The following is a 70,140-nucleotide window of genomic DNA, read 5'->3' on the forward strand; positions in this document are numbered from 1 at the left end:
TGCGGGGGGTTTATTCAACAATTTTGAGACAATGTCTTTATTTCGTTTCCGATTCTTCTCCGTTACCACCGTCTTGTCTTGTAACTTACCGAGGTATTCATGAAACTGATTAAAAAAACAAAAAACGGCGCCCGGGTGGCTCAGTCGGTTGAGTGTGAGACTCTCTTGATTCGACTCGGGTCATGATCTCAGGGTGGTGAGATCGAGCTCCAAGTGGGGCTCTGCCCTCAGCAGGGAGTCTGCTTGAGATTCTCTCTCTCTCCCTCTGCCCTTCCCCGCTCAAATAAATAAATAAATCATTAGGAAAAAATCCTTAGAAGCTGATAAGAACTTCTTAGTACTATTATGAATTGCAGTGTGACCAACGTGTACGGGAAGGGCGTTTAGTCCAGTTGTACATTTGAAAGTCATGCAGGATGGAGGACAATTATTGTTTTGGAAATCTAGCCGCCAGTAAGAGCTTTGCCCTCTTGTCACTGAGATGACCTCAGCTCCCCGCAAATTTCCAAAATTTCCCCTAGGGGGCGTTATCATCGCCCCTCCCCCCCATTGAAGCCCCTGGTGGTTAGTAGCTTGGGCTCTGAAGTCGGAGTGCTCTGGGCTTCATCGTAGCTTGGTGAGACCTTCGACGTTTTATTTACCTTTTCTGTGCCTCAGCGTCTTGGATGATAATTGTACCTATCACAGAGAGCTAGAACGAGGACTGGTGACTAAAGGCACAGAACGGGTACCTGGCACATAGTGAACACTTAACGAGCCATTGTTATTACTCTTCTAGTATAATTATGATAATTACTATTGGTGTTAGTATTACTATGTTAGGGTACTATAGTGTACTACTAAATGCTGTTATATAAGAGACTTCTGCTCTCAAATGTGGTTCTAAACTGCTCCCACAGGTGTATAAAGTAGCAGTTAGGAATACCTCCCCCCCACCCATGGAGCTCACCTGTGAGCTTGGAAGAACCGAACTCACCTCAAACGGGGCCCTCCCGCCCTGGTTCTCTGACGGCAGTGCTGGGTGCTGGAGTTGGGCCCGGAGGGGCTTGTCCACAGAGCCCACAGTCCTGGAGAGGAGCCCCTTCATGGGGGCAAGCCCAGGAAGGAGGCTGTAGGCCCTGGAAGGCTGGAGTTGCAGGAATAGAGGTGCGCAGGGGGGCACCCCTCATAGGGCTGGATGCTGGGGGCCCTGGAGATGTCTTCATTGAAGGCAGTGGAGCAGCGAAGAGGGGGACATTGGGAGACGTTCTCCCTTTTCCCTCATGGTGCCCCTGAAGGTGGCCAAGGGGCCTACACCTTGTCACCACCACCTCCTCCCATTCGTAAACGAATTTGAGTTTTCAACGTGTTTTTTCATCCATTTTCGCGTTTGCCCTTCTTGAGAGCTCCATAAGGTGGTCAATATCTGCATTTCATGGAACAGGAAACGGAGGCTCAAGAATTTTAGTGACTTGGCCAATCTTCCGGCAGCTAGAAGGAGCAGGACCAGGACGCAGTGGAGGCTCAGGGATGAGAGGCATGTGGTGTGGCCCCAGGGCCCTGGCAGCGGCAGGATCTGAAGCCTGGCTGCCTGTGTCTCACTCCTTTAGGTGCATTCTGCTGGGTGCTTTGTCGTTGACGTTTCCTGACTACCGCCCCCTTTGACGACCCCAGCCCGGTGTGATCAGAGGCCTGATCTGGACCAGGGGTTGGAGCAGGCAGAGATCCGTGGGCATCATTCTTGAAGAGGAGCCAGCCCTCGTTTGTGGGGACAGCGACACCCAGCGGTGCCCGGTGCTCTCATACCCTGTCTCCTTGCCAAGCCACTGGCTCTGGCCCAGAGGGCGCTGCCACAGGGGTCCCGTGCCCCTCCTCCAGCTCCAGGGGCCTCTGTCGTGAGTCTGCATCAGGTCCCAATTCTGTCTGATTCACAAAGGCCATCAGGGTTTATAGTTCTCCTGGGGATGTTACAAAACCCCAAATATGGTTGTATTTGTTAAACACACACACACACACACACACACACACACACACACACACACACACTCACACTCTGCTAGCTCTTTAGCAATGACAACAGGTGTCCAGAATTCGAAATCAGCCCTTAGAACAGACCAAGGTAAAATCAGGAATTAGAAGAGGCTTGCCTTCCCATCTCTCCTGTCTCAATTTTCTTCTCTTCCTTGAACCATTAATGCCTCCACCTCTCCCCCGACATCCTGCAGAGACCCCGCTGAGGCCTGCCACTATCCTGGGCTCACTTTCTCTCTTTCCTCGCCACCGCATAGAATTCACAGGGCTTCTTGACTCTTGCTCACTGAAAGATTTCAAATTGAACAGCCTTCACACGAAAGATCCGAAACTGATAACCTCTGAGGACATAAACAGAGGACATAAACCAAAGGCATTGAGGCTGGATGAGAATAATTTGGGCAGCTTTTCTGATGCTCCTCGCCAAATCATACACCTTTTGTACCCAGAGCAGAACTATTGGCCGTGGTGGATGCCTGGGTGGCTCAGTTGGTTAAATGGCTGCCTTTGGCTCAAATCATGATCCCATCCCCATCGGGCTCCTTGCTCAGCGGGGAGCCTGCTTCTCCCCCCTCTGCTTGCCTCTCCCTCTGCTTGTGTTCTCTCTCTCTCTCTCTGACAAATAAATAAATAAAATCTTAAAAAAATATATATAGGCCATAGTGTAGTAATCAAGAAAGCCTAAGAATTAATTTTCTTCTCCTACAGTTCTACCCTCAGTCTCAGAGACAAATGAATGGGAGGTTCCCAGGATCTGAACACTGTTCTGGTAACTTTGATTCCACAGGACCTTGGGACAAGCCTTGATTTGGGATTACCCGGACAGAGATGACCACGGTGGGCAGCATACCACAGACTGAGCTTTGGCTTTTCGTCAGGGAAGGCCCGACCCCAGACCATCTCCCCTTTTCTGCCAAGCTCGGAAATTGCCACGAGCCACAAGGCCAGCCACAGGCAGTCACGGACAGAGTGCGAGACACACGCCACTTGTACAAACCATTCATTTTATTTCCTGTATCGGGTTTATACAAACTTGCAAGATACAAATGCAGAGCTCACTGGGATTCTTCAGTACCTATATCTAAAAAGAATGCTGGGGAGTGGGGAAGCAGGCGTTCACCTATCAGTCAGGATGCCCCTCCTGGGTAGGGGCTCGTTGGCTAAAAAGATGCTATGGGGTGGCTACAGATGTTTGGTCCCCCAACAGAGATGCCCTCTGTTCAGCTAACCTTAACTTTTCTTCTAAGGTCACTTTTATACTAAATAAAGACACTGAGATCATACATTTCCTTGTATGGTTTATTGTCTAATACTAGCAGATCAAATTGGCCCCAGTATGTGCATAAATAGATATATCTATATATATGTATATTTCGTATTTTCCTTAGTTTTAAGAGCTGCCAGGTAGGGGTGCCTAAAGGGGAAAGGAATCGATTCTGTCTTGCTATAGGCAGCCCTGCCCCAAGAACATGCCTCTCACCAAGGCAGGAGAGCAAGTGTGCACAGCTTGCGACCTCAGAAAAATCTTTAAAGTGACAGTAGCCGTATTTGATTACAGCCTCTTGGTTATTGATCAGGGAGGTAATGTGCTAATTGGCAAGGCCCCAGAAGAGCAACCAGGGCTGTCCCCCCTGCGTCACTTAGCTCTGGGCCTCCGTCTGGGCCCCATTCTTTCACAAGAAGATGCTCTAGGCTGGGAACAGGATGCCAGTACATGTCCAAGTTGGGAGGTCAGGCTTCAAATGCTGGCCAGGAGCTCTGTGACAGTCCCAAACCCTTGATTTCAGATCTGGACAAAAGACTTCCATTCTGCCCAGATCCTTATGAGGCAAGAGCCCCTTGCCTACTACGTCAGCTGCAAGCAGTTTGCAAGGCTGGGCGGGTGGAGTTCAGCGTCCCAGTGGCAGCCCGCCAGAGGACAGTCCTAGGGGCTTCTTGGGCAAGGCTGAGATGTCACCTCGTCCGTGGGACCCGCTTCAGCCCAGAAGCTGACTGTGCAGTCTGGATGCCAGACTGAGCAACCGTCCCCCTTAACAACAGCTCCCCGAGGAAGGGTCACAGGGGGAGACAGATGTTGCAGACGTGACCCAGACCAGAAAGGGATCAAGGAGTGTGAGAAGTCCAAGGAACTCGAATGTGTCTGTGCTGAAGGACCTGTGGTCCCAAACCGTTTCCTTTGGCCTTTGTACTGTATCCTGGCTCCATCAGGGAGTGGAGTTCTTGGTGCCACTTGGCATAGGCTGTCATTAAATTGTCTGCCCTTTCCAGCAGATTGGTGACGGGAGGTGGTCCAGGAGCACACCTGGGGGGGGGGGCGTTGCCCGCAGGGGTGTATTTTTGTGCACACAGCTGTAAACATTTCCTTCGAGAGGATTCACATCCCGTAACCCTAGAGGGTCGTCAAGAGTTGACAGTGTAATCAAATCCTTAGACCAGGACTTCTAAGAGAACTTCCCGCCCTGGTAAGATGCTCTCTGGGTGAGCTCTGGGGACCAGCCCTTTGCAGACTGGGGGATGGGAGGAGGAAGCTGTGGGGGGGGGGGAGAGGGAGGGACACAGGGTTGGACCTAGAGGCAGCTGCCCAATCTCCTCGTATTATTTGCTGATTCCATTCAGACATTGCACATTTTGAAAATAGATTTGCTTTTATAACAAAAGCGTAAAATAGATCTGTCTTAAAATAAGTCCGTCCTCTCCCCTTCTTTGGATCAAAAGGCGTGGGGTGTGGCCGACACATGCTAGGAATGGTGTGGAAAGTAAAGGAGGGAAAATGGGCCTGGGCAGGAGTTCTGGGAAAGGATCAGACGTCCAAACAAATATATATATTATGTATATATCTATAATATGTATAATCTTCATAAAACATATATTAAGGCATGTAAAGCAACATAAAGAGCCAGCTTTATGAGATGAGAGCGAGAGGTGGCAGAGATGCAGACCTTAACCCTTGGTATTTTCCACGTATGTCTAAAAATATCACTTAAAAAAAAAGAAGAGACAAAGAAAGGGGAAAGGCATGGAGGCCCCGAAAGAGCCATTTCTTGAGGAGGCAGAAAGGTGTTGGAAAGAGGGAGAGGGACAATCCCACCTGCCAGTCTGGTGGGGGGAGGAAAAAACAGGGATAGGGTGCTTGAGTGGTGCTAAAGATGGGAAATGTAGCCATGTTCCAAAAGTCTGCTAAAAGGGAAGTGGAACTCCCCAGTCTGCAACCCCTCAGAAGCATGAGAATATCCTAAGCACCTAGAACAGTGCCTGGTACATACAAGGTGCTCGATAAATATTTGTTGAATGAACTGCCATCTTTACTTGCATATGAACCAGCCACTGGCCCAGCTGTGAAGGAGTGGAGAAGTGCTGGTAGATAAAGTAGTTGTTCTTGGGGCCACTGGAGGCTGAAGTCTCCAGGCAGCAACTCTGGCAAAGAGAAGGCCTAGGGGCCCGGGTTTGTCCAGCTTCACTCTCTCCCCTCCCTCCTCCCTGGCTACCGTCCCCCCCAGATGAGAGGCAAGGAGGAAAAGTGAGCTTTGCTTCTGTGTCTCCTTCACTGGCCTCCCGGGGTAGGCGGATGGTGAGAGAGCCAGACCAGAAGGGGGTCCTTCCGTACAGCCTCACCTGGTCCTCCTTGGGGATGCCTGGGACGCGGGATGGGGCCCTAGAATCTAGCCTCCCAGATTAAGGCTGCGTTTCCTCTCCGGGGCACTCTCTCAGCTGGCTCACAGCACATTCCAGGGAGAAGGGGGACAAGAAAATGTCCCGAACATGGTTAGGAAAGGCCCTAAGGCTGACGACATCCTACATGACACAGGTCCTTCTCTCTGCCCCTGAGCCGAGGTGGGGGAGGCAGACACCAGGCCCAGACCCAGAAAGGGCCACCTTCCCACCTGCTCACCCACACCCGCATCCCCACACCTTCGTCCCCACGGCTGCAGCGACGGTCACCATGTGCTCGCTGGTGGGTCCTCCTGGAGCCAGTGTGTGGGCAGGCCCGTGGATCTGGGGGACCGGTGCAGGAGCAGGGCTGACAGTCTGGCACTGTACTTGGCACTAAGCTAAGGCTCCATCCCGGGGAAACCCATCCCTCTCATAGCCCCTTTCCACCTCCGCCTCACCCTCTTACTTGCAAACGAGTCCTGCCTCTTCCCTGTCCTCCCACTTGCCTGCATCTCTCCCTTTCTCTCTTCTCCCCCTTCTCAACCTGTCCTCAGACGCTGCGCAGACCTGCATGCCGCTCTCTACCCACAGCCAGCACTGTCCCCTCTGGGAGCTGAGGCGCCTCTCCCCAGCTCTTGTCATCTTGTCTTTGGCTCAAGCAGGGTGGTCAGTCTCCACTGGACCCCAAAGGAGCACCCATAAGCAGAGACGTGTCAAAGCCCCGGGCGCAGCTGGGGCAGCAGGGTGGGGTCGATGGGGGAAGGACCTGATGGCAGGTGCCGTCCTCGGTGTCAGGAGGGGCCGGAAGAGGCCGAGTGTCCATCTTCTCCTCACCCTCCTCCTAACCTAAGAGAGCCCAGAGGTCTTCCCCACCAGGGCATCCTCTTCATCCGGGAATGTTCCAGTAGGGCCGTCACACCACCAGCCAGGGCCAGGCGTAGCCCCTGGGACGTGGGCTGCTGTCTGCCCACCATCTAAGGCCCTGGCCTAGGGTCGCCATCTGAGCAGCGAGGGCTTCAGGACCGGGCGTGGTGGGCAAGTGGACACGGAGGTAACGTCCTGGCAGCACCCCCGGCCCCCAGCCTGGCTCCCTGCAGCATGCCCACAGGAGCGCAGGGGCAGGGGGCCAGGGTGGGGAGCCGCGACCTCAGGGGGCGAAGGAGGCCTTCAGAACGTGGCTCTGTGAAGCTTCGCAGCGTTGGCCTCGGCCAGGGCTTGCACTGAGGAAAAGACACACGGGTGAGAAAGACACTTCCCGGCTGAGCAACAGCTCCAGCCCCGCTTCCCCAGGAGACAGAAGTCTCTTCTTGGAGAACCCCGTGGAAACCCGCCCCATGCCCCAACCCTGCGAGGGGAGCAAATGAATGGAAGTCCATGCTCTTCTCCACTTGCCTGGTACCGAGCGCTGTGTGTTAGGGGAAAGGAAGGTACATGGCCTTTGGCCATAGTTTCCCACGTTATTTTAATTTACAGGAAGATCTGGGGGTGATCTGGGAGAAGTAAGATCTGGGGGCTTCTGAGGCAAGACTGCTGTGTATCTCAGTGGGTGGAAGGCTTTTTGGCCGACAGTAGGATAGGGGAGGCCTCAGCTCTGTCCCTGTCTGCTTCTGGAGAAGCAAAGCCCACCGGCACTGCGGCATCCAAGAGGCAGCCCCTCTAGCTGGCGCTGGCCCAGCACTGCACGGGGACAGGGATGGGGACAGGGACGCTGCGGGCTCAAGCGGATGGAGGGAGGGGAGAGAGCGGCATGGAGGCACTGGGGGGGGAGGGAGAAGCAATGCTGGAATGAGTGGGGGGGTAGATGGCTCATGGGAGTGAGGGGCGGGGGTCCCACTCCCCTTGGTGGACGAAATACAGTAGAAAAGTTCTTACGTCAGAGCTCAGACCCGCATGGTATGGCTGCTGTCGGCGCCCCGTGGGGATTCAGACGAGAGGGGGTTGGCTGGTGGAGTCGGGGAAGCAGGGGAGGTGGGAGGGCTTGGGGTGGCACATTGCACTGGAAACAGAAATGAACAGGGAGGTGAATAGGGGTGGGTGGGGGTGGCAGGGGTGGGGAGGCCGGGCACCGAGAGCAAGGAGGCCCTTCCCCAGGCGGGAGCCAGGCAGGAGGCAAGCAGAGAGGAGAGCTGAGGCGGACCTGGCCTCGGTCCCAGGCGCCTCGGAGGCGCACAGGGTGCCCGAGGAGACTGGGCCACTGCAGGCTCTGCTGAGAACCAGTGTGACTGTGGGCGAGGCCGGCCTCTCTGGGCCAAGGCTCTGCTCGCATCCGCACAATGTGGAGATGGACCTTCCACGCGGTGCTCCCGCGGGCATGAGGACGAACAGTGCAAAAAAACCACACTACCCCAGATCACCCGGCTCCCAGCTAGCAACTAGATCCCGGTTATCACCGCGTGAATCACCTCCATGGAAATGGAGGCTTCCGGCAGGGCTGAAGCGAGTACCGTGAACTTAGCCCAGCTCGTGGTCTCAGAAACATGCCCCCCGCTATCCCTGGGGATCCCCTTTCCATCAATCCAGAAGGGGCAAACTTCAGCCCACCCCTGACCAAATCATTACAAACCTTAAAGTGGTGACATTTGAATGAATGGATTTTACTCTAGTATTGTTATGATTCCATGCTGAGAAGCGCAAAGTGGAAGGACCATGAGGAGGGGGGTTCCTATGAGGAGGGATGAGCTCTCTGCCGTCTGCAGACCCTCAGGCACCCCTCAGTGCCGCTGTGAAGCAGAAACCTGGCAGAGAGAACGTGCTCGCTTGGCCTCAGAGGAGAAGCAGTTCTCAGCCAGGGTCACACTGTTTCCTCCAACAGAAGGATCCTGGCATCCAACTTCTAGCCCCTTGCTCTCCACCCTGCCCTGGACCCCATCACCTCCCTGCCCTCTGTGCAAGGGAAAGGGCCGGTGCAGCTCCCACGGCGTATACGCAAACAGCCACAGTGTACACAAGACGTGGAACCTTCTCGTGAGCAGGAAGCTGTTTCTGCCCACGCAGAGTGCATGGCTTGTGCCTGGGATCCAACAGGACACTACGCTCACTGCCACCACTCAGATACGTGTGTTTGTGCGCTTCCAAACCCTGCTCTTCCACGTGACCCGACACACGTGTGACTTCACACTCAAATACATTCGCAAATGCTTCCGAAACACACACTGGTGTGTATGTCTGTATTGTGGACCCAGTGGTTCGTTATTTGGCGACTTCGACTCCTAAAACCATCAAAAAGTCGACAACTAGGCCAGGGCTATTTCAAGAAAGCCAAATATCTATTGCAACATCCGTGTGGTGAAGCTCTTAGAATTACGCACAGACCAGCTCCCTGGAGTCCAGTTACTCTTATTTCTATACACTTCTGAGCAGTTGACCTGCTGGGTGTCTACCCCATGGGAGATCGGAGACAGGGAAATTAGGGAAGAGAGAGGACTCGGGAGGCCCACTGAGAGCTAGAAGAAGGCACAACCGAGGAGAAAAAGTCTTTTGTGAAAAGTAGATAAAATACCTTTAAAAGTGGAAGTTTGGGAACCCTTAGCACGGCTACCCGGGCTGTACAAACTGCAGCCCCAGAGGGCATCCCCTCAGTGGCTCAACAAAAAAAGGATATTTATAATGATGCTAAATGAACAAGAGCAAGAAAGATGAATTATGTTATACATATAACTTCTTTATGAAGGCAGAAATGTTCTCAATATGTATTAGGAATATATCCATTGAGGGGCACCTGGGTGGCTCAGGTCATGATCCGGGGTCCTGGGATCGAGTTCTGCATCGGGCTCCCTGCTCAGCGGGGAGCCTGTTTCTCCCTCTCCTTTGCCTGGCACTCCCCCTGCCTGTGTTCTCTCTCTCTCTGTCAAATAAATAAATAAAATCTTAAAAAAAAAAAAAAGGAATATATCCATTGAAATAGTTAAAATTCACGGGACGCCTGGGTGGCTCCGTCAGTTAAGCATCTGCCTTCGGCTCAGATCATGATCCTGGGGTCCTGGGATTGAGCCCCAGTCGGGCTCCCTGCTCAGCGGGGAGCCTGCTTCTCCCTCTCCCTTTGCCCCTCCTCCTGCTCATGCTCTCTCTCTCCTCTCAAATAAAGAAATAAATAAATATAATCCTAAAAAAAAAGAAATAGTTCAAGGTCACACATGTAGCAGCTATGCTGGACAGGTGTGACGTGATTACCGTGTGTCCACAAGTCCTACCGCAACTGCCGGCATAACTAATGGGATCCTGCATCTTCATGAGACCTGCTCTCAGCTGTCCCGCACACAGACACATACTGACAAATATCGCGGCGTGTACACTATGCACAACATACACACGCATGTGCTCATCACTCCCCAGGCTGCGGGGCAAGGCAGTCAAACGCAAATACGTGCATTCGCCCAGATGACCTCCATCCTTCCACTGCAGTCTCACGTGCACATATAAACTCCAACAGCTCACTAAATCCCACCTGTACTCACAACTACGGTTTCCACGCAATGTCCACAGACATTCTGCAGACATATACACACATCGTTCTATATTTGCACTCCCACATTCCCTCCACCCACGCCTTGAATACGCACAAACGCCTCTACAAACATCACCCAGTACAGGCACCGCGCACGACATCATGCCACGCGTACAAAAGGACACTTGCTGCATCTTCCCAAATAGCCCCTACTTGAGTCTGCACGCTCTGGGCGTCCCGACAAGCGCTCCTGACCACACCATCCACCCACACTTGGGCACGGCCTCTGCGCCCCGTGCACGCAGCGCTGTCGTTACGGCCCGCGCCCCGCAGTCCCAAACGCACGGCCCCGGGCTTGAACCTGTGCCCACGCACAGTCCTCGCTGTCCCTGGCAGAGCTGCAGCTCTGGGAATCTGGGCCAGGGGCCAAGGGGCAGTGGGGACAGTGGGCTAAGTCTGAGGTCTGGCCCTGCTATGCCATTTTTTAAATAGTTGGGGTTTTGGTAAAAGCCAAGTGACGGTTTGCTTTCAGCGCAAAGACCCTGAAATATACGCTGGTGTGTATCAAGGGGGAAATCTGATAGGCCAGGGTGGGTTTTGTTTTCATGGAACCTTTGGCTGGGAAACGACAGTGGAGAGAGCCAGGCGCTGGGGCGAGGGCGGGGGGAGTTTTAAAGACAGTGTTGCGTGTGCTAACCCTCGCAACAGGAAGCTGCCTTTTCCCCAGAGCATGAGGAATTGGATCTTCGGAAGATTCAAGTTCATTTTACAGCTGAACTGCAGAGAGATGGGAAGGAGGCGTCCGTGCAGCCGGACTGGTTCTGCCGCCTTTGGCCGCAGGATGGGATGGTGAAGCCCATCCCTTCCGTCGTCCTCAAGTCCAGCCCAACCGATAGCCTCTCTCTGAAAGATCCCCAGCGGTGTTCCCTGGCCACCCATTTAATGTCCATTACACCCTAACCGCCAGTAGGTTCTTCCTTAAGGCATAAATTCCCTTTGTTGTAGCCTGAAACCTTCTGGTTTCTAAAAATATCCGTATTTAGAATAGCAAGAAAAACCACACACAGAGCCTACTTCTAGTCCAGCTACCGCAGGTCAACAAGTCCTACCACCGTCACCAACACCACGACCACGTTGGGCCAGCATTTACTGAGCACTTACCGAGGGCCAGGCACTGTGCTGGGAGCTTGGCGTCTACTGTCGCCATTCCTCACACCACTAGGCAGGTATTTGGATTCGAATTTTACAGATGAGGAAATGGAGCCCCCGAAAGCCAGAATTCAAACCCCTCTTGACCACCAACACGAAACGCCATCCCTTCCACCGGGCTCCCGGCCACAGTCCTGATCTGCTCGTGGCCGGCCCCTCAGTCACTGTAGGCCAGCACATCTGTCTCTCTGCCTCCCCCTCTACCGAAGTCCTTGCAAACCTGGCAACCTTCCTGGGCATCCCTCTGGACAGGCCTTCAAGTCTCCCCCTCTCCCTCTCCGCCCTAACCACCTTTTGTCCTGAGGAGGAGAACATATTCCTTCCCCCCGGCTGGCTTCGTGACGTGACCACTGTCTTTCTTCTATCCTCCACCCTCCCATTAAGAGAGTCTCTTCCGTTCTTCCTGATTCCAGTCTCACCTTCTCTGGGGCCATATCTCAGGCTGACTTCAACCTCATGGTGTCTACTTGGAACCCTCTAGCTTTTGTATTGGTGTGAAGTCCGTGCCATGCTCATCTTCTCTTAGCAGAAAAGTGCGTTTGGGTCAGTAGCCAGGGTGGTGACTGTATGACTATCGACTCTGGCTACCTGCCCCATTTTCGCCTTCCCGTCTGCACGCAGCAAGAACGGGAAGTGAGAGGGTACCTTGCAATACCTGGCCCCACTCCATGACTGGTCATACTTTTGTCCTTCCCAAACAAGCTCAGGGATCGTCCTTCTGCTGTGCCTTTCCTTGAGCTGCCCAGGGACAGTGGCGCCCTTGCTCCCTGCGTGGCCTCTGGCCATTCCTCCACGGAGCAGCTGGGAGGGTCATCCTGGCTCCAAGCTCCTGGTTGCAACTCTGGCCCCTCTGCACCCCCCGCGCCTAGCACAGTACCTGGCGCTCCATAAATGCTCTCCTGACCTTGAGGCAAGTCTCCCTGGTCCTGTACCTCTCTCTCCCTGGCCCCCTCGCAGCACTGAGCTTCCTCCCCTGCACCTGGTCAGCCGGTGTCCCTGGAGGAGCAAGGCCCGGCCCCTCTCACCAGACAGCATGCGGCCCCTGCGGGAGGCCTCGGTCGCCAGGGTACAGGAGATTTCAATCCGCTTCTCCTGCTCCTGCAGCTGGCTCTCTGAGTCCTGGGGCACGTCCACAAGGTCCCCCTCGCCGACGGGCACCACGTTCTGCATACTGAAGAGGCACAGACACACAGACATGGAGTGGGGGGACAGGGATGGGCCGACTGGCTAGGGGGCGCCTGTGGACTGAGGTTGGCAGGGTGGCCAGAGGCCTGTGAGGGGGCAGGATCTGGTTCCCAGCAAGGCCGTCCCCAGGGGCGAGTGGGACCCTGGCAAAACACATTTTGGGACCCCCTACTGCAATGTCTTAAAGTGCACGAGTGAACTTTTAGGGCAGCCTTGCTGAGGACGAGATGTCACCAGAGGGCGACCCAGCGGTTCTTCTTGCCGACAGCATGCGCCTGCGCCCAGCAGGTCTTTCCGGCCCGCAACGACAGCATCACTGACCCGGCCGCAGGGCTGGGCCTGGTCCGCTGCCTCAAGCCGCCGTCGCCATCTGCCCTCGGCTGGGGAGGCTCAGGGCTCGCGCTGGCATGGGTCGGGGTGCTGGAGTCAGGGGCGCTAGTGCCCCGGGGCCAGGGCGGGCAGAGGACGTCGAGGTTCTCCGAGGCATGTTACCTGGACTTGGCAAGGAGCGTCTTGATCCTCTCCACCTTCTTCTGCTTCTCCTTCAGCTCCTCGGGGCTCAGGGGGGTATCGGGCTCCAGGTCAATGTACCGTTCGGGGATGAGCACTTTGTCGGGCGTGGAGAGCTGCGGAGGGACCTGGGTCACCACCTCCATTCCACACCCGCCTCGCCACCCCCAGGCCTTCTCCCCCTCCGCCCTCCCGGACTTCGCTCACCTCCTTATTGATGTCCACGTCGTAGCGCTGGGGCTCCAGCTCCATTTTGCGGAGCCGGGCAATCTCCTCTCTCGGCGTCTCATAGGCCTGCCCCCCGGGCTCCTCTGCCCGCAGGGCTGCCTCCAGGTTGGAGATGTCCACCTCGTGGATGCTACGGTGCCGGCGCACCTAGGGGACAGCGCCATCATGACCACACAGGGACTCCGTCCCCCACCGCCTGTGTCTCCAGGCAGCCTGAAGCAGGCCCGTGTCCTCGCTGTCCCCGCTCATCATGCCAGATCTGGCTGCCACCCCACACTCCCACTCGGGACAGCTATCCTCCTTCCATGCTGCTTGTCCAAAGCCTGCCCACCTGCAAAGGCCCAGAGGCCAAATCTCATCAGTATGTCTCCTCCGTACTTGTTACTTCCCACCGGGCCGTACCCCGTGTCTGCAGGCCGTGCCATATATGTTAGGCGGTTGGGTTAGCGTGGCTGACATTGGTCTTTAGTGGGTTCCTACTACACAAGTTCCCATCCACCAAGGAGAGTGTAAGCTGTTTGAGGGCAGGACTTTTAATGATAATTTTCTGTATTTCTGAAATGCGGTGGAAAGAAAGATTAGGCGCATGCCTGGGGCTACTCTCAGCTCCGCGCTCAACGGCCGTGTGGCCCAGGAGTCCTTAATTTCTCCCGACTCTGTAGAGCGCTCTCCTCTCCAGTGCGCTATTACGATTACCACCAGTAGACCCAGCCCAGTGCGAAACACACAGAAAATGCTCTAGCAACATGGGTAAGTGACGGCTACCCTGGGGGCTGACTTTTGCACTATACTTTATTAACGGAATTTTGTATAATTCATTTGAACTACAATAATTAACACATTCCTCTTTGTGAGTTATTTTTCTTTAAATACATACAAGGAACGCTTGCGGCATTGTACCTTCCGCCTCGTGGGGAGAAGCCTTGGCTGGTTCTCCCAGGTGCCCACTGTGGGTCCTTCCCAGCCCCTCTCTTCCCACCCTAACTGCCCCAGTCCAGGCCGGGCACGGGCTGGGGGTAGGCCGTGTTGGCAGGTGCCGGGCCACGCCTGCGGGTGGCTGGGAGGACTTTACCACTTTGTAGGCAGGCCGGGTAGCGGGGTCGGGGGCCGGACTGGCCGGGAGCTGCAGGCTCCTCCGCTTCTCCTTCATAGAGCCGCTCTGGTGCCGCCGCATGCGGTCCATTTGCTCCTCCACGCTCATCTTGACCTTGCCCTCGCCGGGGAACACAGCACTCTTGGGGCGCTCCTGCTGCCGTGGGAGAGCAGGGCTCTGATAGGTGCTCCTCCCCCACTCCCAGCTTCCTCATCTGCCCTAAGGCCTGAAATGTCCCTTCTCTGGGAAGACTGTCTCTAGTGGGGTAAAGAAGGGCCCCTAAAACATATGTGCCTGTCCTAAGCCCCTAGCACCTGTGAATGTCGCCTGATTTGGAAACAGAGTCTGCAGATGTGGCTAAAGTAAGGATCTCGGGAAGAGGTCATCGGGAATCGGAGTGGACCCTGAATCCAATCTCCAGTGTCTTTATAAAAGACAGAGCAGAAGAGGACACAGAGTAGAAGGTGATGTGAAGCTGGATGCAGATACTGGACTGTTGGGTCTATGAGCCAAGGAACACAGAGATGGCCAGCGATACCGGAAGCTGGGGAGAGGCACGGTACAGGTGCTCCCTCAGAGCCTCCTGAGGAACCAACCCTGCTGACACCTCGGCTTTGGGCTTCCGGCCTCCACAACTGTGAGAGAATAAACTTCCTGTGGTTTTAAGTCCCCAACTTTGGGGGGCTTTGTTAATGTCCCAGCAGCCCTAGGAAATGAGTCTACTGCCTTAGGTTGGCACATCGGACAGATCACTGATTTTTGCTGGCACATTATAATAATTTTGTGAAAGGACACCTGGGTGGCTCAGGCAGTTAAGCGTCTGCCTTCAGCTTGGGTCATGATCTCAGGGTCCTCGGATTGAGCCCCGCATCAGGCTCCCTGTTCAGCAGGAGAGTCTGCTTCTCCCTCTCCCTCTGTACCCCCCCCCATGCACGCACTCTCTCTCTCTCTCTCAAATTAAGAAATAAAATCTTTAAAAAATAGTCATAATTTTGTTCAGTATTCTTGTCTCTTTCTTATGTGTGTCTTCCTTGTCCCTTGTCCCTTGGTATGTCTCCCTGATGGCAGACTTCTCCAGTGGGGCTATTGCCCTCCTCCCGCTTGTCCTGCCTTCCTCCTCCAGCCCTGGGTTTCTCGAATGGTGGACAGATGGGTGGACACACACGGGCCCCTGGGCCCACAGCGCAGCTCAGGCCCGTCCGGGCCTCTGTGCCCCAGGCTGCACTCACCCGGGAGGACAGTCCATTGGTGAGCCCGTTGGCACTCCTCCTCACCGCTCTCGACGGAGTTAGCTCTTCATCAGCGGGCGACTTTGTCAGAGGAGGCACAACGCCAACTGCAGGGAGACAGAAGAGCCAGTGGGCCTTCTGGAGAGCAGGAGGGCAGAGAGGTGGGAGCCTGCTTCTCCGAGGAGGCTCAGTCCCACCTGCGGCAGAGGGGAAAGGCCCAGGACGGGGGGGCACTCGCTCTCTTTTGCTGTGAATGAGCACCTCTCTGGGCTCCTCTCTGACCCGTGGCCTTCCCTCTAGGGGAGGATGGGACAGGAAGTACCTTTGTTGAGAGCTGCCTGCTTCTCTGCCTCCACCTCTTGCCTGGTGGGCACAAGGCTGATGTCCTTAGCGGTGTCCAGGGGTGACGTCTGGGGGGTGTCTTTCTTGCTCTGCTCATGGCTTGCCTTGGGCTGGGGGAAAAAATGAGAAGACGGTCCATGCTGTAGGGACTGCTGGGAACTTGGCCCTCAGGGATGTGTCTGTGCTTTGCAATGGTTGGAGTGCAAACCCTTGAAAACACAGGATGAGGAAACTCCAAGTGTGCCAGCTGGGGAGCGGGCAGGGACGCAATGGAGTCTCCCACCCATGCCATCTGAAGGCTGGCCAATGCTGGGTCATCGTGGGGAGTGAGGGCTCAGGGCTTCCAGGAGGCCCCCAGCGGAGGCCCAGCAGAGAGGCCCCTCAACCTGACCTGGCCTGTTGGCAAGTGCCAAGAAGCACAGACTTGCTGTGAGCCAGAGAGGAGGAATGGCTGGGGGAGGGGCCTACACGGCCGAGGACCTCTTGGGCAAGAGAACCAGGTGGGCTTCGGTACCAAGATTCTGGGGGAGAGAAACATGCACTTGGCTTGAGGACTTGCAGAATCAAGCGACTAGACTCTGCACCCTGCCTATGCTCCCATGGTGCGGCTAGAGTCTAAGTCTTCATGAAGGTCACAGAAAGACTGAGCCAGAGGCCAGAGACACCAGCTCCAGTCAGTGAAGGAGCTGGGTAAGCCCTACGGCCTCCCCTCGTCTGGAAAGCAGAGGTCACGCCGCCTCTCTGTCCCCTCCCGGCTGCGGAGCCGGGATGAGAAGCTGGCTCCCAGTTTCAGACACAGGACTACTCACCATGCAACCTCTTCCCAGCCCAACTATACCCTCCTGGGGAGAGAGGCTGGGGAGCCAGAACAGGGCAGGTTATACTCCAGGGCTGATGGGACCCAAGAGGACATGCGAGGCAGAGACAGACAGCACGGAAGGACCGGGGTCTGAGGTGGACAGGAGGGGACTGCAATGGTACCACTCGCTGCGGGTCCCTCGACTTCCCTTGCCTGCTTGTGCTGGGAGGAAGTGGGGCCCACTAGGAGCCCGGGCATGGGGGGGGGGGCGTCATTTTCCCTCTGTCCACAGAGAGCATTCTCTGCCGCCCCTCTCCTTACCCGAGAGTCCGCCCGGGCGGCTGTGGGAAAGGTAATATGGCAACGGGGGAGAAATGGCTCCAAGTCCTGCCTTGCCCCCTCGCCTGACCTTTCGTCCCGCTCCCTCCGCCCCTGCCCTCCAGGACCCAAGGGTGCTGGGTACCTGACCCCTGGCGGGCTCGCCCCCACGGTGCCAGGAAGGGGAGCTGGGGTAGGGCCAGAAGCGGCTCTCGCTAGGGAGCGGCGGCACGTTTGGAGGAGACTCCAGGGGCACGTAGGCTTTGGGGAGGGGGGGCCTCGGCGGACCGGGCTCCTGAGGCAGAGAGAAGCCAGAGCATTAGAAGGAAGGAGAGCAGCCGCTGTGAGAACAGGAGAAAAGAGCATTAGCAGGGGACAGACGACATCTGGGGGATGTGGGGTGGGCCCCTGCACCGCCAAACTCCCACCCGCGGCCGGGAGAGAGCTCCAGCTCCAGAGTGAACTCTCGGCCTGGCTTCAAGGCTCTCCTCGGCTGAGCCCCCACCTGTGTACTGCTCTCCACTCTTCCCCAAGTTTTCTCCAAAGTTCCTTGCTCGTCGGCCTCACCATCACCCTGGGCCCATCCGCATCCCTGCGTCTTTGCTTCTGCCACCTCTCCTGCCTGTGATGCTTTTCCCTAGTTCCTCTACCTGTCCCAGTGAAAGTTCCACCATCTCTTTGACACATCAGGACATTTACGGCCCACACTGAGACACACACGGCCAAGTTCCAGAGGCTGGCTGCTTCCTCTAAATTGGTCTTGGTCCTCACTGGACTGGGCTCCCCGGGAGAAGGGCCTTGGGCATGTGCATGTATGTTTCTGAGCGGGCCTCACCTGCTGACTGACCAGCTAGGAAACGGCTCCCCATGCCCGCCCTCAACCCTCTCACAAGCTGGAACAGTCCTGGATTTAAATTCCCACTAAGTGTTAGGTATCGTTGTTAACCGTCCTGGTGTTCAGGAAGAGACTTCCCTGCAAGGAGCTGAAGATGACAAATGCAGATGAAAGCAAGTAGAGGAAAAATCTGGAAGGAAGTTCACCAAACTGGGTGTGAGACAGAAAGCCAAAGCACTAGGGCTGGAGGCCTCTGGGGCAGAGATGGGCATGAGTCCGTGTCCTTCAGGCCAACAAGGACCTGGTTCTCCCTCCCTCCCCCACCTACCTTCGACTCCATTTTCTTAGCTTACCTCACTGGACCCAGGCTTGGTGGGGGACCCCTGTGAGCCGGATACCAGTGAAAAGGGGCTTAGGGGGCTGGTGAGACTGGCGGAGCTGAGAGGGCTGGCGGGGCTGTTGGAGCTGTAGGTGGCCGTGGGGCCAAGTCCTCCTGGGGGCAAGCAGAGAGGAGAGATGAAGGATGGATGGGGTAGGAGTGTGGCTCCGTAGGTGGAAGAGGCAGGGGAGGAACCAGGGATGTGGGAGGAAGGTTTCAGGGCCACCGGGGCCTGATGGAGGGACTTATTCCAGGGGTTGGGATGCAGGCTGGCGGTGGAAAAGCATGCTGGGCAGGGGTTAGATGATGGATGGAAAGGACAGACAGAAGACATTGCCTCTGAGATGTCAAAGAAAGCCAGCCCAAAGTTCCAGGGCTTCAGATCACCACCCGGCCGGTGGGCTTGGGTGGGGGTGGGGTGGGGAGGCACAGGTGCTCTCTGACCTGTTCTGGGGAGGAATCTAGACTATCGGGGTCGGCAGCGTCTCTGAGTGGCACAGCTGGTCGGCTCCGGGAGGCATAAGGAATTAAGGAAGCCCTACCTACCATCCCAGGGGAACATCCTGGAGGCCTGAGAAGGCCCTGACTAGCTCTGAGCACAGTGTGAAGGCCTGGAGAGGGATGAGCGTGACAGATGGGCGACGCCAAAGACCCCAGAGCATTTCTGGGGAGCCTTTCAGGAGGCTGGCGGAGAAGGCCCCCACCTCTGTGCTTGGCCGTGTCCGTGCCCCGGGATGGGTTATTCTTCCTCAGCCCCTCCATCACATCCTGGATCCTCCAGATCTCCTTCTGGATTTGCCGGTTGAGCACCTCATTCTGAAACCGCACAAGGGCAGGTCAAGGGAAGTGGCTGCGAGTGGTGCCCCAGCCTTTCCCCCGCATCCCTGCGGGCCAGCAGGACGCAGGAGCCGTGCGCACGCGCACACGCTCACACGGCCCTTCCGCACATTCGTCTTTCCCGTGGGAAGCCTCTTCCTCTTCAGCTTCTGCTGAACGGAACTCGGGGATCGCCTGAGGAGAGGGCCCTGTCACCACAGCCAAGAGCCCCTTCAGGTAAATGTGCAGCCTCAGCTTCCCAGGGAGATCCGGGTGGTCTTGGAGCAAATGCCCCCTGAGTGGACCCTTGATGATAGCCTGTTATCAAGGGCAAGGGTTTCCAATTTACTTATGTTCTTTCTATCCAAACGGCCCTTTTGTGATACTGACACCCAAAGTCTGCCCGAGTATTCACGTATTATATTCAGTTAGAGATTACACTCTTTAAAAAAGCATAGCTTGCACTTATTCAGCCCCCCACACCCATCCCCCCACGTGCCAGGCCCTGGCAGATACTAACTCCTTTCAGCTGCATGAGAACTCTGTGCGGCACTGGCCACGGGTGTCCGACTTTGGAGATGAAGAGACCCATGCCCGAGACCCCCGTGAGGAAGCAGTGTGACCGCCATCTAAGTCTGGGTCTGTTTGTCTCGAGAGCTGCTGCCCTTGACCAGGATGCCTTCCTCCCTCCTAGAAGGTTCGTGGTGAAAGTCAGCCTCGCCCGTAGGACATGGAAGCACTCGGGTGCTCTGGACCCAGAGGGCCCGCACCTCCCCCTCCCTAGCCAGCTGCAAAGTGGGGTGGTGAGTTTTGTCACCCGGAGGAAACTAGGGGAAGTGGGGGACATGAACTGCAAAGGGCTTGCAAAGCTAGCTAGAGAAGAGGCAGAGCCCAGGTAGAGAAGATCGAGGGAGGAAAGGAACAAGAACTCCCCAAGGTCAACGTGTGCAGCCTCCTGCCTCCCAGCACAGTGTTTCTGACCCTGGGAAGGGAAGCCTCTTTCCTGTCTTAAAGGTCCTGAGCGGCCAGCTCCTGCACTGACTGCTCCTTCTGAGCTCACGAGAGACCGCTGCACGGATGCCCACATCTCTACTCGCGTGTGGATCTAAACCCTTATCCAGGTCTACACCGTATCTATAGCAATGTGTTAAAGGCTTCCGGTCATAAAGTATCTTCTGTCTAACGTAGCGCTCTCATGTTTCTGTTTAGTCCTTCCTCATGATCCGATGGAACTAAAGAAGATTCCACATGGTCTTCATCCCCAAAACATCTGTTTTACATGGATGTGAATCTTGTCTTTTGTCTCAGGACCGACTCCCTGTCTCAAGTCTCTGAGATCTCAAAAGCAAAAAAGGAAGCCACTTTGGTCTCTTTTGGCCCAAAGGAGAAGGGAAGGCACACTGACCCCCTCCTGCCCAGGGGCCCTCTTCACCTGGACATCCAAATTGAGCTGCTCCCAGAGGTCATCATGCAGGGCAGACACCTCTGACTCAAGGCTCTCATACTCTATGGTGCTGTTCGCCAGGGCCTGCAACGGGGGGTGCGTTCACTGAGAAAGCGACCATTGCCAAAGCTTTCCTCCCTACCCCCCCCCTCCACGGGGCTCAGGGCCAGGCCACCTGGGGTCCTGCAGGGCTCAGAGGAGGGCACAGAGGGACAGGTGGAGAGGGCCCAGGGCTGAGACATTCTGATGACAGCCAAACGGTGGCCCATCTGACTGCAGGCCAAAATACAGAAATCAGAATCCTCTCCAGATGGGCGGGTACGCCAAGAGGGGATCAGACCATGCCCACTTTCTCCTGCTCTCCCCAGACTGGGTGACCCAAAGTGGAGGACAAAAAGAGAGGAAACCCAGAGGTGTCTGCTCCCTGGGGGTTAGAGACCTTCCTCCTCTCTGGGCCACGTTTTCCTGGCCTTTTGCTGCTGCGCCCCGGAACGACTATATCCGGGCAGTCGGTCCTGCAAGGTCTGCCCTGCACCCCCGGCAAATGACCAGACCAGCAGTCCTGCTGCCGGTGTTCCGGTTCTTCAGGGGAGAGGACAGAGGGAGGCAGCCAAGCTGTGAAAGCAGCCGACGAGCTAAGGAGCCCTCGACCTCACACTGTCCTGAACAAATCCCAGGGCAGGAAGAGTTTGTGGAGAAAGAAGCCGGTTCCTTGCTGGAGACTACGGAGCGAGTGGGCGGGCGTACTCGCGGCTTATCTGCAAGGTACTATTAAGGTCTTCTGTTTCTGTCCCTTCTGGCCAAGACCACCCTGCTCTTGCCCGCCGAAGAGAGTCAGAAACGAGAGAGCAGAGCCCGGGAGGGGTGGCTCTCCGGAAACGGTGTTGACTGCGTGGACCCAGGGCGGAGCTTACCGTGCTCGCCTGAGACAGCTCCACCCGGATGTTGATGAGCTGGTTCTGTAGGGACTCTTTCTTGTGCAGCAGCTTCTCCGGGTAGGCGGGCTGGTTTCCAAACATCTCCAGCTCCTGGTGGGTCCCCATCAAGGCACTTTCCAGGCTCTCCTGCAGAAAGGCAGGGGAACGCCGTCAGCAGCCTGATGATTCCTCTCTGGGACTTTAAGCAGCAGAGGCCCGAGCCCCAGCAGTACCCAGTAAGGGCAGGACGGAAGGTTAAGACAAGGCTTTGGCAGCTTAGGGTGGAGACGGCACCCCGCACCTGTCCATGCCAGCCTCCCCACACGCCCCCAACTCCAGGCCACCCCCTGGCTCTCACCTTCTCAGCTCGGAGCTGCTGCACCAGCCGGTCCTGCTCCCTCACCACCTTGTTCTGCTCACACAATTTTCCCAGCAGCTTCTGGGGGCCCGAGGGGGTGGGGGAAGGGAGGGAGAGAGAAGGGGTGAAGGACATGGTTTGACGGGGACCTGGGACATGGCTCGGAAGGGCCTGGCCTCTGGATACCACCTCCTTTCCCTGCCGAGGAACCCTAGGCCTTCTTCACCTTGACCTTGGAGGCTCCTGGGAACAGGAAGTTGGTCTTCACCTCGGGAGACTCCCCAAGGACCTACTGGGAGGGGAGATGGGCTTATTCTCTGAGGAAGTGAGTCAGCTTGAGAGGGGAGTTAAATGTGAAGTTCCTGCATCCCCCTCCTCCTGGGGGTTCCAATTCCAGAAGGGTTGAGGAGATAATGAGGTCTGGCCTCCCAGGCGGGCATGGATTGGAGGAGTACACAGGGCGTCTGAACTCGCAGTCTTAGGAAAACCAGAGAACCATGTAAACTGGTTCGCCAGGCTCACAGGACTCTGTCCTCCCCTCCTTCCAGGGTCTCAGGAAGGCTGATGCTGGGATCCTTCTGAGGTCTGGCCCTTGCCTGGATGGAACTCTCCCAGGCCTACTGGGCAGGTCCTTTACCCAGGCAAGACCTGTGGTGATGGGGAGGAGGCAGGGTAGGCCAAATTTTTCTTCTGGAAAGACTTATGCTTTTCAATATCCATACCTTTATTCATGCCATTCCTCAAATACCCCCATGGCTCTTTTCTACTGGCCACATCTTGTCTTCTGGGCCTTTTAACTTCCAGGCCCAGATCACCGGTTACCTGCTTTGTCCCTGACCCATCGGCTCACATGGTCTCACAGCCTTGCCCTCCTGCAGAACCCATCACCCATCCCATTTAGCACAGGAATCATATGTTACCACCTGCTGCTACCTGCCATCTCCCACTACCCTGAAGCTCCCCGAGGTCAGGGGCAGGGCCAGGTGCTTCCCTCTAGTGGCCTTGGGGTGACCGCCACGCTGGGCACAGAGTAGCCTGGCCAATACACCTCCTAACCAAGTCTGTGTTCCTGTAATAAGCAGATCCCACTGCTGGAGACAGGCGGGCCTGGGGCTCCATGGGGAAACACACACAGCCAGCACAGGGGTGGGGGAAGGGGGAAGACGGAGAAAAGAAGGGGGATGCGGAAGGGGCAGGCAGAATGTTGTCTTTGTGCTGAGAGAGGACATGGGTCAAAGGCATGAAGAGCCACCAGAAGGACAGAGATGAACAGAGGAAAAGCCCCAGCGGAGGAGAGCGAAGATGAGGACGACAGCGGGAGGGACTGGAGAGGACAGAGGAGCAGGAGAGCTGCTCTTACATCTGTGTCTTGCTCGTTTAACTTGTAGGTGTGGAGACCGTCCCGGAACACTTCTGGGTACGGAGGGACCTGCAGGAACACGAGGCCGGTTACAGCAGCAGGGCATGGGTAGGGCGTGTGGGGACGGGAAGGCGGACAGCCCTTGCTCCGTTCTTGTCAGAGGCCGTGGTCCGTCAGCTCTGCTAGCTTCTAATCCAGGAACCCGAGCTAATTTTTTGTCCCTGGCTGGGAAGCCTGGCGTGGCCCCGTCTAGGTTCTTCCCCGTTGTTTGGGCTGATTTCTGGAGATAGTGGTGCCGCTCTGCTCCCCAACTCAGGATGTCCTCTCTCTCCCACAATGTCTAGCTCTACTGTCAAGAGGGACTCCGGGGCTGTAGAGATCCCGGATGGCTTACTGGGGGCAACCACGAGAACAGCAGTTAACCCCTGGCAGTTTCTGAGGCTGAGACCCGGGGAAATGGAATGAGCGCCGGAAATATGGGAGAATGATTATCTTGGTAGATCGCACACCGGTCACGGGGCTTGTGCCTAAACCAGCCAATGCTGCCCAGCCTTGGTGATGCCTCTGGCGACCACAGCACACTCTACACAACGGGGGCATCAGATGGTTCCATGTCACACCCCTCAGGCCCTGAACCCCAAAGACGTCTGTGAAGAAGAGACCCAACACAAAACAGAAGTCCTGGATATTAGAAAGCAGATTTGCGATTGCTGGCATGGTATGGGATGTTCGGCGCCGGCTATTTTGATGGTTTGAGCAATGGGCCTTGGGTTCACCCATGAACATGAAGAATGGAGGAGACACAGAGGAATTAGAGGAGGGGAGGGGGCGGGGCCGGGAGATGAGGCCTGGGGGATGAGCGGGTGGGGCCGAGCCAAAGCCCCAGCCCAGATGGCTCGACTAGACCATGCACAAGCAGCTGAGATGGTGCTGACAGGGACCATGCTGCCAGGCGGCGGTCTTACTTGCATGAAGATCTGGGCCCTGGGGGAGGAGTTCTCCACCATGCGGTTCACCATACTGATGAGAGTCTCGCTCTCACTCATCTGCAGCAGAGGAAGGAACGGACGATTCAAACTCCGGCCCCCATGGAGCTGTCTCCCCATCTCCCTCCTGGGTTCACTTCCCCAGAAACAGGAAAGGGCAGCTCATCCTGGGGTCTCCAGCCCCCTCTGCTTGGCCTTACCCGTCGCTCACCCCTTGTGAGCTCCGTCTCAGGACGAGCGCTGAAGAGGTACCCCGAAGAAAGGCCACGGAAGGGGGGCTGGGGGCTGCTGTGCCCTGGCTCGCTGGCCCTGAAGAGACCCCTGCCCAGTGACACTTCCCCCAGGGTGCCTGAGAGGTGCGGGTCTCATCCACACCAGCCTGGGTCAACTCCCTGCCCCGGCTCTCTGTCCTCACACTGCTTTGGTCAAAGACCACACCGGCAGGTGGGAAAGCCCATCTCCCCAAATTTGAACTAAATCAAACAGCTGAGAAAGAAAACCTGGGGCTGCTCTTTGGATGGGCCTTCACAAAGAGGCAGGCACAGCTCTCTCTCCCCGACCCCTGCCCACCTCTTGGCTCTAGAGTAGAAAGGATTGCTAAACACGGTTTCCAGAGCTGGGCTGGTAGCATCCATGCCGATCTTGGATGACGCTAGGGAGCAAATAAGGAGGCCAAAACAAGCAAGCTGTGTTAAAGGGACACCAGATACTCGAACACTGTTCTCTGACATGTTATCTTTGTGTTTCAAGAATCATTAGGAACATGGAGGGGGAAAGACTGCTTGCCAAATGAAAAAGAGAGATGAGGAAGGGCAGGGGACAGGGTGGAGGAGGGGGGGAGGGAGGGACGACAAGCCAAACAAATCAACTAGAGATGCCATCATTTACCCCCCGGTTCCAGTGTGACAGCATCGAAAAGTGAAACTATTAGGGAGTATCCTTGGCTATGTCCCTTTAACCTAATTGACCCACAGGACAAGGTAGCAGAAGACAAAGGGAAGTTATCTGGGAAAAGCTTTTTGGGGAGAGGAAGTGAGGGAGGAAAGGGACAGAGCCACGTTAGGGTAGAGCTTCTGGGGTCACAGTTCAGGAGGCCCTCACATCTTTGGCTTTTATCTCCCCCATTTTCATTGGGCCCGCATGTATTTTTCCTCTTACCCGTTTAGGTGCTTCTGTGTGCTGGGGACAGGGCGAGGGGCTCCCAGCCACCCCCATTTGCAGGGTCCACACGTTTTGAAAGGCTTTCCTAGGATCTGATCTCTCTACCTCTTTAGCCCATTTGGAATTTTTTTCGACGGCATCAAGTGTCATTTAAAAGGGCTTTCCAAAGAGCAGCTGTAGTTGGAGGTTGAGTCTTTGTAAAATCGTTCACCGTCAACAGGACATCAGCCCCATTTTCTGTAAGGATCTGAACTCAAGTCAGTCCCTATCTTCTTGGAGTCCTGTGTATAGGAGGTCTTGTTTACTGTGCACAGGGCATGCACATGCGATGTGTGTGTGTGATTGTAGATGGCGTGTGTATATGTGCGTGTGTCTGCTGCCTGTGAGCCATGCCTGCGTCCTGTGCGCGCGCGTGTGCATGGTGTCTGTGGAGCACCTGCTAACACACCAGGTTTGAGAGGGCAAAGGAGGCCCGGGCTTTGCCTGGACATCCACTAATCTCACTGCTCGCCCAACCAGTGGGTCTCAAACACTGAAGGAGGGAAGCAAGAATGTTCTCGCCCTGGCCTGCTCCCATTCACACTGTGGCTCTGGGGATCTTTTAGCCCGCATGGGCTTTGCCTCTGGGATTCCTCTGTGCCACCTTCTGTCTGTCCCAAATGTCAGATTTTGTGGGAAAGCACCCGGCTCAGTGCCTCATACATCATAAAGGTGCTCAATTAATATTTTAAACTGAGTGTCAGAAGGAAACGAATAAAATAATCCCAGCAGCAGTTAGCGCTCCTCACCGACGCCTGACACAGCGCCAGCACGCACACGCTAACCCGATCCTCCAGCAGCTCCCGGAGGCAGGAAAGGTGGGTTCTACAATGTCCATTTTATGAATGAGAAAACAAAGGCCCAGAGAGATGAAGCGACATTTTGAAGTTAAAACACACACACACACACACACACACACACACACACACACACACCAAAAAACCATTGTAAATGGCAGAGCTGGGACGAGAATGTCTGACTCCACGTTCTGGACTCTTTTTTTTTTTTTTTCCTTTTTTTAAAGTTGGCTCCATGCCCAGCATGGAGCCCAACATGGGGCTTGAACTCACGACCCTAAGATCTTGATCTGAAATCAAGAGTTGGACGCTTAACTGACTGAGCCACCAGGGCACCCCTGGACTCTTATCCTATAAAACTCCCTTTTAAGATTATCTTTTACCTAGAGGAGGTCCTCTGAAGGGTTACTTCTGAAGCTCCCAGCCTAAGGGCCCAGCCTGTCCGTGAGGGCAGAAGCCCCAGGAGGGGCCCTGCTGTGGCACCGAATGCCAGCACGGCCGGGCACTGTAGATGGGCCGCAGAGAGGAAAGCCGGCCCAGCAGCCCCAAGGCCACTCACCCCTGCTCCTCGCTACTTCGGGCCCTGCAGACCCTGCTTCCTGCCGGGGCGAGCCCACCCTTCCCACCGCTGGTCTGGGTTGGCATCCTAAGGCTCGTCCCCATGGGGGCTGGAACACTCGTGCTGTGGACACCACATACTGCTTCTGGAACTGAAATGCAAGGTCCGTGAGGGTTGGGAGCCGTCCCTGCTGATGAAAATGTGGATATCAGGGCTTCCCAGCGCCCAGGGCCTTCTACGAGGATGATCCCACCAAGGCATGGAGGCCCGTGAGATGACAGGTTATATGACTTGTGTCTAGATACAGCGATAGCCTCCGATTTCAAGTTCAAGGTTCTTTCTGCAACTTTAAGAGCATAAAATCATCCTGAGGAGGTTTGACTGCTTCTTCATATATTAGACATCTTCTCAGCTATAAACTGGGTCAAAAGCTCAGAGTCACGTTCCAAGCTCTGCCATTTGCTAGCTGTGTGTCCTTGGCATGTTACTTAACCTCTCTGTTTCATTAGTTTTATTGGTTCTAAAAGGGGAATAACAACAGTACCCACCCTGCAGGGTCGTTACAAAGATTAAATGTGTTAGGATCTATAAGGAACTCAGAATAGCTTGAGGCACAGAGAAAGCACCCAGGGATGGCAGCTGCTGGCATTACTGCTACTGTTACTATGACTCTTACCATAATTTTCACCACCTTGGGCCGCCTCCACCGGGCCATGCCGGGGATGCGCAGGTCCCCCGGAAATTGTAGCACAGATCTGGACTTAGGTAAGAGTATGCGCTCATATCAATGCCCAGCGTCCTGACCCCCACCCTCAACGTGTCTCAACGCAGGGAGTATCAGAGCCCCTCAGTTTCAGAGGCAAGGTAGCCAAATGACTAGAGCCTGGCGCCAGGTCTCCGCAGCCAATCACGGCCATCTATGGGAACACTCACAGACTCTTCTAGATGAAACAAGGTTGCTGACACTCCCTCAGTCTACCCCGTGGAATTCTCAAGGAGAACACAAGCCCCGGATGCAAAAGAACTTGGCAGAGGAACTAACAAATACAATTTTAAAACACCATCCTAGGTCGAGTCTGTAGTCCTCAGTTTACAGACTGTGGAGTTTAGCAACCACCCGTAAACTAGGAGAGAGAATTTCCCAGATTCAGGCGGCACTGAATCCCTTGCATGTTAGGCCGAGCCTGGCTGCTCACCTCCCCCACCCCTTCCACTGCCTCTGCCTCTCTTCTCCAGCAGAAAGACAAATTCCCGCCTGCCCCCTGGGGGGACAGTTCCATCTGGCCTGAACAAATAGGAGGGGGCATTAATTATTCATGTGGTCATTTCTTATTCTCCCTTCCCCAGGAAACTCCCAGCTGCCCTAAAAGGCTTTGAGGAGGAGGGGTGTGAAGGCGCAAACCAAAATACAAGCCACTTTGTTGTGTCCTGGTAGTGCCAACAAAGGTTGTCAAATGGATGGACGAGGAGGAGGTGGGGAGGCGCAGGGAGACAGACGGGAGGGCGGGCAGGGGAATGGCGAGGGGGCACCAGCTCTGCCTACCTGCTGATCCAAATACTCTAGGTTTCTTTGCAACTGAAGGTCTAAAAGTTCATCCTACCCGGAGCCCGAAGCCCAACAGCAACACAAACAAACAGGAAGAAGACAACAGAAAACAATAAAAAGGAAGCAAAGCAGTAAGAGTTAGCTGGCGGGCAAGGTCAAAGAGAGGCCTCTGTCTGCCCTTGAGGAATTCTGGGGAAGGGAAGGGTTGAGGCTGGGGGCAGGCACCAAGTTGTCTACTGGGTACCCAGCGAGAGGAGGGACTCACTGGGGCCCCAGTTCCGGGGCTCCTGGTCCGCCTGGCCCTCCCCCTGGGAGAGGAAAGCACCACTCAAACAATCTAGTCGGCCCTCCCTGGCAGCTCCTGAGTTTTCCAGAAGATTCCATTGTTTCTAGATGGGTGCTGAGCTGTGTGTCAGGGCTAGAGCTTGGACAGAGAAGGATCAAGGGGAAGGAATGGAGGGGCACCCCCCACGCCTGTACAGGCTCCTCCCCCTCGGCCTCCAGGGGCCTCCGAAGAGACAGGGGTCAGCAACAGGCCTTCGGGAACAAGGACTCGGCCTGTCGGTTCCAGTGCCCCCCCCCTTCCAGGTAGAGCATCTGCATCCAGTTCTTCGGGAGGGAGGGGGGTAAAAATGCTCTGGAGAACAAATTCCCGGGAGAGACAAGTAGAAAGCACGGAGAAAAGAAGGAAAAGACATAATATGGACAATTTTTTCTTCCTTAATCCCACCACTTGTCTCTTTCCCCAAAAGTAGCACTCCAGGCAAGGACAGACTTGGAGAAAATGCCTGTTACTGGATACTCAGGCCTGACTTTTCTTCCCAGTCCATACTCCAGCCCCGGCCCCTCTGCATGCGGGGCAGGAAGCTGTTCCGGGCTCTAGAGGGTCAGGGCATCACATGCCTCCAGAAAATGTCCCCTCTCCTCTACCGTGTGTCCCAGGGATGGGCGAAGTGGCATCAAGCTCTGCATTGGGGTCAGAGTCCTGGCCGGGAGGGAAGAGGTATCCAGAGGCTGCTAAAAACCAGGGGGGCCAGGCACAGAGCACCCCTGTGGCTGTCCTAGTTCAGCCCCGCCCTGGGAGGAGAGGTTCTGTGGGGAGTGGATGGGAGGAGAGGACGTACCATCTTATCGTGGACCGTGGGGGATGGTGGGTAGTTGTAGGGGAACAGTCCTGCAGGGACTGGTCGCCTGTCTCCCAGGTAATCATACTGGAAGAGAAAGGGAATTGGAGAGGTGAGGGGGTACGGCTGGGACACAGACTTCCCCACCAACTGAAGTTCAAGGTTAGGGATGTTTGTATCCTGTCCTAGAGCAGATGCCAAATTAAAATAGACGGCATTTATCCACTGTAATATCCTTGCATTGACCTGTCGGGTCCTCAAGATTTAAAAAGACAGAACCCTCTCTGCCCTCTAAACACAGGATTAGGGTTCCTGGCATGACCTGGGGACGGGCACCAACAGCAACGTTCCTACTCAGGGGTCAAAGCAAATCCCCCAGAGCAGCTCTCCCACAGACAGACCCGCAGGGCCAGTGGCTCCCTCGGGCATCATCATGGCTCCTGCCAACATACAGTGTGTGTCCCCGTGGGACACAGTGACCCCGAGTCCCAGATGCCCCCACACCTCCACCTCTCCTCCGCAGATGGGAGTAGGCTTCTGGGGGATCTCAGGGGATGAGGCAGGAAGGGCGGGCTGGTGGCTCACCTTGGGGGAGCTGATGGATCGCCTCATCACATAGGCAGCAGGGTCGGCATAGATGTCCTCACTGCGAGGTGGCAGGCGCTCAAACCGGGCACTGGGTGAGCGGATGGGGGAGTAAATGCGGGCACGGCTGTAGGAGCCCTGGCTGGGCGAGCGGGGCACAGAGTGGGAGCGGGGCTGCAAGGACAGGCGGCGCAGGGAGCCGGAGGTGGCATCCAGCTCATCATAATAGACTGGCTGCCGGGAGGGGGAGGGGCCGGGGAGCCAGACGGTGCCATCCTGCCGCCCGTAGCCCGGGGGCTCCTTCCACTCCCGCAGCTGGAAGGCAGGGCCGCCTCCGTTGCGGAAAGAGTGGCGCTTGTCCTCCAGCGCCCAGGGTGGGCTGATCCGATCATAGGCGGGCATCGAGCAGATGCTGTCGGGCCGCACCCCTGGGGGGTAGTACTGGTAATCATCTGGGTACTGGGAGGAGTAGGGTCCATAATACTCAGGGACCCTGCGGGACACGGGGTAGAACCTAGAGGGACTGAGAGAGAGACAACATTGTAAGGAAGCCAGGCCCCCCCACCCCACCGCTGTGCCCCAACCCCACCTCCGGGTCCTCCAGCCTAGAGCAGGGTGTGACCCGGTGAATGGCACCCCAGGCCGACCCTGGGAGCCCACAGAGGCAGCCACTGCCTGGGCACTGACTCTGACTTGGGGGAGGTAGTGGGGTGCAGGGAGAGATCCCTCGACACTTCCTCCCTCAACCAGCAACCTGAGGCTGGGAATTTCACATTCCGAGCTTCCGTCTCTGTCTTTCTAAAATGAAGTAGCCCTGGGGAGAGACTTTAAGCCTTCTCAGCCATCTCTGAGCCGGCATGAACCCACGTATCAGATCCTTTCCGGAGAAGTGACTGGCAGAAAGAGCGTACTGGGCACTGGGGAGGGCGACAGAAGAGGGACAAAAGGGCAGCTTCCCTGGCTTGACATTCTCATCAAGGAAGGGACTCATCCCAAGTGAGGCGCTCTCCCGGGGGCAGGCCAGACGTCCCAGGCACCAGAGCAGCGGCTGTGAGCAGCCTTCCTGCGGCTGTCACCTGCGTCCCCTGTGCTCTAGGGAGCTGCCCACCCCCGCAGGGAAGGAGCGGCAGCCCCACTAACCTGACACATGCTACTGGGCCCAATACATGTCCTCCAGTATTTGCAAGCCCGTCACCGGACAAAGGAGTAAATGGGTCTAGAGGGCAGAACTAGGATCGTCGAGGGACAACATTGTTCCTTTTCCCTTTTCTTAATTGCATACAAAGACTTTCAAGTAATTCGAGCCATTTAAAACTGGGGTGAGTTGGCTTGGCGGCTGTGAGCTCGTGGTGGCAGAGACGCTGGGTGGCACCAAGGGTGTCGTAAGAGGCCAGACACACAGACAGCTCGCTAACTGGCATGACTCAAAGGCCCCTCCCTCTGAGCATCTGCATGCCCCCTGGGCACCCCGCATCCTCGCGGAGAGGCTCTGGGTCCTCCGGCCCTGTCTCTGAAGACTGTAGACAGGACAGGAACCGGGCAGGGGTCACACAGCTGGGGGGCAGTAGAGGATTTGGACAAGCTGGCAACCCTGGGCTGGAGGGTCTTCCTGGTGTCCCAACACAGCCTGGCTTCCAGAAGATTTCTGGCAGGGAAGGCTGTGCATGTGACCCCCCGGCCCCAGCCCCTAGCCGTAACACCACCCCAGCTCCGCGCCGGCGCCCCACCAGGACTCACCTCCGAAGGTCGTCAGGCGGCGGCACCCCGCGGCGCAGGTTCACCCACTGCTGAAGCTGGTTCATGGAGCTCTTGCGCTGGGCGATCTTGTCGGGGTTGGCACGTGGGGGGAAGCTCCGCTGGTGTCCCCCGCTCTCTGAGTCCTGAGGCGGGAAAGCTGTGCTCGCTGGTCGGCTTGGGGAGCTACACTGCCAGCCGTTGGACTGAGCGGGCCGATCCCCTCCCCCTGGGACCCTTGGGCCCTCGGGGTAAGGACTGCCGGGCTCCGAGGCTGGTTCCGGTCCGGCTTGGATGCCGTTGGCTTTCACCAGAGGCTCGCTCTTGACTTCGGGCCTCTCGGGCTTCCTCTCGGCCTTCTCGCAGCCCCGGCCATCACCCTCCCCTCGAGTCTTGGCCTCGGGCTCGGGCTTCGGGAGGCTGTTGTGGGTTGGCTGGTGGTGGTGTTTGCTAGGTGGGATGTTCTCTGAGTCTGGCTTCTCGTGGCTGCAGGACAGCAAGGGAGATGTTGTAGGTGACCCCAGCCCGGCACAGAGCTGGGCAGGGGGTGGTAGACCGGGAAGGAAAAAGGAGTGGAGAAGGGTGGGCAGGAAGATAGCAATGGGAATGCGATTCAGTGAATTGCAATTTTGTTTCCTAAATCCCCCCCATTTTGCTTTCTTGCTCCAGCCTGGGCCATCAGTACAAAACATAGTCCAATCTTGCCTACGCACGGTTTGCTCTCCACGGGTCACTCTCTGCTCCCTTCTGTTGACCTGCATTGAATCCAGCCTTCGGAAGCTATGGCCAACACTGACCTCCCCCAGACTTGGTCTCCTTGGCAGGCTGTCTCTGCTGCAGCCCCCCAAGCTCCACACACACTCTACCAAAGCTTCAAAATGGCAACTGTCCTTGATGTTTCGGCTCTGGAGGCTTGTTACGGGTCAGCCCTGTGTCCTGTAGAAGCTCCTTAACTTCGGCCAGCCTTGGGCTCCTTGTTGGCAGGGTGGGTGTACCAGTCCCTCTCCTCGCAGGACCGTGAGATCAAACGCGGCAGGTGCCTCAAACATCCCCGGCACAGAAACATGCTAGTTCCCATCTCCAGAACAAGCTTCCTCCAGGACCGACTCCGTCAGAACGTAAGCTCCGCGAGGCAGGAGAGCGTAGACGTGTCTTCCCTTGTTTTCCTAGCCCCGATCCGGTGCCTGACACATACCTACTTACAGTAAATATTTATGTACTGCATGAGCAAACTTCTGGAAGTTCGCCCCTCCGCTGACGTGAAGATGGAATCTCGTGACAGTGTTTTCCCTGTGGCTTCCGAAATTCAACATATTCAAGCATTCTTGTTGCGACATTGCCTGGTAAACACTCCTAACACACTAAAATAGACTTGGAGACTCTCTAGACTGTAAAACCTCCTCCTTCTGGATCCCTGCTAACGTCTACCTCAAGACTCCACGTACTCAGTAAAGACAGGCCCCGAGGCTGCAGGGGGCAGCGGGTGGGGAAGGGGACGGGCCGCCATGGGCTGAGTGTTGGCTGCCCATCCAGATTTCACAGCCACCTCATGAGGGAGGATTCTAACTGCTGTCTTCGAGGAGAGGAAATTCAGGGTGAGAGGGGTTAAGTGACTCACGCTGATGTCACAGTGTGGGCAAGGGGCTGAGTGGGGATTCCAACGCGAGTCCACCGTCCTCCAGAGGGCATGGGCTTAATGCACACACGGCCAAGACAAAACGAGTGAATGACCCTGGTCTTTGGCTCCTGGCCTGGCCCCGAGGGAACCTGACTTCTCTTTTGGCCTCCACCAGTCCAGAGAGAAGAGGAAGAGCCAGTCAAGGGAAGAGAGACTCCAGGCCCGGAAATCACTAAGCCAGGCACCCTGCTACGAGGCAAGGAGCGGTTCGCATGTCCTCAGAGGTTCCAGTCAGCACACTGGGCTCGGGAGGTGGTCGAGTGGGGTGCCTCCTCACTCCTCTTTCTCTGGCACGCCCCACACCCATGCCCAGGGCCCTGCAACTCACCTGTGACGCACAGCTTGGGGCACGGACTTCTGGGCTGGGGGAATCTGTACTCGGGCAGCCTCCCCCATGGCCTGGATCCAGGCCTCCTGCTCCTCGGGGCTCTCGGCGCTGAAGAAGTAGGTGCGGACCCCGGCGTGCTCGGCCTGTGGGGAGAGGCAGTGCGTGGGACTGGCCCCGGCCTCATCCACCCAGCACGCAGTCACCTGTAGGGAGAAGACAGCCACATCCACACAACAGGCGGTCAGGCAGGCCGTTCCCTTGACCCGGAGCTCCCCCTCCCCCCCCCAGCTCGGAGCAAGGTGAAGATGATAGCCCCCACCAAGTGCTCCAGCTGGCACACAGGCTAGCTCGCTGGACACCACCCGGCGGTCCAAGAGCCAGGTAAGCTTACCTGCCCCACCTGAGGTGATTAGAAACAGGAAGGACGATTAGCACGCCCACTCTCCCATCAAATTCCATCTTTGATTTGAAGGGCAATTATTACCCCATGTCTGGGAGAGATGCCCGCCACCCCGCCCCCGAGCACAGGCCACTCTTGGCCCCAGCTCGGCCTCTGAGGAGGTAGTACTGTCTCTCCTGCGCAGAGAGACAGCCAGGCCTCCACCCCTGGCGCATGCAAGGGGCATGCACTGACAGTGAGAGCACGCTACCTAGTTGGCGGCCGCGAGCAGGTGCGGTAGGCGGGAACCCAGAAGAGAGCTCCTGTCCAGAGGAGGGGTCCTCACGCAGTCAGAAGGAGTAGAAGCAGAGAGCAGGTCAACCAGACACCAGAGGGAGAGACAGAAGATGACGTGGCAGGAATATTGAGGAGCGGAGGGAAGTGGGGAGCTACTCAGATTACCCCCTTCCAGGGCAGCACGCAGCAACGCCCAGGACGTCCCGCCAAGGGTGGGGAGTGGAGAGCTGGCCTGGAGGCAATTGGGGCTGTTGGCGGAGAGGATTCAGGGCATCCCAGGGCTGATCCTACCTCTGTTCCCAGCCAGGTCTGCGGCTGCAACAGACTTGGGTTTTTGATCCAGCCTGAAGTGATGCATCTATCTAATGGGGAGGGCTCTACCTGGAGAAGCTCCAGGTTCTTAGGCCACAAGGCAAAAATGCTGTAGAGCTGAATTCTTTCTGGGACCTCAGCATATTCCCCAGGTGAGACCCTCAGTCTCCCAGAAAAAGCAGGTAGCCTGGTTTACCCCTCTTAATATGAGAAATCCGAGTGATTAATAGTCTCAGATGTGAACCTCCCTTTGGTCTCTAACCCCTTGGGTGTGAAATCATGCGTCTCTAAGGCTTGGAAGGAGAGAAGACGGGGCTCTCCTAAGCAGCAGTGTCGAATCCACACCCTCCAAATGCTTTCCCGGCGGGACCCTCGCTCCTCTGTACCACCCTTCCCCAGCACATGATTCCTTTCTGACGGGAGTCATTACCAGTGACATGTCCTACTTCTCTGGGAGTAGAGATGGGCCTCTTTCCTCTGGATCCTGCCTGTCCCCACCCTCCTGCAGGGGACTCAGCTTGTGGGCAGATGCAGGGAGGGGCTTCCAGCCAGCAAAGCTGTAAGGAGGCATCTGGGGGTGGAAACTGCACAAGGACACGGAGAGCTGGGGCCCTGGCGAGCTCTCTGGCGTGGAGGACACAGTGTTGTCATAGAGAAGAGGGAGACAGAGGCAGGACTGGTGGGTGTGACCTGGGGCTGGTCGGAGTGGGCAGCAAGTAAATTAATTTGCTAGTGAGCACCCTGTGCGTGCAGAGCTCTGCTCCAGGCACCAATCACAGGAAAACAGACATGCTCTCTGCACTTGAAGAGCTCACGGTCAAGCTAGAGGACAAAACATGCCTACAGGGAAACAAGGAGAAAGCAAAGGCACAGGAGCAACTGCTTGCAACAGGGGAAGGCAGAGGGCCTGGGGAGAGGCGGGCCAATTGATGGGGAGCGGGAGGGGACACCAGCCTGGCCCCACGAAAGCGGGCCACAGAACCGAGGGAGGGAGCCCAGTGCAGCGAAGTCCACTGAGCCCCCTCAGGGCTGGTAAGGAAGAGGTTAAGGCGTTCAGCGGTAGGCTGCGCAGGACTAGTGCCCAGCTCATTATCAGCCATCCAAGAGTTTCACTTGATGACCGCCACGGGACAAGCCTCCCATCTGTCTCTGCTCCCCTCCCTTCCCTGGGGAAGGGCCACTGAATTGGCACAGTCAGAACCCTTTGTGGACCACTGAGCATGGCCCTTGGAGTTGGGTTTTAAAGAGGCACTGCACTCCTCAGGGGAAGGGGAAGAAGGAGAGGGGCGGACAGGTGCAGAGAGCTGGGTTTGATGGGTGTGTGTGTGTGTGTGTGTGTGTGTGTGTGTGTCAGTCACTCGGGACGCTGATGAAATGCCTACGGCTGGCACAGCTGCGAGCTGGATGGAGTGTGGATGTGTCTGTGCACAGGTCTGGAGGGGAGGGCGAGACAGGCTGTGGGGCTGTGTGGGTGTGTGTGCGCAAGTGTGTATAGTAGGACTGTCTGTTGTTGGTGAAACAACCTGTTTCTGCGTCCCCGGCTAAAACCCGGCTCCCTGCAGCCAGTTTTATTAATTGTTCATTCTGTTCACACCTCCGGCAGACAGGACCCTGGGAGGCTAGGAACTAACTGCGTGCCGAGGAAGCCCCTCCTTGTTCCCCAGAGCAGCACCTGGGTACGCTGCCCTCCTCTCTTCCACGGTCAGGTGACCAGAGTCTGCAGGACAGGAAGGGGCAGAGTCTCTGAGGTCCTACAGGCTCCGATACTGACCTGGCGTTACCTGCAGTTCCCGTCCTCACCCAACACCATAGCTTTAGGCTTTCAGGGACTTGGACAGCCATTCTCAACTAGGGGAGGGCGGGCTTTGTGCTAAAGTGCAGAGCCGGTATCATAATTTTATATTTGGAAATGAAAAGGAGCCTCTGGTCTCTGCATCACAAAATACAAACAGGGCACAGGGTTTTTATTGTTTTTAATGGGTTATGAATTTTTAAACATGGAAAAATACCGGCCCGCGATGAGCCAGCTGCAGGCACATCTTTGATGGGCGGATTCCCCGGGGGTTCCGAGGCAGCGACCCTGAGCAGGCACGTGAGGCCCATCTTCCCGTGCTCCTGTTCTCCCCACCTACGGTCTGCGTGAGGTTCGCCTTTCTCGACTGTAATCAAATGCAACTCCTCATTTTCTCTAGCGATTGACATCTGAGGAAGTTTGACTGGGGGTCTAGTTCCCTGGGCCCAGGGTAGGCAGAATTGCTTCCTAGAAGGGATGTCAGAACCCCACCAGTCCCCAGCCCCTGCCTCTGCTGCCAGGCCATTGGACAGAGGGTTCACGGGTTCAGGACGTAAGTACTTCTCCCCCAGGAAAAACCGGGGTACCACTAAAGCCCGTCTCTCCCGGCCCAACCTGAGGAGAACCACCCAACTGACTCCTGAGATAAGAGGAGGTGGCCTCGATAGAGCCTGGACGGACTCCAGGGGCCACTGCCTACTCCCTCCTTCCACCACCACTGGGGACTCCTTGGGGAGGTGGCTCAGGAACCTTCTCCATTCCTTCATGCTCTAGAATGCTCATTCCTTCTTCCTTTTCCTTCTGCACCTGGCCTGGGAGAGGAAGGCCAACTGACCTTAAAGGTGTGTTTCCGGCTGATGTTGTCCGAAGGCTGCACCGCAGCCACCCGGAAGCTCAGGAGGGGGATGCTACCCAGGATGCTCTCCTCCTTCTCATCTGTCGGGTAAACAGAGGCACAGGTGAGCTGCGCGTGCCTGCTGAGTGCGCGTGCACAGAGAGAGCGGAGCAGTCTATCAGCCCTACGACGATAAACAGAAACACATCTGGGTGGCTCATCTCCTCCTGGTCAGGCACCAAGGGCTGCCACACACCCGCGTGCAGGCTGTGCTCTCCACAACACAGAGAGGCACACTCCCTGCAGGGGGGGGGAGCCCGGCGGCCCTGCAGACACCATTCCAGATGCTGGGACTGTAGAGGCAGATGAGAGAGAAGTGCCACCCACCCTCAGGAAGCTTACCTTCCGGGCCGCAGGTAAACAAATAAGGAACAGCTAACCTGATGGAGGGTTTGCTATTCGTCAGGCACTGTTCTAAGTTAAACACCTTAATGGCTTTAACCCCACCCACGATCCTATGAATAGGTACTGCGATTACCCCATTTTATGGGTAAGGAGGCGAGACACAGAGAGGTTAAGTAATTTGTCCGACGTTACTGAAGTAGAGAGTGGTGGACTGGTCTTTGGACCCAAGGAGTCTGACTCCCAAGCAAGTGTTCTTTTCATTTTTTTAACTCCACCCCCCCTGTGGGGCTTAAACTCACAACCCCAAGATCAAGAGTCTCACGCTCTCCCGACTGAGCCCACCAGGCGCCCCTCCCAAGCAAGCATTCTTAGGCACTGTCCTAGCTATAAGGCCTCCCCACACAAGACAATTCCAGCAGGGTTACACGTAATGGGATAATAATGGGATCGGGCCTGGCAGAACGGGCAGTCCCATGTTCGGCTCTGGCTCCTCTGGGTAATTGTTTCTAGGGTTCTCCCAGGCACCCAGCAGCTTGCTCGGTCCTCTCCTGACAGGGGTCTGCCTTCCCCTTTATGGCTGCCGCATCTCCACAGGCAGACACGCCCCTGCAGAACCCCTTGGCTCTCTGGTCCCCACATCAGGCTAACAACCAGGTTCCTATATAATTCATCCTGGATCCCCAAAGGAGCCTGATGGATGAGCTAGTCGGGACCCCAGCTGTCAGCAGGAGCCACAAAAGGTGGGGGTGCTCTGTGGAACAGATGGGGGGCAATTCCCCACTTCCCTGGGATAGCTCTTTGTTCCCAAGGCTGGAAACTCTGGAACACCCTCCATTAGGGGTCAGAAGAAGTCTCAGGGATTATAGACTCAAGAGCTCCCCTTCTTCCCTTCCTCCTCACTCACACAAGATACTCAGCTTAAGGTCCAGCCTTCTCTGTGGGGTCAGCATGGCACCCAGAGGAAGCTCAAAGCCAAAGGACCAGGAGGAGCTGGGGCCGGGGACCCAGGGCTTCTTCAGGAAAGCCGAGGCTGCCATCATCTGGAGGTGATGGCCTTCTGCCTGGTAGTATCCAGGCCAGTGTTTACAGGGTCTCTTAACAGCATCTCCCAGTGGATGGTGGCCCCCATCACAATGCCCTTTGAATTCACAACTTTTAAGTTTCTCCTCACAGACCAGTCCCACAGTCTGTCCTCTGCAGAGACCCTGGCTTTCCTTCAGCTTCGTTCAGACCCTGACTCCAGCTAGCCCTGGGTCCCAGAGGCCCAGCGCCAGGGGCCAGGCCCAGGCAGAGTCTTCTCCCCCAGTCTTGGGGGTTTTTTCTGAGGCTGGACCCTGTCTCTGCAGCCCCTTCCGATGTCTCTTTATGGGGTTCAGGTGGCAGCGACCCAGGGCACAAGGACAGCAGCATTCTGGAGGGGTCACTGGGTACAACCTTTGTTTGTGAAAGTTAATGATTCACCGAATTGCTCCCAGGACGCCCAGAGAAGTCAGGGCTCTGCCATTTCCAGGGCACGGAGGAAAGGAAACAGCCGCTCCTGCTGCAGAGCCATCTTACCCTTCTCTTCCTGTGGCCCCACACCATGTGACAGGGCCATCCCTGTCCTCAACCTCACCAGCTCCCTCAGGACCTCCTTGACACAACATCGCTGTACATTTATTTTAAAAATTACTTCCTAGAGGCTGCCTCACCCAAGTTATTAGGTCTCTCTCTCTCTTTTTGAGAGGCTTGGGAGTGAGTCTTGGGGCAGGCACAGAGGGTGGAAGCTGGGGGGATATTCACTTCAACACTGATTGAGCGCCTACTGTGTACCACGCGCTGTTTAAGGCACCGTGGCTATAGCAGTGAACGAAACTGAGATTTCGGCCTCCGTAGGTCGGCTCAGACCCTCAGGGGAACGGGAGATGAACACACAAGCTCTGACTGGTAGGTCACCTGCTAGCAGGGACTGGGGAATTTCCTCCTCTTCCTCCTTTTCCTAGCCCATCCCCCGCCCCAGGGCTCCACCATCGATCGCAGGACTGTCCTGTCTGCCCGCTGTGTCCCTCAGCAGCACCTAGACTCTGCCTGAGACCTGGTGGGTGCGCGGTCAATGTCGCTGAATGTGAAGTGACTGAGTGACCGCGTGAGCAAGCAGGCTCTGTCTTCGTCCCACGGTCGGTAGCGCCCCACGGCTGCCCGAGGCGATGGGGCAGATTTGCAGCCCCACCCCCACCAGTGTCCACCGACCAACGCCCCCCAGAGCAGAGGCTGGCGATCTGGCCAGCCCCAGGAGAGGAGGCAAGCTCACCTTTGTAGTAGAAGAGGCAGCGGTCGACCAGGACGAACCAGCGCTTGTTCCACTGCTTAACCCCGGAGCTGGCCTGTGGGGTGCGGGGAGGCAGAGGGGAGGGGCTGTGAGCTGGGCAGGGGAGCGGGGTGCGGGGGAAGGAGTGTGGCACTAATTATAAGGCCATCCTGCCTCTGGTCGCAGCTCTGCCGCTACCAAGTGGCAGCCCACCCCCTTGAGACCTCAGATGCAGGAAAGTGACGTTAGATGATTGTCTGTAACCTTCCGGTTCCGCCATCCTGGGCCTCAGTGTCCCTCCCAGGGAAGAGAAAAGGGGTGAGAGGTGAGCCAGGATGAGTGGGCAGAGGGTGGGCAGGGAGGGTGGCGAAGTCAAACTGGGAAGAATTAGTGGATCCAAGAGGGACCTCCAGAATGAGCCAGTGGGTTGCTCCGACGGAGTGTGCGACCCAGCCTATTTCTGTCATTCCATCTGCCCATTAGGAGACCTGGCTGGGCTCCCAAATGCAGCACTCATGTTTCTGTGTGATTTGGGGAAGATACTCAACTTCTCTGAGTCTTTATAAAATTGGGAGATTCACTCCCAGAGATACAACATACCAAAAATAGGACACGGGAGGACATACCAAAACATGCAGGGGCTATTATTGTAACTACAGAGGAGCCAGAGTGATGAGGAAAAAGTGGGCGGACAGTGGAGGAGGCCTTACCTGTTTGAAGAGCCAGCCCGCCTTGGTGACAGGTGCATTGAGATTTCGCTTCATGGAGTGTGAGCGCTTCCCAAAGGCGATGGCCTTGCGGGACGTTCGGGTTGCCTGGGGAGACAGAGAAACCCACCTGACTTTCTTCCTCCCCTCCTCCCCGCTCCATCTGCAGTGGGAGCCACCCTTGCTGGGGGCTATAGCTCTCTCCACGCCTGGGGTGCCCTCACGCTTAGAGGGCCAGGTATGACTCCTGGATCTGTTCCTAACTCAAGGGCACACCTTTCCAATTCTTTGACTCTTTTTCTTATCTCTAAAACAGGGCTCAAAATAATAGTCTGACCTGTCTCACAGTGGTACGGATTCTGTCGTTGTTTTAAGGAGAAAATAAGAATTCTCATTTTCCTCCTGGGCTATCTTTCTTCTACTGTCCTGACTCCCTGCCTCTCTCATAATGCTTTCTGGAACCCGCACAAATGCCAGTAGATACCCTACATCATCATCTCTCGGAGTCCTGCTCACTCTCAAATGTACATAGCACAGAGCAGGGAAGACACACAGGGGTTCCTCTGGCTCCTTATTGCCACATGGACACTGTCATCCTTCCACATTCTGGCTATAATCTCTCTGGAAGCACCGCTGATCTTCCACTGTTCAGCCCTTCTCATCACTGTCAGCTTCTAGATCATTCCTTCAGAGTCTTAGGATTCCGGTATCAATCATCTTCATTCTAAGTCTGGCCATCCCTGTGGCATTGTCCTTGATGATGACTGATCCAGCGCCCTAACCTGTAGTACTGTGACAGCCACAATTCCAAAATCAGCCACTGCTACCCCGGCACTCACTCCCACAGCTGCACCCACATCTTCAGCCCTGGTATTCCCATTTCCTGATGCCATCCCCTCCTTTGGGCTTTCTCACTCAATACTCAATACCACCAGCTTTTCTACTGGATTCCCCAGCTCCTCAGTCCTTCCCTTTTTTTCTGGGCCCATTAGCCACGTCCTGGTGGTAGTTATTTCCCCACAAAGCCCAGCTGCACGTTGGGGTAGGTCACCGACCCTCTCAAACACCCCATCCATTCTCATTGCTGGAGCTTTTCTAAAACTCAAAATCCCAGAGCAATCAAATTATCCCCTCCCTGCACTCTCGGCCAGATTAGGGCTTGTGATTATGGTTCCGCCGTATGGATGAAGCCAGCACAGAGGGCCCCCCCCCCTCAGCCTGGCCCAGCGGACCCAGCTCTGCTCCACGGAGATAATCCAGGTTATCAGACACACACTTCCTCAATTTCACACCCTTTTACCTAGAAAATTACTGTCCTCACCACTGTCACCTCTTTCTCTCCAATGTCAAAAGAAGAGGTGTCGTCCTCCTTTTCAAGCCTAACACGTTCTATCTGCCATTTCCTGAGATTTTGCTCCATGGATAATTTTTTCTCAAATCTCTTCAACCTTACCTTCTCCGCTAGCTGCTTCTCCTGAGCAAACACGCTCATCCTTAAAGCATCAGCCTGTCTCTGTCTGTCTCTCCCCTCCGCCAGCTCTCCCTCTCTCTCACGCGGCCACATCCACCGGAACTGCCCCTCAACCCTACACCCCTGCAGGCCCTCAGGTATCCCTCTCTTCCTCGCAGGAACAGGCTCCTGGGAAGCGTCCTGACGTCCTCGCCTCACGTTTACTCCAAACCCCCTCCCACCTCTTTCCTGAAGGGCCAGTTGCCATGTCATTGAATTAAAGCCACTCTGTCCTTGGCCATTCTACAACACTGACAACATTGCCCTTTCTGTCCCTGAAACCCTTCTTTTGGTTTCTGTGACAGGATTCTTTCCTCCCTCCGTGGCCGCTCCTTCTCAGTCGCCACCTTTACCTTATTGGTGGACCTCAACCAAACTTCCAATTCTCGTTTTTCTTGTTCTACGCTGTCTACGTATCTCATCTACACCCGTTGCTCAGCTAGCAGCGCTACGCTGAAAACGCCCTAACCCGTGTCTAACACCTGTCTCCCAGCCTCAGCCCATTTTGTGACTGGTCGCCCAACCAGGCCTAAGGAATTGCGAAAGGAAACTCATCCTCTTTCTCACCAAGCCTGTTCCGTAGCTCTCACCCGGCGAATGGTACTCCAAGCCACCCGGTTGCCCAGACCTGAGCCCTGAACTGTCTCACACGGTTCCCTCCTTCCTCCGCTCCTTACACGGCCTTGGCGCAGGGCGTGAGTCTCTGTTCCTAATGGTTCTCGCATCTGTTCTTTCCTCCCAGGCCATCACCTCTTCTTGCTGCGTACCATCTACCACAAAGTAAGGCTACGTCTCTAAAACACAGCATCGTCACGATGCTCCCTGAACATTTCTTACGACCTCTCATCACTTAGAAGGGAATTCAGTGCCTTAGCACAGCACACAAGGACAAGTGGGTAAGATTTGCAGGGCCCATGACCCGTCTTCGACGTGTCTACCCGACGGGGCCCTCACTGTCAGGCCGAACTCCAGGTGGCTCTCTCCCAGGCCCCCGCCTTTGCTCACCTTGTTCTCCCACAGGTGAGGTGGGGAGCCCCATCTCCCTTGTCTCCTGACAAATCCCAACTCATCCTTTAAGCCCAGGGTAGGCCACCCACCCCGACTCCACAAAACCTCCCAGACCCCCCGGCGCAGTGAGCTGGCCCTTTTCTCTGTCCATTCCTGCGGTCTAAAACTTGTCACCCTGCAATGGAGCAGTTGGCTTTCCAGCTCCTTCTCCAGACTCTGAGCTCTTTGTAGGGAGGAAGCTGAGGCTTGCGTGTCTCTTCATCACCAGGGCCCAGCTACAATAAGCACTTAGTACATACTTGCAGAAGGAAAGAAAGAAGAAATTGGGCTTGATTATAAAGCACATCCCAAACTGGGGAATACAATTCTTTTCCAAACTTTACTAGTAAAAATCCACATATAAAGATTAGGCACCTGAGGAAGTCACCCACCACCCGAAGAATAAGCAACTCCCCAAATCCTTCCCTTCCTCCTCAGTCCGTCTTCTGCCACAGCTTCCCCTCCACTCAGCAGCCTAGAAGTTGCTCCCATAGCTCACCCCTTCTGCCATTCTCCTGCCAACCCTCTATGCCCTCGCCTCCTTATCTTTCTGCCACAGCTTCCCAGCAACGCTCCACCTTAGGCTAATCCAACCATCTGCCTCCCCTGCTTTCACAGCCGGGCTGGAGCAGCGCTGGAGGAAAACCACACGCATCTGTGGACTGGAGCCACTCAGAGTCAAGTCTATGACCTCAAATGACCCTTCAACATTATCACGCAATATTTCACATGCCCCTTGTAGACCTCTGTTCTTGTTCTCCGAACTCTGGGCATATTCTCAAGCCCCAATGCCTCTCCACCCACCCCACTCCTCTCTGCAGAAAACCCTCCCTCCTACTTCCCTATAGAAGTTGAGGATATCAGATGGGAATGTCTTTAACTTCCTAGACCTGCACTGCCTAGCTTTACATACCTTTTCTCCGCAGCGCAGAAGGGGGGCCCCTTCCCTAAGCAGGCTAACATCACCCCTGCCTCTGACTTCTCCTGTCTCCATGAGACTCACAGCTGTCCCCTTCCTCCCGAACCTATCTACTGGGCCATTCCCCTCCTGCTCGCACCTCCTGAAGCAAAGAGAAACGGACCAAGAAGGCCCCCCACTAGCTTACATATCTTCCAGATTCCATCCCCTGCCCCTCATTCCCCTAACAGTCAAGTTTCTTTATAAATAAACATTTTTCAATATTTCAAATATTTCAGAAAAGTAGAGAATAAATCACCACTATGTGTTGGGTTTCCCCCCTAATAGCCCACAACAAATAGAGCTGAAACCCCCTTTGAACCACTCCTCAGTCTCACTACCTTTCTTCCTTCCTAGAGGCAAACCGCTGACTCAGAGCTAGTCTGCCTGCCCCTGATTACACGCTTGTACCGCAATCTACCTGTCCGCGCGTCATACTGCTTTCACGTAGGCCGTTTCACGTAAATGGTACCACAGCGTTCATACTCTGCAACCTGCTTCTTACTCAGCAACACATATTCAAGATTTATCCTCGGTAATACATAAAGCTCAGGTCCAATTTAATTTTCGGAGAGCGCTCCCTTGGACGACTATATCACCGGTTACTGTCTAGTTTCTTAGAAGACCAGTCCCTAATTCCTCACCGTCTCTCCGTCTCCCCTCCCAATTCCTCGTTAGCCCTGTCTGGCTTGCCTTCTGCCCTCATCCCACCACGAGTCAGGGTCTCCAGGGCTAAACCCCAGGGACGCGTTCAGCCCTTATCTTACTTGACCTCTATGCCACATTCTTCTCTGGATTACTTCTTCCTCCTGAGGTGCTCCTTCCTTTCTGAGCTCTCGACGCCATAGGCCTCAGGAGTTAGTCCTCTTTTGCTGTCCCCCTAGGTCAGTGGTTCTCCACAGGAAGGGGAGGGGGCAGTTTTGTCCCACAGGGGACACTGAACAATGTCTGGAGACACCGGTTGTCACAGGGCGGGGTCTACGGGCATCTGATGGGTAAAGGCGGGGGACACTGCTCACCATCCTACAGTGGAAGGACAGTCCCACACCACAAAGAACTATCTGGCCCCAAACGCTAATAGTGCCGAGGTCGAGAACCCCTGGTCTAGAGATCAGTCTTCTACAAGGTGCTGGTCTGACCCCTCTTCCCTTGCCACTCTCCACTCCTCTTGTATCACCTCACCTGTTCTGTGGAGCCTGTGGAGACAGCCGGACAGGCTCATGTATTTCCTAGGATCCCTGCCCGACAGCTGGCCTCGGGGGCTAGACTTACCCGGACGCTGGGCCGCTCTGGGGGGACCTCGGACACCATGTTGTGGTTGGGTACGTCACTGTTGGTGATAGCCGGGCGTTTCCCACCTGCTTTATTGGACATGTCCAAGGCCGATCTGATTTCACATTGACCAAAAGAGAGGAAAGAAACTAGTCAAAACCCAGGAAGAATGGAAAGGCCCCATCCATCTTCCCCACCCCGCCACCCACGGAGGTCACCTCAGCTGCTCCCTCTGCTCTTCTGAGACCACATGCCAGTAATCTTGGACAGTTTCCTCTTTCTTTCCTGTAAATTTATTTTAAAAACCTAGACCTTAGGACTCTGGAACTCCTTTTCCTTCTAATTGAAAAGACACAATGGCTCAGTAGACTATGGGAGCCATTTAATTATCTGGTTTTTTTTTTTTTTTTTCCTTTTTGTGCACTGAGCCAAGATCCACAGCGAGAGGAATTTGCATTTGGCTCTGAGGGTTCTATCAGCTTCCCTCAGCGCTTCCCTTAAAGGCCTCTGGTGAGAGGCCCACCTCAGACCTGTCTCACTCCTCCAGCACAATCTTTTGGCGGCACCGGCCTGAGATCTGGGGAGATGCTGGAAAGAGTGAGTGAGGGCGTCCATCCGGACGGCCCTCAGAAGCTTCCATTCCTCAGGGCTGGGGTGAAAGACCCTAAGTCCCTCTGTTCACCACCCCCTCCCTTCCCCTTCTCAACTGCAAAGTGTGGGGGGAGCGGTGGAAAGGTCAGGCAGCCAGCAGGGACAGACGTACGTTTTCAAGTTAAATTTTTTGTTTTCTTCTGGGACCTGGCCAGTCACTGGGTGTAGAAATGTGTTCCGTCTTTCATTGTGGCTGTGGAGGCAAAGAACAGACAGAAGTTGTGATAAAGATGGAGACAGAGCCAAGGGTGGGTGGGCCCTGGACAGTGACAGGGAGGGGTGACCACTTAGGAGAGCGTCCTTCTGCCCTCTGTGCGTCCAGGAGAGGCAGGATAGAGGGCTGGGCTGTGGAAAGAGCAGCTGCAGCCAGGTGGGGGGTGGGGAGACACCTTTCATTGTCAGTGCGAACTACTTATAGAGATTCCCGGAGGCTGGAAATAAGCCCCACTTAACCCCTTCAGTGGTGACCCTGGGCGTGTACGTGGGTGGGGGCGGGGGCCTCCAACAGCCAAGGCTCCCTGTGTGGCAGGTTCTCTCCCAGGAACAGCTCCTGCCCGTGCTCCACATAAAAATTGCTCACTCATTATTTGCTGAAAGAATTCTCTTGTGACCTTGGACTCCTTCCTCTCCTGTTTTACGTACCATCTCTTTCTTTAAGTGAAACCAGAGGTCCAGAAACTCCATTCCTGAGCTTGACCTGGGACCCACTCACACTCCGGAGCCCAGGGTTTCTGCGTCTAAGGGGCTGAGATGTAGCTGAGACGTCAGGGGCTGTCAGGCATTGAGGTTAGTGCCAGCTCAACGGTCAGATCTCATTAAGGTCTGCTGTGGCCTGCGAGTGGGGTGGGGCGCGGGGAGGACAGCCTGCCAGGGAGCAGGGTCTGTGCAGAGGCAGACGGGGAGCAGAGCCGCGGCCGCTCCTTTGGGAAGGCCTGCCGTGGCTCTCTGGCTGGCTGAATGTCAGGCTAGTTTCCTGGTGACTTTGGGGGGAGACAGGGGAGGAAGGGTAACAGATAGAACTTGGAGGGGGGCTGGTGCCGCGGGACTAAGCCGAAAATGGCAGCCATTTGCGATGGATTTGCAAGCAGGGGACCACTTGGCAAGAATATTATAGACGTTAAGCATCCAGCCAGTGGGGGGCTAGATGAGACTTAAGGTCCTCCTCACCCATCCCTCTTGAGACAGAGACTGTGAGAGCCCAGGACAGGCTCAGTCCACCCCAAGAAGCAGGCATCTGGACAGAGCCTGCTGAGGCCACGCCAGGCTTGGGGGTCCTAACACCGGGCCACTTGAGCAGCCCTACTGCGAACAGCCAGGGTTGCTCGGCAAGTGGCAGATTACCTGGCACCCAAGGACAGAGAGCATCGCTTGGTCCCTTTAGCCCCATGAGCGAGGTCACCTTTAGTTGCCCCCTTCAATAGTCTAGGAGTCCCAGCCCCTGCGCTGTCTGTTGAAGCTAATGATAATATCAAAGGGTGTTTTTTCAGCTTCCAAACCAGCCATGTTGAGATGGAATCCAAAGGCCTGTGGCAGATAGAAGCCCAGCGGGCAGTGGCCACAGTCTATATGGAAATCTGGGTTTGGCAGCTCGGGCTTGCTGGCCAGGACCCTAAATCTGGGTTCTAACTCCAACACATTGCTCACCTGCTCCCCCACTTCCCAAACTTTATTCCCTCCTCCCTCCAACAGGGATGCTCTCCTCAACTGCGGGGGATCTTTGCAAGGAAGGGTAGCTCTTTCCAGTCACCCCCCATCACTGGCTTTCCCCCATGAGGAAGGGGGTGAGCAGTCTGTGAAAATAAGGTCCTCGAGGTGCCAAAACCTCTGCTTTTTCCCAGTGGCACAGAGTGCCTGCTCCCCACCTCCCACATCCACCGCCCCCCAGTCCCCTTTTGCTCTACATGTTCCCTGTGCTAACTGCTCGAACCTTCCCCGCAGGCACTGGTATAGACAGACAGACAAACACACACACAGAAGCACACACACAGCCTGCTGTCAGCCGGCACAGGTCTCTCAAGGTTCAGCAAACCTCTCCCTGCCCCAGACTCTCCTACCCAGCAACCCCTACAGATGACGTCCTGTCGCCATCCCGGCGCTACCAATTTCAAAATAGCTTCCCCTTCACAAGCACTGCAATGCAGCAGCCATTGACCTAACTCCTCTTCCTTCTCCAGGTCAGGTCTGGCAGGGCCCTCACTCTGAAGCCCCCCGACCCGACGAGCTGCCAGTCAGCCTGCTGCCTGAACTCGGCTCACAGTCCGCAGAAGAAATCCCTACCTGACCCGGCGATCAGCCCGAAACTTCAACATCCTTTTGGCAGCTCTGTTCCCTGTTCGGCAGCCTCAGAGGACCTGCCAGCCACCCTGCTCTCACCATCCCTCTGAGAAGTAAGTCCTCTGGTCCCCGGGGCTGAGCTCAGGGTGCGCGGCAGGCGCTGCTGGCTCCCCCTCCTCCGGGCTCCGGTGCTAGGGGAGGGGGAGGGGCTCTCCCTGGGGGTGGTAGGGGGTGCCCAGGTGCCCGGGGGGTGGGGGGGGCTGTGGCTTCCTAGCATCCAACCCAAAGGCTGCCGTCCGAGTGCTGGAGGCAGAATAAGGGAGCAGGGATGGTATCCTCCCGGTTCAGGTCCCCGAGGAGAAAATGCTGAAACGGAGGCAGGCGTGTGTGGAGCAGGTGTGCAACTTCCAGGTAGTCCGACCTCACTGAGCTAAGGACACAGAGTAGCGGGGCGGGCGGAGCAGTGTGGGGCTGCGTTCCCATCTGCACGGCACACACTGGCGCCAGCCCGACCTGCAGGAAGGCAGTCTTCCCTGGCTCCCGACCCCCAGCCCAGAACACAGGCCCCCGGGCTGAAATCCACGTGCTTCTCAGAGACCCTTCTGATCCCGTGGGCACAAGGGTTAAATGAGGCTCCAAATTCGCCGCCGCCTAGAAGCTGAGATTAACTTTCCCCACTCCTCCTAGCCGGTCCAGACTTCTGTGCAGACGGGGTGCTGGCAACCGGGCTTCTGTGCGGCGTCCCCCAGCACGTTCCCTTAGAACACAGCCCCAGCTGGCGGGCCCTCCGCCGGGGGTCCAGCTGAGGGGCACGTGGAGCCCATGGGCCTGGGAGTCAGAGCTGGTGGCAAGGCCTGGCTTCTTTGCTGGGGTGAACTCGAACGACAGCGTCCTCCCGAAGCTTGTGAGGAACAGGGCAGCAAACAGGGCTCGGAGGGGGTCACCATGTGTTTACTTCTGAAAATCTTCCCAGATGCCATATGATAAATCCCAGCTGGCGGCTGGCAGATCTGCTCAGGGGCGAGGAGGTCTGCATCGCTGTGAAGTTCCCGGAGCTCTCCGGTGGCCGAAGACGGTCAGATCTCCCCTTTTCCGAATGCCCGCTATGTCTTAGGGCCCTTGGATGACAAGGGCCTTCTGAAGGTCATCTCTTCCATCCCCCTGCCTCCAGGCCAGCTCACTCTGCAATCAGACTCATTAACGAGTCTCAGCCCTGGCTGAGCTCATCAAGGGTTCTGACAAGGGAGGTTCCAGACCCACTGTTACCTTCTGCGGCCGAGATGGGCTTTTTGGATATCAAATTGCAGTCCCTCCGGCTTTCTGTATCATTCCATTTCTGCCTTCAGATGACAGAATGCTCTCTGACCAACGTGGTTCGTTAGAGCAGCCCCAAACAGTCTGCTGTCATCATAGGCTGTTGTTATGTCACAACAGACACTGAAAGGGAAGGGCTAATCTAATTTTTTGGATTGAGGTCAGAACTCAGCCAGAGAACAGTGCAATCAGTGAATGGCAAAGCAAATGGACAACATTATTACTTAACCCGTGATGGGTCAAGCTGGTCGGTCGTAGCTGGGCTCAGCGGCTGATACTTGAGTAACGAATCCTAAATCCAAACAGTCGATACATTCGACCATTTCGTGGTACTTTTGCAAATGGTGACAAGAGATTTCAGTGGCCAGATGCTACCTCTCCCCGTCCCAGTCCAATTATTTGAGCCCTGCTCTGGTTATGGGGCTCTGGGCCCTCCCCCGATGCCAGCTTGAGGTCTCTCCTTGTGCGCAGTAGGTGTCTAATAAAATATTTGTTGAATCAAGTTGTGAATGAATGAACAAACAAAAGAAACTCTCCATGCTCTGACTTAATTTTTAGCCACCTGCGTTTGGAGTTCGACACTCTATTACCAAGAGCTTCCCTATCTTTGCTTTCTCTTAAAATTAATTACTTCCTCTCCATGAGAGAGGCTCTGTTTCTGCCCCCTCGCCCCCTCGCTCAGCTCCCCTGCCTGGCTCCCCCTTGAATATATAGCTTGGCTTTGATCCATCTTCATTAGGAGGGGAAGAAAATTAAGCTCATCTGCACAGGAGGGGAGGGGCGGGGGTGCACTGGGAAAATGAGTTTTCTTCCTCTAGAAGGCAAAAATATCCCCTTTCTCTTCAAGCTGAGCTCAGGGGCCTCCCACAGGCTTTGCTTAAGTTGTAAGTTAAATTACTTCTCCCGTGCCCAGTGAAGCTAGCACAAGGGGGGGAGGAACGAAGGCTCAGGGGTTTCCCCTGCTTGGTGAGCGCTCGGAAACCCTCAGGATTCAGGCACACAGAATGCCTGGCTGGGTTTCTTTTCCTTCGCCACTAAACTGCACAGAATGACAGGCTTTCGTTTTAGGTTAGACTCAGGAAGAACATACCAGGTGCACAATAGTTAAAAAGGAAAACGAGGTTAGGTAACTAGTTTTTTTGTCTCTTCTTTCCTTTTTTTGGAGGGGGTGTCAAAGGCCTCCATCTCTCAGGGACAAATGGTTACGAATTCATCTCCAAAGGACCTCCTGAACTCCACCCAAAGAGGGGGGCACCTCAAGCAGTAAGGGAGATTTTGTGATGGGGCAGGGACATCCCTAAACTCCTGGGTCACCCACTAGGTGGTCACAATATCAGCTGGATCTATGAAGGTGGCCCCAATGGCAGTGCCATCAGGAAAAAGAGAACTGGGCAAGACCAGGCTTTCAGTCCAAGACCCAGCATGAATTAGCAGTGTGACCTGACTTCTTTGGTTCTTCATTTTCTCGTGCACAAATGTGGTACCTTCTAATTCTATGAAATAATAGCTATAAACTTTCTTTTTCTTTCTTTTTTTTTTTTTAGATTTTATTTATTTATTGGACAGAGAGAGAGAGCACAAGCAGGGGGAGCAGCAGGCAGAGGGAGAGGCAGGCTCCCCACTGAGCAAGGAGCCCGATGCAGGACTCAATTCCAGGACCTGGGATCATGACCTGAACCGAAGGCAGACTCCTAACCTACTGAGCCACCCAGGTGCCCCTAGCTGTAAACTTTCAAAATGTGCAATGTTTTATGCATAAGAGATAATGGCTATGGCTATTTTGTTTTAAAAAAAAATCAAGAAATATGCCCGGTGCCAGAGCTAGAAAACGAAAACCACACCATGTCAGGACTAAGAAGGCAAGTGTATGGGGTGGGGGCTGCACGTACAGGGGGCTGGCATTCCCGAAGTGCCAGCACCGGTACATGACAAAGAACAGAGGCCAATCCTCTCCACTTTGCAAGCATCCATCTCTCCATCTACTTAAATCTTTCCTCCTTCCCGAAACACTCGCAGCCTGTAGGTCCTAGCAACAGCCTCACCGCAGAGATAACCAAGGGCTGATTTGTCTCCAAACACACTCCCCAAGAATCAGCCTCTTTCTGGAGGACTCCCTGGCACAACGACACTGTCAAAAGCAGCAAATTCAAAACAAAACAAAACACAAAAGCAGCAAATTCAGCCTGAATCTTCACAACCCCTGTGCAGGCACACGCACACACGCAAGTGCACACGCGTGCACACATACGCACACCCAGACTGGACACCCAGAGCTCCCACCGTGATCAATACTGAACAACTAGAAAAATACGCCCAACTCTTTCCACCCTCTGGGCCCCTCCTGGTTATCGCCCAACACCAAGCTGCTTCATTTCCATAGCTCCTGAGAATCTGCTGACAGAGAATTAGCCAGCGAGCCTTCCCCATCCTGAGAGCGCTCTGGCTCCTGGCATCACGGCTCATTATGGGGAGAGAGGACACGGGGTGAGCGGGAAGGAGGGCTGCCCGTGGCCCATCCCTCCCACTTCCTTCTTTTCCCCAGCTAGCAGATTCCCAGCGAGACTGTCCGCACTCCCGGGATGGCTGCTGCTGACGGAGGAGGAGGGGAAGGTAGGAGAGGTTTGGCTCCTGCTCCCCACCTCCCCCTCTGGATCTCATCATTATTTTCAGGGAGCTTTATCGGCTCCAGCATTCTGTCCCAATGAGAACCAGCCCGGCTTCCATTTCCAACAGTGCTGGTGTGCCTGATTCCAGAAGTGCTCCTGGTCAATCCCAGGGAAAAATTCACCGCCCTCTTCTCCCCACCAAAGTCCTTCTGTCCTCCTGCCTATTGCTGCCACCCAGAGAAGAGACCAAAGGAGGTCAGGTCCTGGTGGTGCTTCTCGGTTACCTGCAGGTGGGAAGGAGCCCCTCCACACAGTGTTGTCTCTTTTCCCTGTGCGGCTACAGAGCAAAGTGCCAGCTGTGTGGGCTCTGGGGACCCAGCTGCCAGCCTGACACCTGCACCACTTCTCTCCTCTCCTCTCCGCCCTTGCACCCTCCCACCTCCCATGCCACAGTAATTCCCAAAACGTCAAGAATAGGGTGTCCTCCCCAAGCAAGCTTGGGCCTAAAATGCTAGGCCACTGGGCTGAGTGTCCAGGAGGTAAGACTTGTGCTGCCCTCTTTTCTGCCTAACTCTGCCTGTCCTCACGACCCCAGCCCCACCCCAAAGGGCCCAAAGTCATTTTCCTTACCTACTATGGCCAGTTATGGAATACCGGGGGACGTTTCCCCAGAGCTCGGACCCTCAGACCCTTGGCCCCTACCTCAGATAGAAAGCTCAAGAGCCAAGGGATGGAAATCACAAATCCGGGGGTCAGAGCCGGATCTCCTCCCTTCCCCGCTGTGCCCTTCCGTGGTCTCTCACTGTATCGTTGCCTAGCCCCTGCCCTGGGCCTGGAAAGCAGCCCCCGACAGCAGGGAGAGCAGGCTGACCACTCGTTAATCTGGCTCATGGTTCATAGTGTGTGTGTATGGGGGGGGGCAGGGGGTGGTGAGTATCACTCCGGGGAACTTCACCGGGACTCTCATGCTGATCTCGTACCCTAGCTTGGATTATCTTGTCTTCAAACTATTTTACTTTCTGGAATTCCATTTGCCTTCTGAAACATGAAGATAACCAGGACAGGTATTGGGCATAACCATGCCAGTTATTAAAATGTTGAAATTCTTCCTTATTGGTCAGTGAAGAGCTGCTGTACCAAGGCTCTCGAGGACCCTCGTCCCCACCCCCCTCATGGACATCCAGACATACCACAGGGCCCTCCTGGAGGCCAGGCCTATGCCCTTTCTGGTTGATGAATGTCATTCCGGGCACGGCCAGGCCTTAACCGTCAGAGCAGCAGTGGCCCTTGCGAGTGTTAAGAACTGTGATTCTGGGGCCCAGAAGTCGTCACGGGCCGGAAGAGAGGCACTCTCGCCCCTCACACCCTGACACAACTAGGAAAACTGGGGCAACCCGGCTCCCTGGGGCGCCTTGCCCTCCTCGCCCTCAGGCTTTGGATTTGTTCCCTGCTGAGGGGAGGAGAGGAAGGAAGGCCTAAATTCTTGGCTCTACCTTTTCCTCCTCTCCTCCGCTGAGCAGCCACAGCTAAGCTGATGGGAGCAGGGGGAAGGCCGCCGTCTCCTCCCTTGGTCTCCAAGTGCCCTTCCGACAGTCAGCAAGGGTCCCAAGAGGTAAAGGGACCGGGCAATAATTAATTACCCCTCCTCCAGCTCTGAGCTGAATCCCAAACTTCTACCATTCAGAAGCTGAGGCGGCCCAGCTGTCTACTTCCAGGCCTCTGCAAGGTCATTGGAACCAGCTCTCCTCATTCCTAGCTCAGCAGATTTGGTTCTGGTGTCCCACAGAGAGCAGTCTCGCCCCACCCCAGCCCAGCCCACCCCGAGGGAAAGAATTTTACAAAGTAAGTGCTCAGAGAGCAATGCAGCCAGGCTGATGTCCCTCCTTCCACACCCTCGGAAGCTACAAACGCCTTCTCAGTTCCCAGTCCAGCAATCCGCGAGGGTCAAGTTGTTCCGCGCCTCAGCTTCCTCGTTTTAACAATGAAACCATGGGCGTAAGTATGCCTTACGTAGTAGACAAGACGAATGAACAAAGGGGTATGGAGCAAAGGGACCAAATGAAGCCGCTCCGACTGGTCCTCACACTGGGAGGAAGGCAAGGCCCATTTCGCAGTCAGGGAAGCTGAGGTCCGTCGCCCCAAAACAGCAACAATTAGAGAGAAGACAAAGTTCGTGCCATTTGTCCAACCTGAGTTCCTTGTCCCCAGGAAAGAAGAGGGAAAGAGATGCAGGATTCAGAGGACAGACCCACCGGGCTGGCTGTGAGAACACGGGGATGAACGCCACAAACCCTCTCACTCTTAAGCCCGTGGGCGACAGGTCTGGGGAGCCATAAACGTTAGTCTGACAACAGCTGTCTCGGTGCAGAGCTGTGGAAGGGCTGCTCACCGCCTGGGCCTTCTCTGTTGCTCTGCCCGGGCCCGCACCTGACACACAGCAGGAGCAGAGGGGCTGTATGATGGGGGTGTTGCAGAGACAGGCCCATGGTCCCCCCGCGGTGGGAGGAGCGGACATGTGCCATTCTGCTTTGGGATATCGGACTGTGAGTGAGACAGGTGGGAGGGCTCAGCTTCAAATCCCTCTTGCTGGGGGATGTGAAGGCAGGTTCCATCTGCTCTGTGGCCCCTCCTCTCCCTCCCCCTCCCAACCGGAGTCGGCAGGCCACCTCTGATAAGAGTCTAGGAAGCCGGGGCTTTGTCTGGGGAAGAGGAGAGCAATAAATCAATGGGAGCAGAAGAGCACGAGCGTGGACAACTGCTCCTGGGGGAAGGAGCCTCCCTACCTCAGGGAGTCCCATGAGCGAGGGGGGGCAAAAGCAGGTGGGATGGCAGCAAAGCCCTCAGCATTGCCCCTTGCCTGCCCCAGCTGGGGCATGTCGGACAGGACAGTCACAGCGCGTCCCACCACCGTGGAGCAGTTTCGTGGACGGCGTGGGGCTACAGGCTCTGCAAGCCGCTCTCCAGTTCTAATAGTGTTTGACTCGTTGAAACATTTATTTCCAAGCCAGTTTGTCCGTCCACCAGCTGATATGAGCTCAGTGTCCTCAGAGGATACAGGTGCCCTTCTAGCCCTCGGCTTGCCCAAAAAGAAGGGAATCCATGGCCGCCAACAGCAGAGTTAAAACTTCTAAATCAAATGATACATTTCAAAGTTCCCTCAAAATTAATTTGGATAATCCACCATTTTTAAATCATTGGCATGAAGACTCCCCTCCAAGGTTTGACAATATTGTTACTGACAGCTCTGTTTGGGGGCAGGCTTGGGGAGACACTGGGGGAAGGTTACATAGCAGCCCCAGCTGATGAGAAGAGGAGAGGTGGCAAAGGGGAAGAATGTTCCTCCCCTGCCTTCCTTTTCCTTCTTGGGTTGGCCAACTTCTGGCAGAGGCTGGGGGGAAGCAGAGGAAAGAGCTGTGCACAGGGTCTGCAGTGTCCTCTGGTCTAGAGCCGGAAAGGCACTCAGGGAAAAGCTAGAAGGACTGGCACAGGGACAGCGGGCGGGCGTGGGCGTCTTCCCTCCCCTGCACCTCCCCCGCCCCCACCCTACCACCCAGACTTGGAGCCTGTGGTGATCGCAGGGAAACAGTGCGTCCCTAAGCAAACAGCACATGAAGCAGGTGCCAGCGTGCGTTCATTAATCACCCAGGCCGAGAGAAGGGTGGAAGACCTCCAAGGAAGGGGAGAGGCACTCCCAACCCTAGACCCCAGCCTCGATCCCAGGTAAGGGAAAGAGGAGGCCTGTGGAGGAAAGGGAAGAGGGAGACAGGAAGGAGGGAATCAGGTAAGGGACACTGCTGTCCCCACCCCTGTCCCCTTGCCAGGCGATAGCCCTGAAGGAAGGAAGACTAGGCAGGACGTTGCAACAAGGAGGAACAGAACGCTCTGGGGAGAGGAGTGGAGAGAAGGCGAGGGAGAAGGATGCTGTGCTGGTCCCAGCCAGGACAGGAGCCAGTCTGGGTAAGTGACGCCTGAGTAACAGGTGAGTCCGCCTACACCTGTTGGGGCATGTGAGTAAGCACGCTGCCCTTGCAACTCCTGGCTGGGCCTGAGGGTAGTACAACCTACATAATTCACAGGGCCCTGTGCAAAATACAGATGTGCGGCCCCTTGTTCAAAAACTAAGAATGTCGGGGCGCCTGGGTGGCACAGCGGTTAAAGCGTCTGCCTTCAGCTCAGGTTGTGATCCTGGCATTATGGGATTGAACCCCACATCAGGCTCCTCCACTATGAGCCTGTTTCTTCCTCTCCCACTCCCCCTGCTTGTGTTCCCTCTCTCGCTGGCTGTCTCTATATCTGTCAAATAAATAAATAAAATCTTTAAAAAAAAAATTAAGAATGTCAGGGTGGTGACAGCAGAGCCCTAAAGCAAGCCCTTCTGAGCGTGCTGGGCACCGGCGCGGGGCGCGTGCCCTGCCCGGAAGGGCCGGTTGGTCCGGGCTGCTCCGCTGGCGGTGTGCGCACAGAAGGGGGCCAGTGCCCATTCATGGCTCCCTCTCTCAGTACAGGGCAGCACCCAACAAGTGGCCCGCTCCTCCCATTTCTACTTCCCCTCTTTCTTGGCTCACATGCCCAGAAACTTGGCTGCTTTTGCTCTGGCCCTGCTGGGTCCGGGGCTGGCCCCTCCCCTGTGTTGTGCCTGGTTTCTGTTTGCCTGTGGGCAGCCCAGCCAGAGACAGCGCCCGCTGAAAGCCGCCAGGGGGTTGGGATTGCCTTATCTCTCAAATCTGCCTCCAAGACGGGCACAGAGAGCGCTCTGTTCCTACCCACCGGACCCCTCCAGGGCCACCTAATGTCATCATTACGTCATCTAACATTTTCCCCTCCCAAGAAAGAGGCAGGGGACAAAAGCGCTCCTGGCCAAGTGGGGGTCAGGTCAACATTTCTGCTTTGGAGATAGATCAGGCTTTCGTTTCTTGTGACATGTACATGTGTGAGCACACACACACACACGCACACACACACACCACCACCATCTGCCCCCTCCAACAAAACCCAGGAACGCTGGTGCCCATTCCCCACGTGAGTCTGACTTGTCAGGAGGTGATGGGTCAAAGAGCACTAATGTTTTGGAGGCTGAGGGGAAGGAGGAGGTTGAGAGAAAGAGAGCGAGACACACCTGAACGCAAAAGACTAGTCCTCTTTTTCTGGATTCGTCTGGCTCCCAAATGACAAACTTTGTCTTCTTAACGACTTCAGAGCCGCCCCCCACCCTCCCACCGCCAACTCTCTGCACCGCCTCCCATCTGCTCCGTCCTCCCTTGCACCTCTCCGCACCTGCCTCTCAGTAAAAGGAATGAAAGGTGAGGCGCAGCTACCCCAGCCTCGCAGGCTGGGCCCTCTCCGCCTTCCCTCCTGCCCGGTCCTGGGGAATCGGCCCCCAAGAGGCCCCTGGAGTTTCTGCCCAGAGCTCCCGAGCCCCTCTCTAGAGACAATGGCTCAGAGAGGGAGGAAGAGCTTTGCGTGCAGGGTGGCCCACACAAAACCATTGTCTCGCGGCAGGACAGACAATGGTTTGTATCTCCAGCTTCTGTGCCAAGCAGTTCACCCCCTTAGACTAAAACAACCCTCTGCGTTTCCTTCTAATAAGCAGCATAATCCAAAATCTGGCCCCGAGCTGAGAATCTGTATCCGGTGGTAACAAAAGCCTGCTCTAGCTGCTGGAATGGGTGTATTAATGTTCCCTTACCTGTTCCAGAACCACCCAGACAGTCGGCAGACAGATAACCACTCACTCACCGGCTCTTCTCCGCCGGATCCTCGGCAAGCGCTCCTGCCCTGACTCCTTTCACACTCAGGAATAGGGGAAAGGTTTCCTTTAATACTTACCAGGTCCCTGGTGGGTAGCAATCATTAACAGTCACACGGGCGGACTGGCCTTAACCCCTTCGGCGCTGGGCTGCCTCCGGCTGGCTGATGGACAGCCCTGTCCCCTCTTCCCAGCCCTGGGCAAAGCGGCAACTCCCACCGCGATGCCATCCACCTGAGTAATGCCTCCCATGTGGAGAGCGAGAGCCCTCTAGTCCCACCCCGGTTGCCCCACCTGATTGGAGCTCGCTAGCAACCTGAGGCGCTGGGCTCTGGCATGGTGCCCAATTGGATGAGCCCACATTATGAAATATTTGCCTAGCAGACCAATAGAGGAGCCAGGATCTGGGGGAGGGGATGATATTTTTATTTATTCCTGCAGGAGGGAGAACAGACAAAGGTGATCCTAGCATCCCTAGCCCTGGGACCGGAAGTGGCGGGAAGGTGCTTTCAGGTGAACGCGCACCTCCAGCTTCTCTGTCCAGGTAACAAGGCACAATCCTTGACGGCTTCTGGGCATATCAGCTCCTGGCTGTCCAGCTAGAGGGTTTCTTTGCCTTCATAATTCCCTGTCTTGCTCAGGAGTTTGGAGGGTGGAACCGGGAATTGGAATAGAAACCAAGAAAGGAAACACCTTGACAGGCAAAGGGTTGCTTGTATCTACATAAAGGAAGACAGCCACAGGTGGTCTTCTTTCTATGTCAGAGTTGAAGAAATTAGTTTTTGTTTTTTGGGGGTTTATTTGCATCTTTAGAAGATGCAGATGAAAGGTGGGCAGGACCAAGTAGAGACAAATCCCCTCTTTATCCCTTTAAAAATAGGCTTCTGATTTGGGGAAATCTAAATCCAGCATGAAAGTTTCTACATGTAGGACACATGCAAATCTATGCAGATATGTGCAAATGAGCAGCTCCAGGCTTTTCAGGGGAAGTCCTTGCCAGGATTTTTCTAGTTTTTCTAGAGCAAGAAACCAGGTAGTCTCAAAACCTTCTGATGCTTACCAGAGCATCTTACTAGAACATAAAGATATCAGTAGAGAGAACATAAAGAACTCAACCAACATATTTATTGGACATTTACTACAGGGAAGGCCTTTAAGTAGAGTCTATTAGGGTTTTAAAAACATGATCGTAAATCTGTAGTATACACAGGAGAACGCAAGTGCCCTCCCCCTGCACACCCACCATTAGTAGCCCTTCTCTTTTCAGGTCCTAGTGGGTGAGCTGGCTGCTCTGCCCCTTGCCAGCCTGGGTCTAGTAGCTGGCACCTCCTCCTTATCCCCCGGGTTCCTGTTTGTCTATCAGTAGCCACCACGGTGGCTCAGGACCCTGGCTTAAACCAGCCCGGGGACCTTATCTTATCTCCCGGGCTGCCTTCCCAGTGGCCTGATGGCTGGTTGGCCCTAGTCTCTTAAAGGGGCTGCACTGCATTCGCACTTAGTCCAACCTTAAGAATACCCCCAGACATCTAGGAGAGCACTGCCTGTGGAGGGTCAGATGCACCACACCACCCCCTCCCCACGTACCCTTTCACAGCCACATCTGGCTGCACGGCTGCTCCTGGAATGACTTGACTTAAAACAGGGAAAGATGCTGATGCTGCTATACGCCGCTTTAAATGCTTATCATATCATGCAAATGCCCAGCACCTCTGTATTTCCAGGCTCCCGCTCCGTTAAATGGAGTTTTTTAAAAAGGGGGGAGGGGCACACAAAGTCAACACAGAAAAATCAGTTGTACCTCTCCATACCAACAGCAAACAATGAAAATCGAAAATTTAAAAACACTACTTACGATAGCATTAAAAACATGAAATGTTAAGGAATAAATAAATTTGACAAAAGATGTGTGAGACCTATATGCTAAAAATTATAAGACACTGCTGAAAGACATAAAATATAAATAAGAGGAGATATATACTGTCTGCGCGGATCAGAAGACTCCATATTGCTAAGATTATCATTCTCGCATATTTTTCTATAGACTCAACACAATCCTTATAAGTTCTTTGTAAACATTGGCGAGCTGATTCTAAAATTCATAGGGAAATGCGAGGGACCTCTAATAACTAAAAAACTTCCAAAAAGAAGTACAAAGTTAGGGGTGTCTGGCCGGCTTGGTAGAGCATGTGACTCTTTGACCTTGGGGTTGTGAGTTCAAGCGCCATGTTGGGTGTAGAGATCACTTAAATGTAAAATCTTTTTTTTAAAAAAAGGTACAAAGTTAGGAGTCTTAGACTCTCTGACTTCAAGGCTTATTATAAATCTATAGTAACCAAGACAATGTGGTATTGGCATAAAGATACATGTATAGATAAATGGAACAGAACAGAGAATCAAGGAAAAAACCTAGGCATATATGGCCATTTGATTTGCCAAAACAGTAGAAAGGCAATTCAATGAGGGAATGACAACCTTCTTAATACATGTTGCTGGAAAAAGCAGAGATCCATATACCAAACATAAAACAAAACCAAAACAAGCCCCCTGGCCCAACCATAAAAAATTAACTCAAAATGGACCAAGATCTAAATATAAGAGCCACAGCGATAAGATTTCTAGAAGGAAACATAGGAGAAAAGCCTTCATGATCTTCAGCTTGGCAAATTTCTTCAGACAAAAAATTCACCAACTTTAAAGAAATGATCAATAAATTGGACTTCGCTAAAATCTGTGACAAAAAGGAAATGGTGAGCCATCAACTGAGGGGGAATATTTGCGAAACACGTAACTGACATAAGATTTTTATCTAGGATGTGTAAAGAACTTTTACGACTAAATATGAAGACGGCAGGCAACACAATAAAAAAATATACGAGCAGAAGATTTAAGCAGACACTCCAGCAAAGAAGATACACAATGTCAAATAAAGTACATGAAAAGATGCTCAACATCCTTGGTCATTAGCGAAATGCAAACTGAATCCACAATGAAGTAACACTACACACACCCACTAGAATGGCTAAAATTAAGACTAATCATACCAAGTGTGGACAAGAATGTAGGTGAATTGGAATGCGTCCACTGCTGGTGAGGATGGAAATGGTATATCCACTTTGGAAAAGTTTAGCAGTTTCTTAAAAAGTTAAACATACAGTTATCATACAATCCATTGCTTCCTAGGTATTTACCCAAAAGAAATGAAAGCATATGTCCACACAAAGACTTGTTCACAAATGTTCATAGCAGCTTGTTTCTAAGAGCCCCAAGCTAAAAAAAAAAAAAAAAAAAAAACACAAAAAACACACCAAAAAACCCAACCCCGAATGTGCACGAACAGGTGAATACAATATACGTGTCACATCCGTACGCGGGGATAAGACTTGGCAACAGAAAGCAATGAATTATTGATATACACAACTAACACAGATGCATCTCAAAATAATTCTGCTGAGTGAAAGAAGCCAGACCCCTCAAATAAAAAATGTATACTGTATGATTCCATATGTGAAATTTAAAAATGTGAGCTAACCTACAGTGATAGCAGATCAGAGGTGGGGGGGGAGGCGAGGGAGGGATTTCGAGAGGCAGGAAGAAATCGGGGGGAGATGTGCACAGGCGCATTATCTTAACTGTGCTTGTCGTTTCACAAAACACATCAAATTTCGTCCTTTAAATAGATGATGCAGTTTATGTTTATTACACCTCGATAAAGTAGAAAAACTTCCATGTGAAATATTAAAGCAAAACAAAACAACCCAACAGTTACTCCTGGGTCCTACCCGTTCTGTTTACATGGTGATGGAATATGGGCAAGTGGGGGGGGGAGGCAGGCGCCCCAGCTTTGCTAGGGACCTGCTTTAGTCTGACAGAAAGGCTGCTTCAAGGCAGGGAGGGGCACGGGCCCTGAATCAGCCTGCACACCTCTCATGGAGTTAGGTCAAATAATGGGAGAGAGAAAAAAAAGAAAAAACGAATAATGTGGCAGATCTGAATACGGACTTTATAAAAATAAAGGACTATTTGTCTTATGACAGAAGGGAAAATATTAGGATAACACTTGATTCTCATCGTTATCTCACTTGGTTCTTTTATGATCCCATGAGGTAGGCAGAAAAATATCACCACCTCCCAGTTTAACAAAAACCCTGAAGTTCAAGGAGGTCAAGAGTCTTGGCCAAGATAACCCACCTGCCGTATGGGAGGGAAGGCTAGACCCTGGTGGGCTCTCTTAACCTCAGTCCGCAGCTCGCGCTTGTTGCCCGGAGACCTGTCCGCAGTGGGGCTGACACCCCACCTGTGTCCCTCCGCCCTGGCTCAGCTGCCAGAGCATGGAACGTGGACCAGTGTCGGGTACTCACCCTGCCCCGGGTGCCTGCTCTTGGACAGGGGCCAGTTACAGACCCCGGGAGGGGCTCCCGGGATAGATGAAAACAGGAGCAGATAAACGGTGGGAACCACGCGGTGTTAAGAGAAAGGAGACTGGTAGAGATGAGAGGATCCAAGGCCCTAACTAGATCAGGCGTCTGATGAGCAGGGGGAGGGACAACCAAACACCACTCCCAAGGCAGGAAGTCCGGTGGGTGTGGAAGCAGCTGGAAGCTGTTAGAGGGCTCCAGGCCAGCGACCCCGCTGGGCTCCAGGCCTCTGTACCCCTCCTCTCCCTCCTCTTCTCTCTGTGCCCCACCCTCCCTCCTCCACCACTGTGGCCAGGGCACAAGAGAAGTGGCTGCCTGGGAGCCCCACCTCTCTCTCTCCCTTGTTCTGAGGACAGGATGATGGGATGGAGAAACTGACCCTGCAGGGCAAGGGGGCACGAAATGTAAGGGGCATCCAAAAACTCAGTGATCGAGATGGATACTATTTTATTCATGGAATAGTTTTCAAAATAAAAATGCAAAAAAAAAAATCCATGATAAGTGACACGTTTTAAATAGAAACCAGATCAGTATTATGGAATTTCTCCATTGTCTGAGCAGTAAGGCTATTGATCCTGTCTTTACTTAAAACTGTTGATACTGTGTTCTTGATGAAATTGGGACACTAATTTTGATTTTTTTTTTAATGTTGCTCTTGATAATTGAGTGTTTTGGCACCCCTTCAATGCTGCACCAAGAGGGGCCTTCCATCCCTCACCTTAGTCATCCCTGCTCCCGGATGAGGCTCGGGGGGCCTGGGAGGGAGCTACGAAGAATGCACAAGGCCCAGAAAGGGCTAGGGAGGGTCCCTGCACTTTTCAAAAAACCTCAAGGCATGAATCACAAAAACAACCACCACCAACCAAATAAAAAAACACACAAAACAACAACAACAACAAAAGCTGAGGAATTCTTCTAGATTAGAGGGGAGTAAAGAGACACGGTCCTGGATTTGGATTCTAATGACTTTATAGGATGACTGGTAAAATCTAAATGTGGACTGTATATTCGATACTAGTCCTGCATCAATGGTAAGTTCCCTAAATCTGTTCACTTGTACTGTGGTTATGCAAGAGAATATCCTTGTTTTTAAAAAGAAGAAAAAAAAAAGATGATGCAGAAAGAAGGGCCTGAGGGTAACAGCTGCCTGAGAGCTGCACGAAGTCCCCGTGCCTCGTGCTCCGGCCTGGCTCTCCTCTGATTCCGGGCAGTCCCAAGAGGGAACAGTAGGAAATGGGGTTGGCAAAAAGTCCCGTCCAAAAGATTGGGTATTGGAGGACTGGCTGGACATTTTCCTCCCAAAACAAGAAATAATTTTGAATTCCCAAATCACTCCTCGCCCTCCCCAGGAAGACCTGACAACTGGCAGAGAAAAGAAAAGGAAATTAACACGTACCCAAGCACAGTCTCTGCTTCACTTCCCAGGATAGGTCCTGCGATCCTGCCTATGGAAGAGCGACCTGAGAGGTCAGGTAAGTAGCCTGAAGCTACAGGCTTAGGAAGTAGGAGAGCTGGGATTACAGCCCAGGACACAGTCCAAAGCCGGCTCTCTTCCCACTTCATGTTAGTTGTGCAACTTGAAATTCCCTTCTCATGCATCATCCTACAAACTAATCCTTTAGTTTATTTTTACTGAGTTGAATCTGCATTGGTCTTGAGATTTTTGGCTCTGGAGTCAGACTGCCCCAGTTCCAATCCTGGCTCCACTAGGGACTGACTGAGTGGCTCTGGGCGAGTAACTCAACCTCTCTGTGCTTTCATTACCCCCATCTGTGAAGGGGGATAATATACGCACCTACCTCGTAGGCTTGTCATAGCATTAAATGAGATTAAAGGAGCAGAGAATTTAAAAGAGGTTGGCACCGAGTAAACGATCAGGAAATGCCAGTAGTCATTCTTATCTGTGCCTCTGCCTTGGACTATTCATTCATAGGAAGCAATGGCCTAATTTTGACGATAAAGAAAGCCCCTTAGCATGTTGCTACATAAGAACGGACGCTTAGGGGCGCCTGGGTGGCACAGCGGTTAAAGCGTCTGCCTTCGGCTCAGGGTGTGATCCCGGCGTTATGGGATCGAGCCCCACATCAGGCTCCTCTGCTAGGAGCCTGCTTCTTCCTCTCCCACTCCCCCTGCTTGTGTTCCCTCTCTCGCTGGCTGTCTCTATCTCTGTCGAATAAATAAATAAAATCTTTAAAAAAAAAGAACGGACGCTTAATAATTGCTCCTGGAGAAGTTCTTCGTCAAGATGGCACTTGGCGATTCCTAAATCTAGCCTGTAACGCCTTTAAGCCACTACGCACCTCAGACCAAGTGATCATCTGCAGTGGCCACCTGTCCCCCTATCCTTAGAGGCCAGAAGAACCAACAGCTGAGAATCTCAGATGGGAGGGAGGTCTGCCCCTAGTATACTCTGAACTGGGAGATGGATATTTTTTTCCCGGGTCCTATCACACTGGGAAGTTGAAAAGCAAGTCAATTCCAGGGACTACGTCACTGGGCAGGAGTTCACAGAGAAGACCCAAGTTCTGGTGCTTACACTGTGCCCATCCAGCGATATAATGCCAGCGAGCGCTTGCCCCCTGGAGCGCACTGGACAGGAGACGGGGAATCACCTGGCAGGGAGAGAGATTGAGAGGGACGAGAAAGGCCACGGACGCCTGAGTGCTTCAGGTTCTTCGAGAAAGCCCCTCTCTCGGGCTAACTGCCCCTCAGGAGCCCTGTCCCCATCGCAGAAGTTTGGGTTCAGCTAGGGAGGACCCACAGCACAAGAAGGAACATAGACCAACAGATTATTCATCGAAGGTGCTAAAGAGAGGCAGGCCAACGGCAGGGTGGCCAAAGGTCAAGCCCCAGTCAGGTTTAGCCAAGGTGGTCCTTCTGTGACAAAGGCAGGGCTGGAAGAGGGCAATTTTCGAACTATAAACGGACCCTGGAGAAGCCCCAAGGCACACACGGGCGGGCGGGGTGAGGGTGAGGGTGAAGCACAGAAGGCAGCGAGAGGAGTCCGTCTCAAGGACAGGGCTGCAGAATGCCGCGGCAGCAGGGGAGTGAGGCCAGGGGAGTGTGCTGCTGCTCGGGGATCTGGGACAGAGCGGGCTCTCGTGGGGCCTGGAGCTTATTCAGTTGGAGGGGTCCTCATCAAGCGAGACTACAAATACAAATTAGACAGGGTCTCAGAAGGGCCTGCAACTGAACCGCACAGCCACGGTAAGCTGGCCCCACACCTGTCCGCATCTCTGGCACACACTCCCTCACCTGTGCTTGTCTGAGCCTTACTGCCCCTACCTCAGCACGATCTCGCCTTCCCTTCACACTGCGCTTTGCCTGACCTGATTTTTTTCCTGGCAGAGAGCGCGAATTAGTGCCCCCATACCTTGGAGTTACGTTCCTCCCCACCTCTGCGCGATAGGTATTTGGATTTTGCGCCGGGCCTCAACCCCCCCTCCAGTGCACCATGCCATCACCACCAGGGACGGAGTCCCTCCCCACCCCGCCAGCCCCACCTTCCCCCAAGGGCGTTGCAGGGACCCTCCAAGCTGCCAGAAGGGGTGAAACCACAGCTCTGCCTGCCTCCTGGCCCCTTGCATTCCAGCCCTGCGCCCAGAGTTTGACCTTCTCTGCGGCTGGCTGCAGATGTGTTCTGTGTTACAGAAATAGCCCAGCTCCTGGGCCCCTGCAGGCCCTCCCTCTGCTCCACTCAGAGACACCCCACCTCCCAGGCCCCAGGGGAGTCAGGCAAGATCAGAGGGAAGTGCTCCGTTCTCCACTCCCCTCCCACATGCCCCTCACAGAGCAAAGCCAAGTGGGGCCTGCCTCCCCCTGCTCCTTCCAGCCCCAAGACTTCTGTTCCATGTCTGCCATTACAGCAGATGGAGGGGGGGAGAGGTTTGGCAAAGGAAGGCATGAAGGAGGGCATAAAGAAAAAGGGGTGTAGCACCATGAAAAGAGTATACGATTTGACCCCCGTACAGTTTGTCTCTTCTCTGAGGTTCCTTGGGATAAAGGGCAGCAGCCAGCCAGAAATGGTTCCAAATCCCCTACACCCTAGCCCAAATTGCCATTCTCTCATGCAAGAGGATTATTTCATAGTCACTGATTCAATCCTAACCCGAACAAGATGGTGGGCATCGGTCCTCCTCGTGAGCCCAAGATGGAATGAAGGACAATGGATTCAATTACGTTATGAATAACTGAGTTTAGAAACAGTAATGGGCTTTCCAACTGTGAGGCTTTTAGATGTTGACGCCCTAGTGTCTGATGGAGCAATAAAATCTTTTATAAATGACTTCACTAAAAAGATAGAGTTTTACCTATGGGTGAGGTGGGGGCCTGACCAGCCTTCTAGGTTCAGGTTCTGTACCTTTTCCACTCACAGAGAATGGCGGTGACACCACAGCCACGCCCTGGGTTCCTCCGGTCATAGTGCTGGGCTACCAACTAGGTACCTACCAGTCCCCATGATCAGGCAGGGAAAGAGCCAAATAAGAGAGGCCGGGGATGTGTAAAGTCTTCAAGCCAAACTCCTCTAGGCTGGGAGGCCCAAGAAGGGCTAAGGTGTACTAGAAAGTACCTATCCTTTCTAGAAACTGCCCCCACCCCAACACCCACATAGCTACAGTGGTGACAGCCATGTTCCTAAACACACTTCCTTACAGGGGTAACCACCTGGTCTCAGCCCAACCAAAACTCTCCCCAGGGATGGGAACTGGGACTGAGAGAAAAGAGATGAGTCCTTCTCCAGGTGGCCTGTACACCAGGGAGCCACTGGAGGCCATCTTTTGTACCCCGTAGATGGACCGTGGAGCTGAGCAGCCTTCTGCGGTGAGAGGAAAGATGGAAGACAGCACAGGCAGAGGAACAAAACAACACTGTGCTGTGGCACTCGGCTTCTTGGTTCTAGTTTGTTCTTGCGATACAGACATTTCTCTGACCCTTACAATAAAATCCCCTTTGGGGCTTAAGCTGCTGTGAGTAGTTTCAGTAGCAGAAGTAGTCAGAAGTCCTAACTGATACCAGAAAGAGGGACACGATGACTTCCGGAGGACCCAGTGTCTCATCAACTCTGCGCACGTGGTTGGTATGAGGAGAAAAGGAAGGTAGCGGAGGCAGAAGGAAAGGGATTGGGATCCTTGCCCAAGGGCAGCAGTAAACCAGGCCAGGCTGGGGATCAGGCCATCAGGGCAAGGATGAGGGTAAGGGTCAGAGAAAACACGAAAGTTTGCTATTACTCAGCTTAGAAAAAGCTTCTGGGATGTTTAGGAGGGTATCAGCAACCACAGAGGGGAGCTAAGATCCCTAAGGACGGTGGCAGGTGACCACTGCTGACAGGGGGAGGCAGGGAGCTCTAGGCCAACAAGCTGACTCAGCTCTGAGACATGTTCTCAGAGGACAGCCTTTATTCAGGGGAGAAAAAAAAAGTCTTGTCTTCTTTCTCCTACACTTTCCAAAGCAAATGTGGGTCTTTTACTGCCTCAGAGTCTCACGGTGCTCTCAGGCCACGGGGTCTAATCTGCCCCTCAGGTCTTTTTCAGATAAACTACTTCCCTGGCACCAATTCCATGAACTAATGGTCCCTTTAAGACTATTTTTTTCCTATGTGCTCTCTAGTTGGTTGAAACAGATGTTCCTTGTTCCTATGGCAACGAACCTACCACCCTTCCTCATGGGTATCTTCCTAGGGAAGGGCACAGCACAGCCACTCCCTTACCAGAGCAGAATTGGCTGGCATGGCAGAGAGATGGCCCAGGCATGGCAGCTGTCCTCTGACAGCACATGGAACGTAGAAGGAGGGAGGTTATCTATGCCATTGTCCCCACAACAGACCAAGGTCCATCTTTCCAACAAAGGGTTAAAAGCACATGATGTCTCTTCAGCAGATTAAATTAGCACTTCCTCTGACCTTTTTTCACATCACTAATGAAGACCAGTGAGACCCCCTAATCGAATTCTTATTTCAAGCTGCACATCACTCTCACCCTTATCTGGGCTTTGTGATCCTTCCAGACGGTCCTCCTCCTCGGAAGACCAGTCCTTACTCAAGGCAAGACCTTCCACAGTCAGGCAATGGGTGGGGAGGCAGGAAGCACTGTGCATTCCACTGGTTCTGCATGGGGGTTGTCTCCACTGCAGATGATGCTTCTCTCACTAAACCCAATTTGACCCCATTTGTTCTTGGCTCCCTCAGCCCCCATGAAGCCAGCTGGATTCTTCTTATAAGCCACAAAGTTGACTGAACTTTAGCTTCCTCTCTTCTGAGCTTTTAGCCTACTGGGATCCCACAAGTCAATGTATAAATAAGAACAAGCCAATGAGTGATCCCTATCAGATGTGCAGAAAGCACCTCCCGCATTGGGGACGACGCCAAAGTCAGAGCTCCCCACCCCCACCCTCGTCTCTCCTTCACTCCCTTCACTCGCTGCTGGAGAGGCACACCCTGGAGGAAGAAGCCTGGCTCTGGAGGCAGACAGCTCTGGGCTGGAATCACCCGTATGGGCTGAACGGCCTTAGGCAGGTTACGGCTCCTCTCTGAGCCCCAGCTTCCTCCTCTGTAAAATGGGAATGCTAATTCCACCCGATAGGATTCCACAAGGCAGTACGGACCACAATGCCTTCACGGCAGCCCCAAATCCACAAACTTCTAAAAACTGAACATTTCTTCCTAACTCAATGGATGGCAGACCCCAGCCTGACTCGAACCTAATCGGCAGCACAGCGTGGCCCGAACTGTCATGAGGCTCTTTACAGCCTTTCTGTATTTCCGTTCTGCGACTCTTTAGACAAGCCCTGCTGCAGAAATATTAATATGTTTGATTCCGGGGCTGCTCCAGCCCCTGCTGGAGGTTTGAGGTAACACAACAGTATGTGCGTCGTGTCACCCACGGGCCCCAGGGGTTCAGATGACCGGCTGTGGAGCCGTCTACACGCTCCACCGGCCCCTGAAGACAGGGGTTTCCGGAGAGCCACCAGACTTATTTAGGCTAAAGATACTGACACAGACATTCAGATCACTTGCCTTATTGCACTCTGGATCTTTCCTGGGTGCCTGGTTCCTGCAGCCTTGAGCCAGGTCCCTGGAACACAAGTCGGCGTGGGGCAAGGGAGAGGATCCAAAGACCAGCCCATAAGAATTTGCTCCCTTTCCACCTGAACGGAGCCAGCAGAGGCCATGTGTTGTTATTTGTCTATACTTCAGGTATAGACATGCCCGAATATTCCAAGCATGCCTCCCAACTCCCCACCTCATCAGGCTTCCGGCCCTCTCTCTACCCTACCACCACCCCACAGCTTCATCTGTGCTACCCACTCCCTAAAGGCCTTCCCAGGGGAACGAGTGTCTAAGCCCCAAGGGACACTAATGGATGCAGGGGGCCAAAGTTTGTAGAGAGTTGGGCCGAAGGAAGGAAGAGACACTGAGTGTGAGAAAGATGATGAAGATGGGCCACTCAGGGGTGAGAAACACACACAGTGGAACAGGTTTGGCGTGTTTCTCCTGATGCTGTTTCATGGCCCCAGGAGGCTTGTAAAATGGGAAGCCAGCCCTGTCCAATAACTGTGAGCAATATTGGGCAATCGCTCCTCTCAGATCTCTTGGCTCTAGCTGTACATTTTAGGGATTTACTGGTGATTATTATGGACTTGACCCATTCCGAGGCACAGTCACCCAGGTGGG

The 70,140-nt window shown here is 54.5% G+C and overlaps 1 protein-coding gene across 1 annotated transcript; it reads right to left on the bottom strand.

Moving 5' to 3' along the window:
- Positions 1 to 7,539: 7,539 nt before the first annotated feature.
- On the bottom strand, positions 7,540 to 58,345 carry PLEKHA6 (pleckstrin homology domain containing A6). The gene is made up of 22 exons (XM_040636496.1): positions 58,137 to 58,345; positions 46,229 to 46,309; positions 45,466 to 45,580; positions 40,682 to 40,786; positions 39,975 to 40,047; positions 37,280 to 37,380; positions 33,665 to 33,807; positions 31,662 to 32,144; positions 29,925 to 30,447; positions 23,128 to 23,196; positions 21,768 to 21,848; positions 21,407 to 21,556; positions 20,481 to 20,576; positions 18,937 to 19,048; positions 18,207 to 18,346; positions 15,882 to 16,011; positions 15,560 to 15,666; positions 14,310 to 14,483; positions 13,217 to 13,384; positions 12,992 to 13,125; positions 12,340 to 12,485; positions 7,540 to 7,657 (listed from the first exon to the last, which is right to left on the bottom strand). The coding sequence occupies exons 3-22, from the start codon at positions 45,565 to 45,567 to the stop codon at positions 7,542 to 7,544; spliced, it is 3,153 nt and encodes a 1,050-aa protein (XP_040492430.1). The 5' UTR covers positions 45,568 to 45,580; positions 46,229 to 46,309; positions 58,137 to 58,345; the 3' UTR covers positions 7,540 to 7,541.
- Positions 58,346 to 70,140: the final 11,795 nt, after the last annotated feature.

The sequence above is a fragment of the Ursus maritimus genome, unplaced genomic scaffold, assembly GCF_017311325.1.
Source record: "Ursus maritimus isolate PB19 unplaced genomic scaffold, ASM1731132v1 scaffold_2, whole genome shotgun sequence".
In the NCBI taxonomy this organism is placed as follows: Eukaryota; Metazoa; Chordata; class Mammalia; order Carnivora; family Ursidae; genus Ursus; species Ursus maritimus.

Excerpts from the sequence above, each read along its gene's own strand:
- PLEKHA6 (XM_040636496.1), bottom strand. The coding sequence starts at position 45,567 with ATGTCCAATAAAGCAGGTGGGAAACGCCCGGCTATCACCAACAGTGAC. Across the intron at positions 16,012-18,206 it reads CCAAGCCTGGGTCCAGTGAG|CCCAAGGCAAGCCATGAGCA; the intron begins GTAAGCTAAGAA and ends TTTTTCCCCCAG. Across the intron at positions 13,385-14,309 it reads CCCGGCCTGCCTACAAAGTG|GTGCGCCGGCACCGTAGCAT; the intron begins GTAAAGTCCTCC and ends GCTGTCCCCTAG.